At 47.5% G+C, this 70501-nt stretch overlaps 2 protein-coding genes across 3 annotated transcripts; one reads left to right on the top strand and one right to left on the bottom strand.

The window, feature by feature from the left end:
* The first annotated feature begins 16806 nt into the window (after positions 1-16806).
* On the top strand, positions 16807-39884 carry ALDH9A1 (aldehyde dehydrogenase 9 family member A1). Of its 2 annotated transcripts, none has more exons than XM_080825112.1 (11): positions 16807-17016; positions 18944-19089; positions 22600-22729; positions 23600-23734; positions 25035-25231; positions 25967-26107; positions 27943-28131; positions 28573-28660; positions 32941-33082; positions 36508-36620; positions 39175-39884. In XM_080825112.1, the coding sequence occupies exons 1-11, from the start codon at positions 16836-16838 to the stop codon at positions 39267-39269; spliced, it is 1557 nt and encodes a 518-aa protein (XP_080681238.1). In that variant the 5' UTR covers positions 16807-16835; the 3' UTR covers positions 39270-39884. The 2 variants fall into 2 exon arrangements, with proteins under 2 accessions (XP_080681238.1, XP_080681239.1); XM_080825113.1 differs by lacking the exon at positions 16807-17016 and adding an exon at positions 17168-17278.
* A 2936-nt stretch (positions 39885-42820) lies between these two features.
* Positions 42821-65036, bottom strand: MGST3 (microsomal glutathione S-transferase 3). The gene is made up of 6 exons (XM_080825114.1): positions 64633-65036; positions 48526-48649; positions 46340-46413; positions 45770-45827; positions 43758-43830; positions 42821-43069 (listed from the first exon to the last, which is right to left on the bottom strand). The coding sequence occupies exons 2-6, from the start codon at positions 48640-48642 to the stop codon at positions 42933-42935; spliced, it is 459 nt and encodes a 152-aa protein (XP_080681240.1). The 5' UTR covers positions 48643-48649; positions 64633-65036; the 3' UTR covers positions 42821-42932.
* Positions 65037-70501: the final 5465 nt, after the last annotated feature.

The raw sequence follows: 70501 nt of genomic DNA, 5'->3' as shown, positions 1-70501 counted from the left end.
GACCAAATCCAGCTGATGATCCATACTGAAAGAAAAGGACTTGCTGTAAGAAACAGCTAATGAATATACTTTATATGCTTCGTGTTGAAATAAAAGGTTACCTCTTTTAATGATTCTCCACTTGAAAAAATCAGCGTCTTTGGTTGTGGACCAAGGTCCCATTAGGTGAGAGGGCTCTTACTGCCCTGTGATCTCCATCATGTTGTAGGTCTTTTAAAAAGTGACACCATAGTGGGAGGCCTGGGTGGCTCATTTGGTTAAGCGTTTGGCTTCCGCTCGGGTCATGATCCCAGGGTCTTGGGATCAAGTCCCGCATCGGGCTCTCTGCTCAGCGGGGAGCCTGCATCGCCCTCTGCCTGCTGCTCCCCGTGCTTGTGCGCTTTCTCTCTCCATCTGACAAATAAATAAAAGTCTTTTTAAAAAAACTATTAAAAAATAACATGGTAGTAGTAATTGTCCTTTTTTAGGTCATAGTGGTACTTTTAACGTATATGCCTTCTGTTCATATGGGATCTATGTGAAACACTCTTCTCTCTATCTCATTATTAAAACCCAGTTTTAATTCTGTTTTCTTCACAGAACATCCAGAAGATTCTTGGCCTTGCCCCTTCACGAGCTGCCACCAAGCAGGCAGGTGGATTTCTTGGTCCACCACCTCCTTCTGGGAAGTTCTCTTGAAATCAAGAACCCTGTAATTCCTGTCATTCTTTTTAAACATTCAGATTAGACTGGCAACTATTTTGTAGCAAGAGCCATAGACAGCCTTAGCACTTGGGCCACTTTCTAGTTCTGAGTTATTTCTAGACTTTTTGGACATGATTCAAATGAGAATGGCACCCAGCAAGCACGATAGTACTTTCAGTCACAGATTAAGTTTTAGAAAAATAAGTTTGTTGGTTAGATAAGTTCAGGCAATGTTTATGTAATGAGAAACAAATAGCATCTTTCTCTGTTTGGCTTACATGAATATTTTCTGTGGGACCGACTCTCAAGTCTGTGCTGTGTGCTATGTACCATGGAACTTGGCCCTCCGTGAGCATTTAGAGATCTGGAAGAAAAACTTAGTCTGTGGTATCTTAATTGGAACTATTTGTTGTACATTGTTTCCAAGCCAAATATAGTACTCAAGATCAATAAAGAGGCCACAATTTTAGCTATTTCATCTACAGGGTGAGATCTGTTCTGTACCACATTCCTGGATACGTGTTTTAGTAATCTGAACATAAACATTGGCCAGGAAGGGCTAAACTAAAAGTTTTAAATGTACTATTTTATCATACTTGTCTTATAAGCTCAAAATATAGAGTTGTCCTATTATAGGAAGTGGGAAGCATGAGAGGAAAGAAAAGAAGTAACTCATGGGAGTATAAAAATGAGGGTCCTCGGCGTCCCTTTATACCCTTGTGTGACCTACGGGTTTCTGGGCAAGGCATTCTTCCTCCCCCCGGAGGCACGGGTGTAGCTGGAGGTAGACCGTCTTGCAAGGCGTCCTTTCGGTCACAGCGGCCATGCTCCTGCCATGCTCCTTTGTAAAGGCTGAGAGGATGCTTTTATCATGATCTTCCCCTGCCTAATCCCTGAAATTGGAAATCTCGTGTGGAGCGATAACTCCAGCACAAACACTTGCGTTTATCGTAGTCTGCTTGATGCGTGTATTCCACCGTGAGAGAAGACATGTTATTTGTGAAGTAACAACTGTTAAGCTGCTAGCAAGCTTCTCGACGGCAGAAAATCCAGAAGACCGTGGGATAATACCTTCAAAGCCTAGAATTTTATGTACGGCTAAGCCGTGACATTGGGGGCAAAACTGGGAGGCAGTATTTTCAGAGCTACAAAATCATAGATAATTGAATTATTAAAGGATGTATTTCCGGGGCACCTGGCTCGCTCAGTCAGTAGAGCATGCAGCTCTCAATCTGGAGGTCATGAGTTCAAGGCCCATGTTGGGCATAGAGCTTATACTGAAAAAAGAAATACATATGTATGTATGTATGTATGTATGTATTCCAGGAGGACAGAAAAGACTACCAGGAGGAAGGTGTGGGACATAAGCATGGTCAGCATAGAAATGAGTAAAATATATGGGTCAATTTAAGTGTTTTATGGATTATCTAGCTAAGAGTTATTTCAAGAAAACCCCATAAGCTTCTTACCCCCATCTGACAGATGAAGAAACTGAGGTAAGAGAGGTTAAGTAACTTGCTCACCATCACTTAGCTAGTGAGCGGCAGAGTCAGGATTTGGGGCGAAGCCTCTAAAGTTACGTGTCCCGGGCTCTCCAGTGCCTCGCCTGCCTAGGCGGTGATTTCCCTTCCCTCGGCTCTTATCTCTTCAGCTAGAGTACAGGAGCCCTGAAGGTGGGGGATGGGGGTTAGGTGTTCTTGTGTCCTTAAAGCCGTCACATCGGTGGGAACACAGCAAAAGCTCAACAAAAGCAGGTGAAATGGAACAGAAATCTTTAGTTCTAGGTCAGTTTGGTCCGAAAGGATGTGTGATAATGGATGGTGATGATTTCTAATGGTGTTTTCCCCACATCATTGACTATTCCAGGCAAAATGATGGTCATGATAACAATGATGACAAAAATGATGGAATCTCTATAAAGCATAAAAAGAGAAGGAACCACACTGAAAATTCTGCCAATGTCTTTGTAAAGAGACTCTCTGGTCCCTCCTACCACTTACCTCCTTAGGTTTTGATTATCGGGCTTTCTAATTAAATTTCTTATGGACCAGGTTTTCATAAAGTGTATTTCCATAGACGGAGAGTCAAAAGGAAGGAGAGTAACATCTTTCACCCTATTTCTAAAAGAACACAAATAGATGTATTACAAAAGAATAAGGCTACCAGATCATAAGAATGTAAATCAAAGGATATATTAAGGGTTATGCAACTTCACAATTAGTTTTTTTAATTACTTGCCCTGAAAAATTTTCAAGACCAGTCATTTGGATGACTAGATCCAGACCATCACGGAATCATTGGAGATGACCTTTCAGGCCAGAAGAGCCTCTGAACGTCTCTCAAAATGTATGAAATGGCTGCTGGGCCAATGCAGAGGATAATTGTCCCTTTTCTAGTTTAAGGGGAAAAAAATCAAGCATTTTCAATGCCACGTATTAGCCTACTCAGGGTGCACTCATAATACGCTAAAGCAGAAAACTTTCCCAAAAAATGCAAGTAAGCCTGGATTATTCACAGACAGCATTCCAAAATCCAAGTCAGTTTGGAAATTGGAAAGCAAATGGCTGTAAGTACCCATATGCCTGAGCAGACTGTGGTCCGTCATCTCCCATGTTAAGTCATCCTCTGGGGGGTCAGGGACTTACAGCGACACCAGTGGATTGACGAGCATACAGAATTCCCCTACATCCAAATCAAAATCATTTTGCCACATACTAGTATGTAGTAGGTGTTTGGGTTTTTTTTCCCAGTATACTCTCTTTTTTTGCATTGATTCTGCTTAAGTTACAGTCTTCTAATTTACTTTTACCCTTGAGGTTTTAAACTTTTAAGAATGGAAAAAAATCTCAAAAATAAAAGTCTTAAAAAGTACAAAGAACACTGAGATACCCATTATTCAACAATTACTAACTCATGACCAATCTCGTGTCTGCCCCTGCCTGCTTCCTATAGTATTTTGAAGCAAATCCTAGGCATCGCATCTTTTATGCATAAATATTACAGTGCTTTTAAATATGTGTGTGTGTATATAATCTAACCTTACTTATATTAAAAAAATGGATAATTGTCTAAAGATGTCAAAATTTGTTGCAATCTTTTTTGAATGAAGACCCAAATAAGATAACTATATTATGATAGGCTGATAAGCATTGTAAATGTCTTCCAGTCTGCTGTAGCAGTTTTCAAACTAGAGCGTGTGGGAATCCCCTACAAGGCTTATTAAACAGAGTTTCTGATTCTAAGTCTGAGGTGGAGCTTAGTAATTTGCACTTCTGACAAATGCAAGGTGATGCTAATGGCTGTAGGGTTTGGAGCCCACTCAATTTTAGCTCCCCGCTGTCTCTCATTTTCCCCCTTGTAATTTATTTATTGAAGAAACTGAACTGTTTACCCTGTAGAGTTTCCCTCAGTTTGGGTTTTGCTGATTGTATCCTGTTTATTCTTGCCTGCACTTGTCGATGGGGAGAGAACACCGTGTGTGGACGTCACCTGGCTCAGGTCCTCATCACTGTCCCCTGAGTTCCCCTGCAGCAGCCTCCCAGGCTGTCTCCCTTACTCTGGCCCGTTGTCCATCCTGTCAGGAGAATTCTTTCTCAACTCTAAGTCCAGCTGTGTTGCTTCGCCAAGGAAAGTGGTCCAGTGGCTCCCAGGAGCGTCTGGGTGAGCTGTTTGGCACCAGTCCGGATCTCTAGTCCATTCCAGTCTGAATCTCTGGTCCCCACTCTCACCCCGATAAACCTAGGCTCCAGTCAAGCAGAATTTATCTTGAGAATATATTTTCACAGTCTTTTTGGACATCATTACCCTTGTTTTCTCTGCCTAGAATGTTCTCCTACTTATTTGATTTCCTCCTATTCCCTTCTAGACTCTGCTCAAGCATCCTCTCATAAGTTTGCTTTGGCGGTTAGATGGCCGGGTCTTTCCCCTCTCTATCTCTGTTTGTGTTTTTCATATATGAATCACTTAATAAAAATGGGCAAGTGTCTTAAATTTCTAAGCCTCAACTGCCTCATCTGGAAAATGGGGTTACTATACTCTAGTCAAAGCTCCCTTATCCAGCCTCTTATGCAAGTCTTCCCCGCATCCTCTCTGTTCTGCGAACACTGACTGGTGCGCACAGCATGTCAGATGCTCTTAGCCGTGCTTATGCACAGCCCCCACCTGGGAACTGTGGAATGTTATTTGTTTTGTTAATTTTAGTCACACAAATTGACAAGATCTGCAAATTCATAAAACAGGAATGCAAAAAGAATCGCATCTATGAAAACTGAATGGTTTGGAATGACTCAATAAAAGCAAGTTGCTAAACATAATTGCTCTGACTTATTTGTGGGTGAAATAACAGAGACTGAGCAAGTAATAACAATTTAGGAAGATTCAGCCCTTCTATCCTTTCTTAGGGTTTCAGTTCATATCCCACATTAAGGAAACCAAAACTGGACATCAGAAGCGATGCGTTTGGTTTTAAAACATTTTATCTTTGGAAAGCATCCACCATAAAACGTTGGATTTTTGTCATTTCGAGTTCTGTTTGAATTCTTAAAATTTTTAAAAACCCTGAGTTGCAAATGTTTGGTTCTTTTGTATTACTGCTAAAAAGTATGCATGGAAAACAAAATAAAGATAATTTTTTTTTTCAAAATAAAGATAATTCTTTGGAGTAAATGAGCCAGTCATGCAAGATCAAAACAAAACCAAAACCCCACAAAAAAACCCAAACTAAACTAGTGGGACCCCAAACAATAGGCCCATACTCAAGGAGAAGGCCTTGGCCCTACATCAAAAGTGATAGGGTATATATTTATGTTTTAAGTTATGTGTCTAAAGCATATAAAATATTTTTGTGCATGTGATTCTACTCTGTAATTGACCTTTTAGGTCAGAGCAGCTCAGCAGCACCCGGTCACGTGCAGGGATTAACAACACGGGGAATCCTCTAGAAGGATGAGCAGCACTCATGATTGTAATGCATATCGCGATGGAAGTAGCTGCATAGAGAGAAAGGAACCATTGATTGTCTCTGGCGAGGATTTTGGGTACTGGTCAGCAAAAATTAGCAAAAACCCTTGTCTTCAAGGAGCATAGAGTATAGATGGGGCAGCATTTGAGTAAATCAAGAGTTTGCTAAGTAGAGAGGAACGCTGTGCTCTAGGAGCAGAGAGGAGGATGTCTACCGGATCCAAGAATGGCTTCCTGGGGGTCCAAGCATGGAATTCTGAAGTTGGCAGAGAAGAAGCTGCAAGAAAAGCATTGGAGACAGAGAGAAAAACGTGGAATAATGTTCAAAAAAGGAAGCAGGCAGGAAACAGGAGGTCGTTGAGGACGACTGGATCATTAAGGAGAAATGACAAGCTGTGTGGCCTCTCCGTGATCAGGCAAGGGATACAGTTTGAAATGCCCAAGAAGCCAGTCTTCACAAGCAGAGAACCCGCGTAATCAGATGCACATTTTAAGATCACTCTGGTGGCAGGGTGGACACAGATTAGAGAAGGCAAGCCTTCGGACCGGTTTGGAAGCCAACCTTTCGTCACATACTTACCAAGCACTACTGTGTGCCCGGGATACTGTGGTTACCAAAAATAGAGTTACAACGAGTTCCAGTCTGGTGAGGGAAGTGGATGTCAAATTGTCAGACAAGTGGACATACAGTCACAAAAATTAAGTGTTTTAAGAAATCCCCGTGAATCACTGAGTGTAACAGTGTGACTGGAGTATATGACGGACGGACTGGTGTTCCTTCTTCTGATCATGGTTTCCTCTAGGGAGCCGTGCCTCCCTACTTCATGTGGTATGTCGTGTCAGTCACATTGTCCCTACTGTCCCTTGAAGATGGGCACAGAACCAAGGCTAACCAGTTAGAGCACTCTACCCTCCTGGCCCCAGTGACTGGGCTCCAGACTGGACGTACGGGCCAAACGAAAACAATTGGGAACTACTCTAATGTTTGTTATGTGGATCAAAGAGAGGACACTGGGGTGGCTCAGTCGGTTAAGTGTCTGCCTTCAGCTCAGGTCATGATCCTAGGGTCCTGGGATCGAGTCCTGTGTCAGTCTTCCTGCTCATGGGGGAGCCTGCTTCTCCCTTTGGCTGCTGCCTCCCCTACTTGTGCTCTCTCTCTTTGACACATAAATAAAATCCTAAAAAAAAAAAAAATAAATCTGTGGATCAAAGGAAAGAGAAGTCCTCTCATCCTTTTGGATCACAAGCTATAAGTACATAGGTTTGAAGCATTCACCATTCTTTCTGAGGAAGGTAGAGAACCAGAGAACAAATCCCATAAACACGAAGTAGTAGAGCAGAGGGGTGTGTGTGATTGGGGCGGAGGGGACATTGACAACATCATTTGAGCCTCTAGATCTAACTGCCTAAAGCTGAAGCCACATTTGAACTTCTCAGGTACACTGAAGGGAATAGAGGAGGAGGGACATGCTCTGGGGTACGTAATGAGTCCATTTATTTTGTTATTTTAAAGATTTTTAAAAATTATTTGAGAGAGAAAGAGAGCATGAACAGGGAAGGAGCAAGGGGCAGAGGAAGAGGGAGAAGCAGACTCCAGGCTGAACAGGGAGCCCGACACGGGGCTCGATCCCCGGACCCCGGGATCATGACCTGAGCTGAAGGCAGACGCTTAACTGGCAGCACCCCATAATGAGTCCATTTAGACAAAAATGAACGAAAGAAGCTTGTGGGGTAACGAGGCGGGAATGCCTAACGGAGTCCGGATACATGTTTCCAGCACTCAGAAGGGAAATCGAAGGTGGAGTTCTGTGTTTGGGAGTCATCAAACGCCAGGGAACGTTGAAGTCACAGGTTTGGCTGTGATTCTATGAGAGAATCTAGAGTTCGTGGAGGAAGAAGACCAAATCCTGGGGACATTATAATTTAAAGGGAAAAAAGAGATGTCAACACAAAATAACAAGAATACCCCGGAGAAAGGGAGGCTCCTCGAGCTGACAACGAATAACGTTAAGCTGTGGGCAGCCTTGATTCTTCCCACGCACACTCCCCACACCCAACCCATCAGCGTATCCGCTCAGCTTTGCCTTTCTCATTCCCCCCACAGCGGTCTACAGTCCCCTCCCAGCTGGCTTATTGCATTAGCGACCTGACTGGCCCATTTGCTTCCACACTTTTTGTGAGGTAACAACAATGTGTGATTCCTTTATTTATTTATCTTTAAAGATTTTATTTATTTGACAGAAAGAGAAATCACAAGTAGGCAGAGAAGCAGGCAGAGAGAGGGGGAAGCAGGCTCCCCGCTGAGCAGAGAGCCTGATGCGGGGCTCGATCCCAGGACCCTGGGATCATGACCTGAGCGGAAGGCAGAGGCTTAACCCACCGAGCCACCCAGGCACCCCAATGTGTGATTCCTGTAAAAAGTAAGCCAGAGTGTGTTAACTCTTCTGCTCAAAACTCTCCATTGGCTCCCTGGATTAGTTTGCTCCAGCTGCTGTAACAAAGTACCACAAACTGAGTGGCTTAAACAACCAAAATTATTAATATTTTTTTTGTGGTCTGAGGGTGATGGCATCAAGCCCCGCATCGGGCTCTGCGCTCAGCGTGGAGTGTGCTTGTCCCTCTCCCTCTGTTTCTCTGCTAGGAGATGCCGGGCCTCTCCAGTGCTCACTGGCTGGGTGGGTCCGGGTCGCCTGTCTATCCGCAAACCCATCAAGGCCAAGGGGAGTACGAACCCTGGTGGGCTCAGTCTACTGGCGATTTGTCCTAGTTATATGAGGGGAGTTAGACACTGCAATAAAGTCAGGGCTCTGCTAGCCTGGGAAAAGGGGGAAATGGCTTTGGCCCAGGTTACTGATCCTAAGCGGTCCGACGGCCCGGCCGGCCGCCTCTCTCGTTCTGATTCTTGCTCTCTGCTGCCACCTGGTGCAGGGAGATTCCTATCACGCCCAATATCCACCCAGCCTCAAGTTTTGGGGGTACAGGATACAGCACATTGGTGGTCACAATTTCAAAAATGCCGTGGCTGCTTGAATCTGTGACCCACATTCTTGAATTCCTTCTCTGTTGCGTGGGTTTGCTCAGAGTTTTCTAACTTTCCTGCGGGGCCCGCTCAACCTACCGCCTGTGTGCGTGCGCCACCTAGTGACCGTAACTGGCTCTGCCTGCTCGGTGGCGCACGACGGCCGTTGTTCTTGGAGCCACCTGTCCGCCGTGCTTGGCAAGGCAGGCAGGGAGAACGGACCACACACACCGAGAGGATTCTAGAATGGGTGTGATGGGGCCAATGGGAGGCTCCCTATGGTTGGTCCTAAGATACAGATCTCATAGATGCACGGCAGGTATGTTAACATTTTCCATTTCTAGACCCTCCTCCTGTCACTCCGGCTTCTAGGACCTTTCCATGAAACAAAACAAAACAAAACAAAACAAAAACAAAACCCACAATGAAAAGGATAAAAAAAGGTTTGTTCCTCCCTCAACATGGCAACCAACCTTAAAAATAGGAGAGAAAGGGGCACCTGGGTGACTCAGTCAGTTAAACATCCAACTTTTGATTTAGTCTGAGGTCGTGATCTCAGTGTCAAGCCCAGGGTAGAGCCCCCCCGCCCAAAATCGGGCTCTGCACTCAGTGGGGAGTCTGCTTGAGATGCTCTCTCTCCTCCCTCTCTCTCTGCCCCTCCCCCACTTGTGCATGCATGCATGCGCTCGTTCTTTCTCTTTCTCTCAAATAAATAAATCTTTAAAGAAAAATAGGAGAAAAAGAGAGCAGTGGACCCAGGAGGGTCCCCCTCACCTTGCTGGTCACCTCAGCGTCTTTCCTCTTGTTGCATGTCTCCGTCCAGCCCGGCCGTTCCTCCTCCCTGTCACCTTCCCTCTCCTGCGCAATTCTCTCTGCCGGGTCCTCGGAGTCCCTGTTCTTCCTTGAGACTTTGCTACATCCTCAGTTTTACCATAGAATGCCACTTTAACTAAATGCCTGACTTCTCCATGACAGAAATATAAATTACACAATTACGTAATATAATTACATAAATATGTCTGATAATACATGTTCTAAAATAACCACTGCTCACACGTGGGTATCTGTGATGGCGTATTATTTTTAAGATTTTATTTATTTATTTATTTATTTATTTGAGAGAGAGAGAGAGAAAGATCGCAAGAAGTGGGGAGGGGTAGAGGGAAAGCAGTCTCCTGGCCAAGCAGGGAGCCCGACGCCGGATTCTATCCCAGGACTCTGGGATCATGACCTGAGCTGAAGGCAGATGCTTAAACAACTGAGCCACCCAGGCACCCTGCTATGGGGTAAATCACGTGTCAGTTTGGCTAGGCTGTGATGCCCAGGTGTTGGGGGCAAACACCATTCTAGAAGTTGCCGTGCAGGTACTTTTTAGATGTGATAAAAGTTTATGATCAGTAAACTTTGAGTAAAGCCGATGATCTTCCCGAATATGGGAATGGAACCTCATCCAAGCAGGTAAGGCCTTAAAAGTGGACTGAAGTTTCCCAAATCAGGAGGAATTTTCCTCAAGAGCGCAACATCAAAACCCTGTCTGAGTTTCCAGCTTGCTGCCCTGCAGAATCTGGACTCAGGACTGCACGTCAATTCTTACTTACCTACGGACTTGAGACTTGACAGGCCCCAGAACCGTGTAAACCAATTCCTTAACCTCTCTCTCCATCCCTCCCTCTCACTCTGTCTCTATAATGTATCCTATTGGTTCTGTTTCTCTGGGAAACCCTGCCTAACAGAACCTCTGTGGTGGAGATGGCCAGCTGTCTCCCCAAATGCATACTCTGCTAACTAACTAGTTAACGAACTTTGAGTTGCACTTGGGTATGGCCATGCAACTAATTTCTCCCCACTGGGATGGGAAGAGAAGTGATATGAGCCACTTTGATGTCCTACCCATTACACCTTCTTGCTCTTTTTCTTTTCTGGATGACAGCCAGGGTGACACGGGGAACATCCTTGGAAGCTAAGTGTTGGTATGGCACCCTGGGTCCTTCAGTAATTCTGTGCAGCAGTGCTCCCTCCTCCCCATCCTGGCCACACAGATCTTGAACATTCTAACCTAGATGTCCCTGGGCTGTTAGGCAGGTTGTAAATAAATTTCTACTGTTTTCAAGTTGTTGCATTTTGGATTTGTTTAATAAACTAGTTTAACATACCCTAATATAGAAATTGGTATCTTTTTTTAATTAATTAATTTATTTTAATAAACATATAATGTATTTTTATCCCCAGGGGTATAGGTCTGTGAATCGCCAGGTTTACACTTTTCACAGCACTCATCATAGCCCATACCCTCCCCAATGTCCATTTCCCCACCACCCTCTCCCGTCCCCCTTCCCCCCCGCAACCCTCAGTCTGTTTTTTGAGATTCAGTCTTTTATGGTTTGTCTCCCTCCCGATCCCAACTTCTTTCACTTTTTCTTTTCCTACCTCCCCCCAACCCCCTCACATTGCATCTCCACTTCCTCATATCAAAGAGATCATATGATAGTTGTCTTTCTCCGATTGACTTATTTCGCTAAGCATAATACCCTCTAGTTCCATCCATGTCGTCGCAAATGGCAAGATTTCATGTCTTTTGATGGCTGCATAGTATTCCATTGTGTATATATACCACTTCTTTATCCATTCATCTGTTGATGGACATCTAGGTTCTTTCCATAGTTTGGCTATTGTGGACATTGCTGCTATAAATATTCGGGTGCACGTGCCCCTTCGGAGCACCACGTTTGTAGCTTTAGGATATATACCCAGTAGTGCAATCGCTGGGTCATAGGGTAGCTCTATTTTCAGTTTTTTGAGGAACCTCCACACTGTTTTCCAGAGTAGCTGCACCAGCTTGCATTCCCACCAACAGTGTAGGAGGGTTCCCCTCTCTCCGCATCCTCGCCAGCATCTGTCATTTCTTGACTTGTTCATTTTAGCCATTCTGACTGGTGTGAGGTGGTATCTCATTGTGGTTTTGATTTGTATTTCCCTGATGCCGAGTGAGGTGGAGCATTTTTTCATGTGTCTGTTGGCCATCTGGATGTCTTCTTTGCAGAAATGTCTGTTCATGTCCTCTGCCCATTTCTTGATTGGATTATTTGTTCTCTGGGTGTTGAGTTTGATAAGCTCTTAATAGATTTTGGATACTAGCCCTTTATCTGATATGTCGTTTGCAAATATCTTCTCCCATTCTGTCAGTTGTCTTTTGGTTTTGTTAACTGTTTCCTTGCTGTGCAAAAGCTTTTGATCTTGATGAAATCCCAATAGTTCATTTTTGCCCTTGCTTCTGTTGCCTTTGGCGATGTTCCTAGGAAGAATTTGCTGCGGTTGAGGTCAAAGAGGTTGCTGCCTGCATTCTCCTCAAGGATTTTGATGGATTCCTTTCTCACATTGAGGTCCTTCATCCATTTTGAGTCTATTTTCGTGTGTGGTGTAAGGAAATAGTCCAGTTTCATTTTTCTGCATGTGGCTGTCCAATTTTCCCAGCACCATTTGTTGAAGAGGCTGTCTTTTTTCCATTGGACATTCCTTCCTCCTTTGTCAAAGATTAGTTGACCATAGAGTTGAGGGTCTATTTCTGGGCTCTCTATTCCGTTCGATTGATCTATATGTCTGTTTTTATGCCAGTACCATACTGTCTTGATGATGACAGCTTTGTAATAGAGCTTGAAGTCTGGAATTGTGATGCCACTGACTTAGGCTTTCTTTTTCAATATTCCTTTGGCTATTCAAGGTCTTTTCTGGTTCCATATAAATTTTAGGATTATTTGTTCTATTTCTTTGAAAAAATGGATGGGATTTTGATAGGGATTGCATTAAATGCGTAGATTGCTTTAGGTAGAATAGACATTTTCACAATATTTGTTCTTCCAATCCATGAGCATGGAACATTTTTCCATTTCTTTGTGTCTTCCTCAATTTCTTTCATGAGTACTTTATAGTTTTCTGAGTATAGATTCTTTGCCTCTTTGGTTAGATTTATTCCTAGGTATCTTATGGTTTTGGGTGCACAGAAATTGGTATCTTGAAGTGGAATGCTATTTAAAATAAACACCTAGGGTGCCTGGGGGGCTCAGTCGGTTGAGCATCTGCCTTCAGCTCAGGTCGTGATCCCAGGGTCCTGGGATCGAGCCTCGCATTGCACTGGGCTCTCTGCTTGGTGGGAAGTCTGCTTCTTCCTCTACCCTTACCTCCTGCTTGTGATCTCTCTCTCAGCTCTCTCTTTCTCTCTCTCAACTAAATCAATAAAATCTTTTAAAAAACAAACAAACACCTAAAGAGTGCCTGGATGGCTCAGTTGCTGAAGCAGTCAGCTCTTGGTTTCAGCTCAGGTCATGATCTCAGGGTCCTGGTGATGTAGGAAAGAATGTTAAGGTTTGAAGCGGATGGCCAAGAAAGAACTCTTGAGACATCTTTGGTACAAAAAGATGATTTTATTAAAGCACGGGGACAGGACCCGTGGGCAGAAAGATCATGAGATCTTTCTGATCATGGGATCATGAGAAGTGGCTCATTACATACTTTCAAGTTGGGAAGAGGTTAGGGATAATGTAAGTCTCTAAAGAATTGTGGAAGCAAGGTTTCCAAGGCCCTGAGGGGGCTAGCTATTGTTGGGAAAAGGTCATTTATTACCGTCAAGTAAAACCTTCATCACGAGACCCTTCAGATGTATATCGGTGGACCACATGCTTGGGGGATGATTGCCAACACATATCTTGGGGGGGTAGAGATAAAGGAAATTTCCAAAGGAATTTTTGTGTGTTAAAGTAGACTTCCGGGATCCTGGAGTGGGGGGTGGTCAAAGCTAAGACTGCCTTTTGCCCTTAGCAAAGTGTCAACATCGAGGCAGTTGAGTCCCTAGAGAAATGTCACATTGCCTGTTTCAAGGACTTGTCAATGGGCTATAGGTAGTAAGGAAATTTAGCAATTTTTCATCTGCCTTCGTTTCCCACATCACTGGGATCAAGCCCAGCTTCGGGGTGCTCAGCGGGGAGTCTGCTCGAGGATTCTCCCTCTCCCTTTTTCCTTTCCACCTGCCTAGGCTCTCATGCTCTCTCTCTAAAATAATAAATTTATTTTAAAAAGATTTACTTATTCATTTATCAGAGAGAGAAGGGGTATAAGCAGAGGGAGCGGCAGGCAGAGGGAGAAGCAGACTCCCTGCTGAGCAAGGAGCCCAATGTGGGACTCGATCCCAGGACCCTGGGATCACGACCTGAGCTGATGGCAGACACTTAATCTACTGAGCCACCCAGGTTCCCCTAAAATAAATAAATCTTTAAAAAATAAGATAAACACGGAAAACACAGGCATTGGTTTAGTAGATGCCTAGCAAAAGGTTAGGAAGTGATATCACCAGCTGAAAAGCTGGAGTATCCACGGTTGCTTAGGTAAAACGTTGGTAGAACCGTTTTTGTGGCGACTTGATAGGCAGATCCAGTTCGTACTGTGGGCGGTACATCTAGAGTAGGTGTTTGGAATGAGCCAGAAGGTATGAGGTGGCTGCCTCTTGCTGTTTTTAGCTAGGTATTACTAGCAAGAAAGGAGCTCAGGTCAGGTTGCTGGTTTTGAAGCAGAAGAAGGGAACGAAGAGTCCAGAACTGGGGACCCTGGAGATACTGAAGAGCCAACTGCTGCAAGAGCATAACCAGCAACAGACAAGACTCGTCCGCCTTGTCTCCGGGGCCTCTCCCGAAGACACCTCGGGCCAACAAAGATCTCATTCCAGTCCTGCCCAGTTGTTTCAGGCGGTTTCACGGCAGGTGCTGGTAAACTGAGGAAGAGAAGCTTAGGGGCAAGGAAGCCAGTCATGAAGCAGGTTAAGGACTCTGTCTGGAAAAGACCTCTGGGTAAGGCTCCCGACACACGGACTAGATAGAAGCAAACAGAGTAAATGCCTTGTATGTTTTTGGAGAGTGTTCCTGACGAAACCACAGGGAGCCTGGCTGGAAAAAAAAAGTGTTTGTTAAAATAAAACAAATCTTGTGCTCCCAAACTTGCAGACATCAGGCTGTGAAAGTTACATAGTTCTCCAGAAGGCACACACTCCTTTGCATCTGTTTGAGATTTCTATTCATCACAGGTTCCTAGTATTTCAAATAGGACGTGCTTGGCTGTAGCTAATGTTTCTTCTGCTTGAAGTACATCAGACTTCTTGGATTGCTAAATGTATAGTTTTCATGAAAATTGGAAAAATGTTGACCATTATTTCTTCGAATGTTTTTTCTTTTCACCTCCCAATGCCCCCACTTCTGAAATTCCAGTTACATGGATGTTAGGTCACTAGATAGTGCCCCACAGCCCAGAAATGCTCTGTTTATTGTGTTTTCCAGTTTTTTTTTTTTTCTCTCCTTGTGTTTCACTTTGGAGAATGTCTACTGCTATGTCTTCAAACCCATTAGTCTTTTCCTCTGCATAATCCCATTTGGTATGTTTTTAAATGTCAGATATTATGTTTTTCATCTCCAGAAGTTTGATGCGGGTCTTCTATATATCTTTCCCTCTTCATCATGTTTATTTTTTCCCCTCTACCTTCGTAACCATATTGAGTGCTTTTATAATAACTTTTTTTTTTTTTTTACATCCTTGTGTGTTAACTGTCATCTGTGTGGGTCTTTCTTTTGATTGATTTCTCTCCTGTTTGTTCACATGTATGATGATTTTTGGTTGGCTCTGGACATTCTGGATGACACTTTTTTAGGTGCTAGACATTGTTGTATTCCTTTCAATATTTGGGGGTTTTGTTCTGGGGCCAGATGAGTTAGTTGGACTTGATTAGGTCCTTCCGAGACTGACGGATAAGCATTGTTACAGCAGACCCAAAGCAGCCACTAGCCCAGGGCTAATGTGACCCCACTATTGAGAAAATATCCTTCTGAGGACCCTACACAATGCCCTCTCTAATAAGGTCTTTCTATTCTGGCTGGTGGGAACACAATCCCCAGTCCCATATGAGCTCAAGGGATGTTCCTGTTTATTCCTTTCTGGCAGGTGTTCCCCTTGGGCTTGAGTTGTCTCCTCCCCTAACTACAGATCAGTACTCAGCCCTCAAACCAAGGGCAGTCTGCTGATCTCCAAAGCGTTTTGTATAGCTCCTTCCTTTTTAGCCCCCTTCACATTCTCAAACTGGAAATTCTGTCTCCTTGTTCAGGAAGACGGCTGGGCTCTACTTGGGTTCCTTCTCCCTGCCCTGTGACCTGGACGCTCCTTCTCGGCAGACAGCTGGGAAAGTTGAAGCGCTCACTTAGGACCACTATCCTATGTTACCTGTTGTCCTGTATGTGTAAATTATTGTTTCCTATGTTTAGCCCAGTTTTCTCGTTGTTTGAGACAAGAAGATAAATCTGGTCCGTTACTCCATCATCACTGGAAACAGAAGTGTCAGCACCCACTTCCGATGGGGACGTGGAGGAGAGCAGACACAAACAGTGCTACAGTCAAGGACTTAACATGCTCCGGGTTCTCTCTAGAACTTTTTCCCCCCTTCTTATCTTTATTGAGGTATAATTGACAAAAGCTGTATGTATTTAGGGTGTACGACCTGGTGTTTTGATAGAGGAATAGACTGTGAAATAATCACCACCATCAAGCTTATTCACCTGTGCATCTCCTCACGTGGTTCTCGTTGTGTGTGTGTGTGTGTGTGTGTGTGTGTGTGTGTGTGTGTGAGTTTGTGTGTGCATGACCCTGGTGGGTAGCCCCATTCTTCTGGCTAAGCGAGGGACTGACCCGGACCACCTAGGAGCCTACTGCCACCAAGTCTCCCACATCCTGCCCCTCACCTGATCACCTGGAGCCCTTTAAGCTGGGGTACGCCCCGGGGTGACGGGCATGCATTCCCCCTGCCTCCCCGCAGCCCGGCCCCGCCCCGCGCCCGCGGCCCCCGCCCTGAGGGCCACGCCCCGTCCCGCGGCCCCCGCCCTGAGGGCCACGCCCCGTCCCGCGGCCCCCGCCCTGAGGGCCACGCCCCCTGCCAGGGGGGGTCTCTCCGCGGCCCCGCCCCTCCCCGAGCCCCGCCCCTTCCCTCGGCCCCCCCCGCCCCCCCCAGGGCCCTGCCCCTCGCCGGGTCTCTCCGCGGCCCCGCCCCTCGCTGCCAGCCCAGCCACTCCCGGGCCGGCCTCTCTTCTCCCGCAGGCCCCGCCCCTCCCCGCCGCCCCAAACCTCTGCTCCCCTGCCCCGAGCGTCCCCCATGTTTCCCCGAGCCCGCTTGGCAGCTCTCGCTCCGCTTCTCCGCACCCTTCGGCCTGTTCCTGTTGCGGCCATGAGCACCGGCACTTTCGTTGTGTCGCAGCCACTCAATTACCGCGGCGGGGCCCGCGTGGATCCGGCGGACGCCTCCGGCACCGAGAAGGCGTTCGAGCCCGCGACCGGTAACGGGACGGAGAGCGGGCGGCGGGGCCTGCGCGGCGGGGGGCGGGGGCCGCGGCCGGGCAGGGGGGCGGCGGCGGGGCCTGGGCGCGGGTTGCGCTTCCCCGCCCCACTCTTGGAAGTGTTCTGCCCTGAATCTTCATTTAGTGCGTTGGGCAAACGTTTGCTGGGCATAGGTGAGTGTGCAGGCAGCGGAGGGCTCCGTGCAAACACGAATGCATCTGGACAGGGACGGGAGGGGAGTCTAGGAAACTGGGACAGATGGTGAGTTGCGTCTGGGGGCGGAGGGGTCGTGGGTAATGCTACAGCGGCTTGAGGAAGAGTCTACAAAGCCATGATGCATGAGGTTGTGCCCCTGTTCGCTATTAAAGTGTATTCAACTTTGTGCACAGGAGATAATTAGGATTTCCAGAAGGACGCAGGTGGAAACATTAGTGTGGAGAATGGAGAGGCGTGCGCAGATGACTCTAAGGAGCATGAATGAGGACTTTGTTGCCATCTCCTAGCCTTAAACTATTTCTGTGCATGCATCAGAATTGGGGAAGGGGTAAAAAGGCCAGCTTTTATCCAGTGCTGGAAGTTGCCAAACACTGCTGGCCCCTGGGTTTGCTCTGAGAATTCTGAAGATCACACAGCCAATGAGGAAGAGGTTTTAGTTTTGGTTTGTGTTTGTTTTGCTGACCTTTATGGAATATTTGTGGGGAGAAAAATGTAAATGTTTTGTGCAAACCAGAATGGCCGGTAGCCAGAGGGACAAAACTGGATTGCAAAGAACTGCAGAATTTAGGATTGATCAATCCCACTGAACCACACAGCAGTAGTAACCTTAGAGCAGGAAGGAGCCCCAGGGATCCGGGGACTTTCCTGGAGGAAACAGTCTCTCCACCCCCATCCCCATAGGCCTACAGGAGAGAGAAAAATTGCTCTTTATTTTAATTACCTACAGTGTGTGCCATCCTTAGCCACTGCCCTTACCGACTGGCAATTCAAATTTGTAGCAGAAATTGCAGGCTTGTGGAATCTTTCTGGAAAAAGCAGAGTCCCTGGAGTTCTTGGTGGAGGGAAAAGGAACTGCCGATTTCGGGTACTTAAAGAATTCTTGTTGGTGGAGTCAGTCACGAGCCTTGATATGTGAGGTTCATATTTTGCCCCGGGATATAGGGAATAAGGTTGGCGTAAGAAAAGGAGAGACCGGATTTTTTTCTATTTGAGAAAAATTTTTTCTTGTGTTCAGGGATCAGTTTTCCTGATGTTGCTGTTTATTAACCATATTCATGAAGTGTCAGCACTATGATATGATTTATGTAGAATACAGAGCGGAATATAAAATCAGAGTTCAGGGTCGCCTGGTGGCTCAGGTCATGATCTCAGGGTTCTGGCATCGAGCCCCGCCTCATGTCGGGGCTCTCTGCTCAGCGGGGATCCTGCTTCTCCTCCCCTCTCTCTGCCTGCCTCTCTGCCTACTTGTGATCTCTCTCTGTCAAATAAATAAATAAAATCTTTAAAAAAATAAAATCAGAGTTCAGAACCCAGGAGACTGAGGACTTTCAACTTTGATTTCGCAAGACCCCTGAGATTCTCAAACATTGTTAAGGAGGGTTGCAAAACCCAGCTCAGCTGTCAGATAGAGGAGGACAGGGGTTCTTAATCTGAAGTTCATGCTGTGCTTAGGGGCAAGGGACACGCTCTCTGTAATTCTCTGATGTGCTGACATACGTTTTTCTAGAGAGAAGTCTGCAGCTTTTATTAGATTCTTAAAGGGTTCCATTGCCTCAGAATAGAGTGAGGAACCGCAGGCATCTGGGTGGTCGTGAAGTCAGACCATAGTTAAAAAACAGGAAGGGGGTCACTACAAGGGAATGTGGATACATAGTACTTCCTTTAAACTTGAAGTGATCGTTGGAGATAACACTGTATTTCCTGTTACAGGCCGAGTGATAGCCACTTTCACTTGCTCCGGAGAGAAGGAAGTAAATTTGGCTGTCGCAGATGCAAAAGCTGCCTTTAAAATATGGAGGCAGAAATCCGGCATGGAGCGCTGTCGAATTCTTTTGGAGGCTGCCAGGATAATAAGGGTATGTTTCACTTTCTTTCTCTTTCAGAAATGTCCCCCTGGAGTTGCTCGGAGGGTTCTCTGTGCTGATCTGCCATTAGACTTTGATGCTCTGTTAGGTGATGCCTTTATTTATTTATTTTTTAAAAAGATTTTATTTATTTATTTGACAGAGATCACAAGTAGGCAGAGAGGCAGGCAGAGAGAGAGAGAGGAGGAAGCAGGCTCCCCGCTGAGCAGAGAGCCTGATGCGGGGCTCAATCCCAGGACCCTGGGATCATGACCTGAGTGGAAGGCAGAGACTTTAACCCACTGAGCCATTCAGGCGCCCCTAGGTGATGCCTTTTTTGCAAAACTGCAGAACATTTTCGTGTGCTCACCTGGGTATATGGGACATGGTTTCTTTGAGTAGTTGCTGTCTGGATCTTGGCTCTCTCCGCCCTCTCCCTTGGCAGGTTGTTTTCTCTATCTTTGTTCTAACGTGTCCTTTGCAGCTTGTCTCCTTTTTAACTCTTTGTATTTGTTTCCAGTTTCCTTTTTCCTCTGATGACTCTACCACTCTTTTTCCAGATACATATTCTACCATAATTGCCTGGGAAGATTTCGTAAATTTATAGATGTTTCCTTCTTAAAAAACAAAGTTAGGGTGAACCTGGGTGGCTCAGTCAGTTAAGCGGCTGACTCTCGATTTCAGCTCAGGTCGTGTTCTGGGGATTGTGGATGGAGCTCTGTGTCAGGCTCCGTGCTCAGGGGGGAATCTGCTTGAGAGTCTCTCTCTCCCTCTGTCCTCCCTCCTGCTCACATGCTCTCTCTCTCTCTCTCTAAAATAGTGGCAAAGTTGGGGTGCCTGGGTGGCTCAGTGGGTTAAAGCCTCTGCCTTCGGCTCAGGTCATGATCTCAGGGTCCTGGGATCGAGGCCCACATCGGGCTCTCTGCTCAGCAGGGAGCCTGCTTCCTCCTCTCCTCTCTCTGCCTGCCTCTCTGCCTACTTGTGATATCTTTCTGTCTAATAAATAAAATCTTTTTAAAAAATAAATAAAATCAAGACAAAGTGAAAACTTCCTACAGTCTTTTTTTTAAATTTTTATTTATTTATTTTGAGTAATCTCTCCACCCAGCATGGGGTTCGAACTCATGAACCTGAGATCAAGAATTGCATGCTCCACCAATTGAGCCCCAAACTTTTTACAGTCTTTTTTTAAAAGAATTTATTTATTTGACAGAGAGTGAGATAAGGAGACAGAGCACAAGCAAGGGGAGCTGCAGAGGGAGAGGGGAAGCAGGCTCCCTGCTCAGCAGGGAACCCGATGTGGGACTTGATCCCAGGACCCTGAGATCATGACCTGAACTGAAGGCAGAAGCTTAACCCATTGAGCCATCCAGGTGCCCCAACTTTTTACAATCTTAAAAAGTAGAAGGATCAGAGATGCTCATTACAGACAATTAGAAGACTTGGAAGCATGTACACCAAAATATGAATCGTGGCTATCTCTGAGTGGTAGAACTCTGGTGAGTTTTTGTTCTCATAAGTGTGTTAAGTCAGGAACTGTGACATATCTGATAATTACCATATTTGCAAAGAAATATATATATGTGTATATACACACACACACATAAATATATATATATATATGTATGTATATAGTGACAGGAGACATGAGTTGCTGGATTAGAGAAAATTTTTTGGGGGGGGGATTTTATTTATTTATTTGAGAGCGAAAGAGTGCACAAGCAGAGGGGAGGGGCCACGGGAGAAGGAGGCTCCTCACTGAGCTGGGAGTCCAACATGGGGCTGGATCCCAGAACCCTGAGACCATGAACTGAGCTGGGGGCAGACGCCTCACTGACTGAGCCACCCAGATGCCCTGAGAAAGATACAATTTGTCACTCACAGCAAAATGTAGCAGCGAGAGTGGTACATTAGCACTGGTTTTCTGAGCTCCAGTCCTTGAGGGGAGATGCAGTGAGAACCACAGGTTACCCTGTTGCTTGCAGAGTTGCACCCCAGGAGGGGAACCCTCAAGTTCTGAGACTCAGTTTAGACAGGAGCTGCTCTCACACCTGTGCCTTCCCTCCCCTGGAGTGAGAGCGATGATGAGATCAATAAGCAGATCTCCTCCAGGGTTCGGGGGAAGGTGTTACCAGTTTTACTACCCTGGGAAGTAAGCAGGTGTCTTCAGAAATGGGAAACAACGAGCTTTCCCTCTGCACTTCCTTCTGGGCACGTCTGTCCTTAGGAAGACACTGTGTCTGCCCTTCCAAGGCCTTTGTGTCTCAGCTTTCCAGCATCCTCTGCTCAGAAAGCCTGGGTCACACAGAGATGTGACAGTGTTCATGGAGAATTTCCTCTCAATGAAGTATTTTCTTCTTTCATTAAAAAATTATTTTTAGTAGACCAAAAGTGGTAACTCAAGCAGATAATTTATTATTTTAGTTTGTCTTTTAGTTTTTCTAGTGCGTAAGCATTTATGGTTGTATCCTCTTAAGAATTGGCCCTTTGGGCCCCTGGGTGGCTCAGTCGATGAAGCGTCTGCCTTTGGCTCAGGTCATGATCCCAGGGTCCTGGGATCAAGTCCCGGTTCTCCCTCTCGTGCTCCCAATTCCTTTGTGTAGGCCCTAATTTCCATCTGGTGTCATATTTTTTCTGCTTGAAGAAATTTCTTTAGCATTTCTTTTTTTTTTCCTTAAGATTTTATTTATTTGAAAGAAAGAGTGAGTGAGGAGCACACAAGCAAGGGCAGAGGGCGAGGGAGAAGCAGACTCCCGGCCAAGCAGGGAGCCCGACAAGGGGCTCCATCCCAGGACCCCGGGATCATGACCAGAGCCGAAGGCAGACGCTTCACCGACTGAGCTACCCAGACGCCCCATCAAACCATTCCATTATGGGTCTTAAATTTGTGACGATTCACTTGAGGGGAGAATAGGGCTGCTGTTCGCAGTAAGCCTTTTCTCTCTTCCAAATATAACAGCGCTGCTCCTTTCATTTAAAATGCAAGCTGTTCCTGGGGCCCCTGGGTGGCTCAGAGGGTTAAAGCCTCTGCCTTCGGCTCGGGTCATGATCCCAGGGTCCTGGGATCAAGCCCCGCATCGGGCTCTCTCCTTGGCGGGGAGCCTGCTTCCTCCTCTCTCTCCCTCTCTCTCTGTCTGCCTCTCTGCCTACTTGTGATCTCTCTCTGTCGAAAAAATAAATAAAATATATTAAAAAAAATGCAAGCTGTTCCTATTTTTAAAAATTGTGCAATGTATTCTGACTGTTGACTATGGGGAGGTGTCTGGTAATATATATGTCTTTTTTTTTCTTTTTTAAAGATTTTATTTATTTATTTATTATTTGACAGAGATCACAAGTAGGCAGGGAGGCAGGCAGAGAGGGAGGGGGGAAGCAGACTCCCCGCCGAGCAGAGAGCCCGATGTGGGGCTCGATCCCAGGACCCTGAGATCATGACCTGAGCTGAAGGCAGAGGCTTAACCCACTGAGCCACCCAGGCGCCCCTATATATGTCTTAAATCTAGTCTTCGGTTTTACCCGAAGGAACGGAAGGATGAGATCGCCACCGTGGAGACCATCAACAATGGCAAGTCCGTCTTCGAGGCCCGCTGGGACATCGACACTTCGTGGCAGTGCCTGGAGTACTATGCCGGCTTGGCGGGCTCCATGGCCGGTGAGCCCTTGCCTGGCCCGGGGACTGCTGGCGGGCGGGCAGGTGGGGGAGCAGACCCCGGTGGCCAGAGAGAGAGATGTGGGGATTAAGACAGCCCTGGGTTAACAGTCCTGGCGTGTCACTCCCCACGTGGGTGACCCTGAGAATGACTTTATCTTTCCTTATTGAAACTGTCTTCGTGGGTGGTCGTGAGGGTTCAATGAGAAAATACACGTAACGCACTCAGCACGGCTCCTGAGCCAAGTGGTTAAAAAAACAGTTCTTGCAAGAGTCAGTAAGCATTACCATGTTTACTAGTTCTGCCTAGTTAGCAGAAAAGGCTTGGTTTCGTTTTGTTTTGGACTCTGTGAGGTTTGCTATAGCTGGTGTTGGATGGTCACCGGCACCCTGCAGGGCTGTGGGAGCCAGAGTCTGAGATGCGGGTCCGCCAGTCCCCATCTCGTTTCCTTCAGGTTCTTACCTGCTAGATCCTCTAAGGTTTTAGAGACTTACATTAAGTCGAGTGAACGTGGCTTTGAGGGACGGGTGGGAGTCTTTCTTGGAGAGAATGTGCGGAGGTGCGCACGCAAGTCCAGAGTGAGCCTTAGAGTGGAGACAGGGAGCGCCGGTGTGCCGGGGACAGCGGGCTGGCCAGGGACAGCGGGGAGGCAGGGGACAGCGGGGTGGCCGAGGACAGTGGGGAGGTCAGGGACAGAGGGGTGGCCGGGGACAGCGGGGTGGCCGGGGACAGCGGGGAGGCTGGCGACGGGGGATGGCCCGGGACAGGGGGAAGCCGGGGACAGCGGGAGGCCGCCGAGTGTGGCACCCAGTGTTGGTGGTGTGTCTGGAAAAGCAGTCCTGTGTTCTCTGTGACTCCTGCTTCCCTCTTAGGCGAACATATCCAGCTCCCAGGCGGCTCCTTCGGTTATACCAGAAGAGAACCGCTTGGCGTCTGTGTGGGCATCGGTGCCTGGAACTACCCCTTCCAGATCGCCTGCTGGAAGTCTGCGCCCGCCTTAGCCTGTGGTAAGAAAGAAGGATTCTTCACATGGGAGCCATCATTCTGGCCCTTTTCTCTACCTCTCACCTATTCGTGCATGCGTGCCCATGTGCACATACACATACACACACACACTCCTTCACACACTCACAATGCATGTCAGAAGGGATGCCTGCCTTGGGGCACGTCAGAGATGTGTGTCCCTTCCTGCCCTGTTGCCCTGGGACTGGGCAGCGTGGCTTATGCACACGGATTGTGTCTATATTATTCCCCCTCTTATTTTATCTTTTTTTAAGATTTTATTTATTTATTTGAGAGAGAGAGTGTGCAAGCAGGGGGAGTGGCAGAGGGAGAGGAAGAAGCAGGCTCCCCGCTAAGCAGGGAGCTGGATGTGGGGCTCGATCCCGGGACCTGGGATCATGACCTCAGCCGGAGGCAGATGCTTCACTGACTAAGCTGCCCCGGGCGCCCTATTCCCACTTTTCTTTATCTAATTTATTTTTGTTATGGAAAAGAAGACCATTAATTTTGGTCTGGGAGGTCTTATTTTTTACTGTCAAATTGATGTAGATTGGTGCTCCTTTTAAGTTCTCTTCCTTTCTGCACGAGAATTGTGGGTTGAATTTCTGTGGAGGGAGACGCGCTCGGGAGTTTGGCTTCACTTAAGAAGCAGAAGATAAACTTCCTCCTTCCTAAGACAAATGATGAACAAGGCTTCCGTTAGAGAAACTTCCGCTGGCTGACCGAAAAGGTTTTCTCATACTATTTAAAGAGGAATCAGTGGGAAAAGATGATTTATTGTATCTCAGGAAAAAAAAATCCTGACGTTAGAGAAAGCACTAGGGCTGGGACGCTATGTGGAATTGCAGCTTTCCTCGTGTCGTGCTTTGTGCCCTTCTGCTTTCTGCAAGTTCCCGTGCGAGGCCGAGGCAGCTGGGACAGGGGATAGAGCCGAGTCACTAGCTTTGGAGACTCATCAGGATTAACCTTTCAGGTTGTCCGTTTCAGCTTCTGTGAAATGGGAGGGAGCACAGCGCTTCCTCCTGCTACGGCATGCGTTAAATGAGATAATAGAGGTGGAAAGGCCTGGAAATGCGAGTGTCGGGTGTTCCTGGTTGAGCCCGGACCAGTGCTGCCTTGGGATCTGCCCGTGGCAAGGAGCCAACGTGGGAGGAACAAGCTGGGTTTACTTACTCGTACGGGTGTGGGTCTAGGAGTACAGGAAACACTTGGAGTTCTCTTTGGCTTGTCCTCCTGTCCCGTCCCCTGCTCAGAGGATCACCGGCCTTAAGAAGTCTCGTGTTCTCGCGTCTTGGGTTCGCGCAGGTAACGCCATGGTCTTCAAGCCGTCTCCCTTCACGCCGGTGTCTGTGCTGCTGCTGGCCGAGATCTACACGGAGGCCGGCGTGCCCCCGGGGCTCTTCAACGTGGTGCAAGGAGGGGCGGCCACGGGCCAGTTTCTGTGTCAGCACCCCGACGTGGCCAAGGTCTCCTTCACTGGGAGTGTGCCCACCGGCTCGAAGGTAAAGATCAAACCGGCATCGGGTCCCGCAGACGGCGGCGGCGTCAGGCCTGCCCGGAGTCCACGTGGGAGGCCTCGCTTCCCATCTCACCCGGTCCTGGGAGGGAGGCCGTGGGGATCGGGGCGGAGAGCGGAAGTGTGCTGTCGACGCGGGGAGCCGGCAGGGAGTGCCGTGGGATGATGAGAACATTAGGCTGGTGGCCGGTTCCCCCAGCAGATGGAAGTCATCAGCTCAGAGCGCGGGGTCTGGGCTGCCACTTGGGTCCCTGGTGTCTTAGGGCCTCTGTAGTGGCCACCTCAGAAGGAAGGGTACTCGCTCAGCTTATTTCTTTTTTAAAAATTCCGCATATATTATTTGCCCCAGGGGTACGGGTCTGAATCATCAGGCTCACACACGTCACAGCCCTCACCAAAGCAGTTCATTTCTCATGTACCATTTTGACCTTAGCTGTCAGCCTCGAGCGCAGTGATAGTAGTAAGAGTTTCCGCCTGTGACCCGTGAATGAACGGCATTTTGAAAACGCGTTCCCGCTCCAGAATGTCAAGTGCAGTCCTGCGGACTCTCTTCGGGGTTCTGGAAAAGGATACGTGGGCGAAGGGCCGAGTGCCTGCCAGGAGCAAGGCTGCAGGTGGTGCGCAGCCCGAGGGGCCTGGGGGCTGAGGGTCTGGCTGTCGCCGCGTGCCGTTTCACACGTGTGACCCTCCCGAGTGTGTGTGTGTGTTCTCCTTCTGTCAGATCATGGAGGCGGCAGCTAAGGGAATCAAACCCGTTACCTTGGAACTGGGAGGCAAATCCCCCCTGATCATCTTCTCGGACTGTGACATGGAGAACGCTGTGAAGGGGGCGCTGATGGCCAACTTCCTCACGCAGGGCGAGGTATGCACCCGTCCCGGGCACAGGTTTCAGAGGAATCTCACCCCTTTGTCGAACAGCATGTTTTAAAGCTTTTTGTTCTGAAATCATTTCAGACTCACAGAAGTGTGGCACAGAGAGGGCGAAGGACACCGTGTACCCTTGAGCCGCCTTTCTCGGATGTTAACATTTTATCACGTTTCCTTTGTCATTCTGTTTCTCTTTCTATACCTATACATGCATTTTTTTTTCTGAAGTGTTTGAAAGTTGCAGAAATAAGATCCGTAACTTTTACATTCCTGTGTGTATTTTCTAGAAACAAGTGCGTTCTCTTACATAAGCACGGTGCACTTAGTACAATCAATGACCTTAGGTAGAGTATACGCACTCTGCAGCCCCCTCCACATATTGTCATTTTTTACAAAAGAGTTTATGTATTTATTAGGGAGCATGAGCAGGGAGAGGGGTAGAAGGAGAAGCAGGCTCCCCGCCGAGCAGCCCGATGTGGGACTCGATCCCAGGACCCCGGGATCATGACCTGAACGCAAGGCCAACTGACTCACCCAGGCATCCCCACATATTGCCATTTGCTTGACATTAGTCCTTTTAGCAGAAACAAGCAAAGCAAAATCACAGTTTCTTTTTTCTAGTCCAGGATCGAATCTGGAAAGGAATGTTGCGTTTGGTTGTGTCCCCACAGCCTCCTCTATCCTGGAACAGTCAGCTGCTCAGTTATTTTTATTTTTCAGGACCTTGACATTTTTGAAGAATACAAGCTATTTATTTTGTAGAATGTCCCTCATTTGGGGTCTGTCTGGTGTTTCCTTTTGATAAGATTTGGGTTATGGGTTTGGGACAAAAAGCACCTCGGAAGTCATGTTGTGTCCTTCTTAGTGGTTTGGTTGACTCTGCTGAGGGGCGTCTTCTCTGGGAAGTCACTGTGTCTCCCTCTGTGGGAAGACGGGTCACAGGGAAGACCATGCGAGAGGATTCTGTGCCTCCCCGGGCTCTCCCCCACTAGTCGTAACACCCTGGATGATTTTTGCTGGAAATACTTTCTTTTATGGGGGTTCCCAAATGGTGATTTCCCAGTTCTGTTTTTCTACATTTATTAGTTCACGCTCCTCTGTGAGAAGGACCTTTCCCTTCTCCCATATTTTTTTCCACTCATTTAGTTTTACTCTTACGGACTATGGATTCTTCCTTCATTCTATGGATTACAGCCCATTTCCTGCCGTCATTTATTCTGACCCTCAGATAATTGCAGATTCGACTCATGGCATCTCCTGTGACCTTTTGATACGTCTTCATTATTCTGTGAACATGGGTACTTGGCTCTGGTTTTGGACTTTGTATCTGCAGTTGCGATAACATTTGAACAGTATTTGTGCTCACGTTCTACGGGAGGATCTAAATGGTCACAAATGATTTGTGATTTTAGAGACAGAGATGTTCACTGTGAAATGCCTCAGGTTTTCATTAGGTTCAAGCCCTTTGTTCTTGGTCTGTTCTTCCTCTCCCGTCTCCTCCTCCTCTTAAAATACACAGCCCCACCGAGCCTCTGACGGGAGGCAGTAGGAGGACGCGTGGGGCTCGTGTGGGTCTATGAATGGCCTTGAGGAAATGTGAACAAACAAAAAGCTAGAACTTTCATCTCGAACGGCAGGCGGTTTCTTTGCTGAGAGGGTGGTATGTCCACACTTCGATGGGTAATTCTGTCCAGGACGGGGGTAATTTTTAGAGCCGGAACTAACCTTTTAAAAAGGCACACTGTCTCTTTTAAGAGTAAAGCTGCTGGATTCTGCCCTCTTTTCCTTTTTCCCTCCCTACACACGTACAAATTTGTGTCTGTCCTTCAGGTTTGTTGTAATGGCACGAGAGTGTTTGTGCAAAAGGAAATTCTTGATGAATTTACAAGGGAAGTGGTGAAACGGACCGAGAAGATAAAACTCGGGGATCCGCTTCTGGAAGATACGAGGATGGGTCCCCTCATCAACCGCCCGCACCTGCAGCGAGTCCTCGGGTTTGTTAAGCTGGCAAAGGAGCAGGTGCGAAACAGGTGGAGGTGGGCTGGGGCAAGGCGGAGGGGAATCATGCCACGTTCCTTGCTGGGTGCACTTTCCCTGTGCTAATAATACCCGCTTGGCTCGCGATGTCGCAGTGTCCTCGGCTACGTTCTGTTTTGTTCCTGCAGTGGAGTGACTAGGCGCCTGCTCAGGACACACTGAACGTTTCAGGGGTGTATCTCAGGGTTGTACTTTTTTTTTTTTTTAAATTTTATTTATTAGATTTTATTTATTATAAGCAGCAGGTGGGGAGGGGCAGAGGGAGAGGGAGAAGCAGACTCCCTGCTGATTCAGGGCTCGAACCCAGGACCCGGAGATCATGTCCTGAGTTGAAGGCAGATGTTTTAACCAACTGAACCACCCAGGTGCCCCAGGGTTGTACATTAAGCAGAAAATAAGCATTCTTTTTTTCTTTTCGGGCAGGGTGCTAAAGTGCTATGTGGTGGAGACGTACATGTACCTGAAGATCCCAAACTGAAGGACGGATATTACATGAGACCTTGTGTACTGAGTACGTCCTCTTCTTGTTTGCTTTTATTTTTTTTATTTAAAAAAATTTTATTTATTTGACAGAGAGAGAGAGATCACAAGTAGGCAAAGAGGCAGGCAGAGAGAGAGGGGGGAAGCAGGATCCCTGCTGAGCAAAGAGCCCAATGCAGGGCTTGATCCCAGGACCCTGAAATCATGACCTGAGCTGAAGGCAGAGGCTTAACCCACTGAGCCACCCAGGTGCCCCACGTCCTTTCAATCTTAAACATCTCCTGGTTCGGACAGGCAAGTGTATGGTCGTCCCGCTGTCCTCAACCCTTTTACTTCTCTCCCTACCTCAGAGGTGCCCACTGCTCTAGGTCACGTTGTTCTGATGCTTTCCCCTGTTATGTTACAATGTATCTTATATCCCTATATACAATATATCTTAGTATCCCTATAAAAATATCACGTAGTTTCATGACTGTTCAACGTGGTACTAGAAGTCCGAGCCTCAGCAATGAGACAGCACAAATGAAAGGCATCCCTTTCGTCAAAGAAGTCAAACTCTTACTCTTGGCAAATGACGTGATATTCTATGTGGAAACCCCAAAGATTCCACCCCAGAATTGCTAGAACTCATACAGCAAAATGGCAGGATATAAAATCAATGGACAGAAATTAATTGCATTTCTATACACTAACAATGAGACAGAAGAAAGAGAAATTACAGAGTCGATCGCATTTATGGTTGCACCAAAAACCACAAGATACCTAGGAATAAACCTACCCAAAGAGACAAAGGATCTATACTCAGAAAACTATAAAGTGCTCATGAAAGAAATTGAGAAAGACACAAAGAAATAGAAAAACATTCTGTGCTCATGGATTGGAAGAACAAATATTGTGAAAATGTCTATGCTACCTAAAGCAATCTACACATTTAATGCAATCCCTATCAAAATACCATCAACTTTTTTCACAGAACTGGAACAAATAATCCTAACATTTTATGGAATGAGAAAAGACCCCGAATAGCCAAAGGAATGTTGAAAAAGAAAAGCAAAGCTGGTGTCATCACCATCCTGGAGTTCAGGCTCTATTACAAAGTTGTAATCGTTAAGATGGTATGGTACTGGCGCAAAAACAGACACATAGATCAGTCAAGTAGAATGCGAACCCAGAAATTGACCTTCAACTCTACGGTCCACTAATCTTCGATAAAACAGGAAAGAATATCCATTGGAGAAAAGACGGTCTCTTCGACACATGGTGTTGGGGAAATTGGACAGCCACATGCAGAAGAATGAAACTGAACCATTTCCTTACACCACACACAAAAATAGACTCAAAATGGTTGAAAGACCTAAATGTGACACAGGAATCCATCAAAATCCTGGAGGAGAACACAGGCAGCAACCTCTTTGACCTCAGCCGCAGCAACTTCTTGCTAGACGCGTCTTCAAAGGCAAGGGAAACAAAGGCCGAATTGAACCACTGGGACTTCGTCAAGATCAAAAGCTTTTGCACAGCAAAGGAAACAGTCAACAAAACCAAAAGACAACTGACAGGATGGGAGAAGATATTTGCAAACAACATACTAGATAAAGGGCTAGTATCCAAAAATCTATAAAGAACTTATCAAACTCAGCACCCAAAGAACAAATAATCCAATCAAGAAATGGGCAGAAGACATGAACAGACATTTCTCCAAAGAAGGCATCCAGATGGCCAACGGACAACGTGAAAAAAATGCTCCACATCACTTGGAATCAGGGAAATACAAATCAAAACCACAGTGAGATATCACCTCAAAGTAGTCAGAATGGATTTAAAAAAAAACTTCTTTTAGAGATTTTATTTATTTATTTGACAGAGAGATGCAGCGCGAGAGAGTACACAAGCAGGGAAGTGGGAGAGGGAGAAGCAGGCTTCCTGCACAGCAGGGAGCCTGATCTGGGGCTCGATCGCAGGACCCTGGGATCATGACCTGAGCTGAAGGCAGACACTTAATGACTGAGCCACTCAGGCGCCCCCAGAATGGCTAAAATTAACAACAGCTGTTGGCGAGGATGCAGAGAAAGGGGAACCCCCTTATGCTGTTGGTGGGAATGCAAGCTGGTGCAGCCACTATGAAAAACAGTATGGCGGTTCCTCAAAAAGTTGAAAATAGAGCTACCCTACGACCTAGTAATTGCACTACTAGGTATCTACCCCAAAGATACAAATGTAGTGATCTGAAGGGGTCCCTGTACCCCAATGTTCATAGCAGCGATGTCCATAACAGCCAAACTGTAGAAAGAGCTGAGATGTCCATTGACAGATGAATGGATAAAGAAGATGTGGTATATACATACAATGGAATACTGTGCAGCCATCAAAAATGAAATCTTGCCATTTGCAATGATGTGGATGGAACTAGAGGGTATTATGCCAAGTGAAATAAGTCAATCAGAGAAAGACAATTACATGATCTCTCTCATATGTGGAATTTAAGAAACAAAACAGGAGGGTGCCTGGGTGGCTCAGTGGGTTAAAGCCTCTGCCTTCAGCTCAGGTCATGATCTCAGGGTCCTGGGATTGAGCCCCACATCGGGCTCTCTGCTCAGCGGGGAGCCTGCTTCCTCCTCTCTCTGTGCCTACTTGTGATCTCTCTCTCTGTCAAATAAATAATCCTTAAAAAAAAACAGGAGCATAGGGGAGGGAAGGGGAAAAATAAGATGAAATCAGAGAGGGAGACAAACCATAAGAGACTTAATCATAGGAAAGAAACTGAGGGTTGCTGGAGGGGAGAAGGGTAGGGGAATGGGGTAACCGGGTGACGGGCATTAGGAGGGTACAGAATGCAATGGACACTGGGTGTTCTCTAAGACTGATGAATCACTGACCTCTGCCGCTGAAGCTAATAATACACTATATGTTAGTTAATTGAAGTTAAAAAATAGTAAAAAAAACCCAATAGTTTCATAGGCTTTAAAAAACTATATACAGATCGAATTATGTTGTGTAATTCCTTACACCTTGTCTAGAGGATAGATAGAGCAGATCTTTGCCCCTAAGGTTGACAGTGGTGTCCCTTTCCAGCACTTGATTATCTGACGCATTTTAACCTTAAGCCCTCACAAAAAAAAAAAAGATCCGCTGAGGTTTGAAAGCTGTGAGCCTACCATCCATACCGTGGATTAGCTTGTACTTGTTAAGTGAATAGGAAAAGCTTACAATATACTTTTAGATACAAATAAAAAGTAGAGATTAAACAGTAGTGTGTATGGTATTAACCCAGATGTATTAAAAAACAAATGTATGCATGGGAGAGAGAAGGAATGGAGTTTCCATCCTAATATTAACAGTGGATTTCTCTGGCTGCTGGGGATTAGAGGTGATTTCTGTTGTACTTGGTGGATTGCTGAATAGTCCAAGTTTTTCACAGGGATTATATATTTTACAGTGAATAAAAAAAGTTATGCTTAAACAGGCCATGAACCTGGGCAAAGAACAGAGAGCTGACCGAATTAAGGTTTATTCCCGTGATTCTGAAAGCCTGGTTTGTGGTCCATGATGTCTGCGCCACTTGGAAAACGTGTTAAAGGGGCTGATTCCTGCCTCCCGCTCTCAGTGTTACTCACAGGGAGTGGGGCCCGGTGATCTGCTTTTTAATAAGCCCCCAGTTCATTTTTATTCGTATTAAAGTGTGGGAGTCACAACAGAGTCTGGGTTAATTTTCGATCCCTTAAGATCTGGGGGCTAAAGTACGGTAGATGTTCCGTCTCGGGTGGGAACCTGCCCTCCCTCGCAGCAGCTGCTACCACAAGCCCGCGTCAGCCCTGACTCTGGGACAGGGAAGTCACTGCGTACAGAGCCACCCGGTGTTACCAACCCACGGGAGGTGATAAAGTATTTCCCGGGACTCTTGGGTAATTTAATATTCTGGCCGATCGTTTCCCTAAATGTCCTATGTGGATTACCACTTTTCAGAGAATTAGAACATAACGAACTATCCTGAAGCACAGCCTAAGAGTTATTTATTATATCTTTAAGAGAGTGCAGGTGTCCCCGAAGTAGAGTGGAACATACAGGTGACCAGAGTGCTTTTTTGTACTTTGTATACCAAGCTCTACCACCTCTTGATGCAGACTTGTCATCTTTGTAGATCCATGAGGAGTCGTTTGCAGACCTCGCGGCTGGGCTGCAGCTGGTGTTTCGTGCAGGGTTCTCAGGCGTTCTTAGGGTTGTGTGTTTCGTCGTTACCGAGGAGAAGGCGTTTTCAAGCGCCAAGCATAGTAATCCCGTCACTGATGTCTGGCTCTGTTACGATGTTTGCAGCTAACTGCAGAGACGACATGACCTGCGTGAAAGAGGAGATCTTTGGACCAGTTATGTCCATTTTACCATTTGACACCGAAGCTGAGGTCCTGGAAAGAGCCAATGATACCACTTTTGGCTTAGCGGCTGGGGTCTTTACCAGGTACGTGGGAAGGACACCTCAGACAGCTTTGCAGGAATAGGGGATGTATGCTGGATCTTCCCAGAGAGGCCACTGCTCTCATTTCCTCTCTGGAGTTGATGTTTCATCAACATTTTCTGCTCCAGGTAAGGTCCGAAGGTGCCAGAGAAGCGTCTCGTAGTTTGCCCTGACCAGCCAGAGCCCCCTGCTGTTGCATTGAAATTGACCTGTAAACGGTGTTGATGAATATTCTGTCCTATTTCATTCATTCATCGAACTAAGGTTAAGATTCTGATCTATGTAAAGCCTCAGGTTGGGTGCCTACTGAAAACCTGCATGTTAAGGAATTTAGAAACCTATAAGCATATAAACACTGGGCAGTATTCTCCAAAAAGGTGATTTTTCACGACTTTAGAGTAATTCCTATTTAATGCTTCGTAAAATATGTGGGCCTTTTTTTGTTTAGGCTCTCGTTTCCAGTTTTGACTCTCGTAAGTAAAATTGTGATTAGTATCTTATACATAAACATCAACCACTATAATACAAGTAAAAAGTGATTTGGGAGTAAAATTTCCTTGAAAATGATTGCAGATGGCTTGACCATATTCAAACTTTGATTAGTCTTTGGCAGTTATGGGTGGTTCTCTGGGACTGCTTTATACTTTGGAATTATTTTATACTGCTCTATACTTGGAATTATGCTGGCTCAGTTTTTTTATAGCTTTGTGGTGAGGAACCTGGGAAAGAAGACCCAGGTCCCCCTGGAGGGTCTGATGAATGAAATAGTGTAGGGGCACCTGGGTGGCTCAGTTGGTTAACTGTCCTCCTTTGGCTCAGGTCATGATCCCCGGGTCCTGAGATGGAGTCCCACACCTGCTTCTCCCTCTCCCACTCCCCACTACTTGTGCTCTCTCTCGCTCATTGTCTTTCAAATAAATAAAATCTTAAAAAAAAAAAAAGAACCCTGAAGAAAGAAAAGATTGAGGAGCTGTTGTTTCTTTGTTTGCTTGTTTCTTATATTTGAGTAGACTTTATATTTTAGAGTAATTTTAGGTTCAGTGCAAAATCAAGTGGAAAGCAAGGCACAGAGATTTCCCATAAACCCTGCCCCCCCCACCCCCGCCATCATCAGCGTCCCCGTCCTGAGGGTACATTGGTTGTAACTGATGAACCTACTTGAACATACCGTAATTGCCCCAAGACCACAGTGACGTCAGGGTTCACTCTCGGTGTTGTCCAGCCCATGGACTTGGACAGCGGGATCCACCCTTACGGGAACTCTCAGAGTCCTGTCCTGTCCTCTCAGGAGCTGCTTTCTTCGTGGCGAGGACTGGCTGGGTTAAGTGTTTGGTCTCTGCTGCTGCAGGCCGGGCAGAGGCGCTCATAGAGGGTGACTCCAGTACGCTGTTCCTTTTTTAACAGCTGTGTAGGATAATCTGTACCATATAATTTACCCATTTAAAACGTACAATTCACTGTTTTTTAGTTTATTTACAGGGTTGTGCAACCGTCACCATAATCTAATTTTAGAACATATTCAGCATCCCACAAATATGAGCAGTCATTCCTCATCGTCCCCTCCCCCCAGGCCCTGGGCACCACTAACCCACCTGCTCTAGCTGCGGATTTGCTTGTTTTGAATATTTCGTATAAATGGAATCATACAGTACGAGACTTTTTATGACTGGCTTTTTTTTTTCTCCTGGTCTCATTTAAAATTTTATTAATGTAATAATAACACATTTTTATAATGCCTCATATATGTTATAGTGTGTACGTAGTATTTTATGCTCACGTCCACAAATTTTATGTTATATGTAGCAGAGAGTACATGAAAATGCTCGCAAAGGACCTATATTGCTAACGTTAACCAATTTAACTCAACGACTTATACATCACTTTAGCTACCCAAGTAATTGTAAGTATCAGAGTATTTGGACTGATGGTTGTAAGTCAGTACAATCACTGATGAAATGTTCCACTTTTCATCTCAGTATTTGATGACACGATACCTTTTTTTTTTTGTCTATATTAGGATTATTTTAATCCAAATTATGTTTATGATATCCATATTTGTATGGGTTATCAAACTTGGAGTCACAAATAGGTTGAATACTACGATAACAAAATGCAAAAGATAGAAATTAGATTATAATGTAGATTCTATACCCCACCGATCTATATAATATAGGCCAAAAAACATATAATTAAAAATGTTTTCTTTTGTTCTTTTTTTTTTTTTTTTGACTGGCTTCTTTGACTCAGAATGTTTCCAGGGTTCATTTATATTGTAGCAGGTGTCATTACTTCCAGAATAATATGTATGGATACATCTTGTTCATTCGCCTGCTGGACATTTGGATTGTTTCTACTGTTTTGCTCTTCTGAACCATGTCTCTGTTGACACGAGTATCTGCCTCTCTGTGTGGTTATGTTTCATTTCCACCTGGGCTGCATACCTTGGGGCGGAATTGCGGGACCTATGGTGACTCCGCTTGACTCTTTGAGGCAGGGCTCAACCGTTCCCCCAAGAGGCCATGTGGCCTCTTGGGGCAACAGTAATGACGTGGGAGGGGCCAGTTTCTCCACATCCGGGGCATCCCATGCTTCTCTCCGCCTTTTTGGTTTCCACCATCCTGGTGGGTGTGAAGTGGTGTATCTGTAGGTTTTTTTTTCTTTTAAGATTTACTTATTTAAGATTTACTTATTTACTTTTAAGATTTATTTATTTAAGATTTACTTATTTGCTTATTTAAGAGTGAGCATGAGCAGGCAGAGAGGGAGAAGCAGACTCCCTGCTGTGGGACTCGATCCCAGGATCCTGGGATCACGACCTGAGCTAAAGGCAGACACTTCACCTGGCTGAGTCCCCCAGGCTCCCCCTCAGTGTAGTTTTGATTTGTGTTTGATAGTCTCCTTTGCAGTATAAAAATTGTAAATTTTGACCAAGTCTCATTCTGTTTCTTTTCTTTTTGTCCGTTACTTTTGGTATCATGTCTAAGAAGGCTTTATCTAACCCAGGGTCCTGGGGACTTATTCTTGTTCTTTTTGAAGAGTTTTATGTTTTTTTTTTCTCTGACATTGTAGGTCTGTGATCCATCTGAGTTCATATTTATGAACTCAGTATAGTATAGAAAGGGATTGACCTTCCTCTTGGTGGACATGTGGGCCACCAGCTGTTCCAGCACTGTTTGTTAAAAAGACCCTTTTTCTCCCAAAGTGTTTGGCCCCCTTGTTGCTGCGACTTATAGACGCTTTCAGATGAGGCTCTACAGCTCAGGTCCCTCTCTCTTTTGCAGGGACGCCACAGGACTTTAAAACACAGTGAAGAAACGAGAACTTGGCAATTCTTTGAGACCTTCAGAACCGGTAGCCTAACTTTTCCTGTTAGAGCAAGAGCAAAGCTATGACTAAGCAGCTTGTTCTGTTGCGTTTTCCCTTCACAGGGACATCCAGCGCGCGCACAGAGTGGTGGCCGGGCTGCAGGCCGGAATGTGCTTCATCAACAACTACAACGTCAGCCCCGTGGAGCTGCCCTTCGGAGGATACAAGAAGTCAGGTGAGGAGCCGGCGAGTGTGAAAGCAAACCGGGCCTCTCGGATACTGGTCGTCCTTCAGGCCCTACGGACCAGCTTCCCAAACGTGGTATCCGAACCGCCTGGGAAAGTACCCTGATTCCTGGTCCTCCCCAGACCCACCAGAGCAGTCTCTGGGAGTGGAAGCCAAGCAGCTTTTTCTCCCCGCAAAAGCCGTCCGGAAGGTTCTGACATGTGTGTAGCCTAGCTTGTGAACGGCTGGTCGACGTCTCGAAGTTTCTCTTGGGGTGGAATTGGTTTTTCTTCACGGTCTGTGATCGCTGGAGGCATAAATCCGCTCCGCAGGTGGTCGTCGCCGTCCTCTGTGGAGGGTCTATTCTATTTAAGATTTTATTACTTATTTGAAAGAGACAGAGAGAGAGAGTGTGTACAAGCAGGGGAAGAGAGGCAGAGGCAGAAGCAGGCTCTCCGCTGAGCAGGGAGCCCGCCGCGGGACTCGATCCCAGGACCCCGAGATCATGACCTGAGCCGAAGGCAGAGGCCCAGCTGCGGAGTTTTTAGAGGTCGAGTGGCTCTGACGTCTCAGCAGGCAGATATTAACTTGTTTTCAACAGCAGTTAGAGTCACTAGGGCTGCCCTGGACGCCATCCAGGAATGCGGTCCCTCAGCTGCCGCCCGTTGCTGACGTGGACGCGGTCAGTCAGGCGCGCGTTACCGTAACAGCGCGTGTGGAGGCCCGATGTGTGGGGAGGAGCCTCGAGGCGGCCGGGGCAGAGCCCTTACTCCGAGGTTCTTTTGCCTGTAAATGTTCTGCGTAGTCTCCCCTACATTCCCCTAAAGATCGGTTTTGACTGTGGGGGCGCCACATGAAGGGCCTGAACCCTGGCATCTTGGCCCATATCCGCGGCCGTCACAGTGTTAGTGACGTCCTGAGCCCGAGGAGAGCTGATGAGATGGTGGCTGTTGGGTTTATGTTTTTTGTTTTTGTTTTAAGATTTTATTTATTTATTTGACAGAGATCACAAGTAGGCAGAGAGGCAGGCAGAGAGAGAGAGGAGGAAGCAGGCTCCCTGCTGAGCAGAGAGCCTGATGGGGGGCTCAATCCCAGGACCCTGAGGCCATGACCTGAGCCAAAGGCAGAGGCTTAACCCACTGAGCCACCCAGGCGCCCCGGGTTTATGTTTTGTTCTTAGCCTGGCATTCCCTCGTCACGCTCCTCTGACCCCCCTCGTCCCTGCGTAGGCCTAGTGGAGCTGCGCACACGGGCACAGAATGCAGACGGGGCACCAGATGCTGCTTTATTAAGAAGAACGTCGGTGCAGGGAAAGGTTTGGAATCAGGACGGCCTGTCAGGCCAGCTCTCCCTTCCTCACGTTGGCGTGTTCAGATTCATGCTCAGCTCGTCTACCTGGCGTGAGAGGCTGAGACATGGCCAGATGGGAGGAGAAGCAACCTGGGCAACCCCCCCCCAGCTAGCTCCGTGCTCAGGGTGTGGAAGGGGACAAAGGCCAGAGCCAGGCCTTGCCAGGGCCGTTGTAGAACTCACCTTTGAACGGTGCCCCTGGAGGCGTGAATGTGTGGGGACGTGGCCTTGCCCTTTGGAGGCAGACCTGCATGAGCCTGAGGCCGGGTGCCAGGAGAGGCCAGGTGTGGGATGCTGGCCTTGTGGCGTGTGACCTAGTGACCGGGCTACCCGAAGAGTCCCCCGGTGTTACAGGTTGGCAGGCTGGGAAAGCAAGCTGCTCTTAACAGATCTGGTGTAAGAAAAGGTTAAAAAATCTCTTCTGTAGAGTTAAGTTTTCAGTGAGCACCAACTTTTTTTTTTTCTTACGATGTATTTATTTTAGAGCGAGCTCGTGCACACAAGTAGGGGGGAAAGGCAGAGGGAGAGAGAATCCCAAGCTTACTCCCTGCGTTTTCCACATCTTATTGTGAAGGTGGCCTTCCCCATTTGGACCCGTGCGGTCAGGTCTGTGCATCTCTGTTTAGTTTCATCATCTCAGAGTTAGTCTATAGGGTTAGCTTTTAAGCCAATAGAAGCAATCTTTCTTTTTTTTTTTGTTTTGTTTTGTTTTGGTTTTGGGGGGTTTGAGAGAGAGGGAGCAGGGCGGGGGGCAGAGGGAGACGGAGAGAGACAGAATCTGAAGCAGACGGCCGGGCTCCCTCTCGTGACCCTGAGATCAAGACTGGAGCTGAAATCCAGACCGGCGGAGCCAGGCGGGCGCCCCAGATTAGCAGCAACTTTCGGAGGCGTCCGCCGATTGTCTTAGGGACTGTTTACACACTGGATGGGAAAGCCTGAATGTTTTCAGATCTCAGCCTGGAATGGTAGGTATGTAAGTTCAGATTGCTGTCGTAGAGACGAGACATGGCTATTTCCCTGTCCCCCTCCCCGAAGGCCAGTGGGTCCCTTTACCCCCTGCCTCACTCCATCGCTGATAGGTACAGCTGAGGACTTCATCCCAAACCTTGTCGGTTCTATGTTCCTCCCCTGCTGGGGTCAGCCGGGCTTGTCCTTGACGCTCACCGAGGACTTTTCAGTCACGTGGGTCACCCTCACCCGCCTCTTCCTTTCAGGGTTCGGCAGAGAGAACGGCCGGGTGGCAATCGAGTATTATTCGCAGTTGAAGACTGTGTGCGTGGAGATGGGTGATGTGGAGTCGGCCTTTTGAAAATGGGCGGCGTGGCCAGGGGCAGAGCGGGGACCGGATCTCCACGGAACAGGCTTCCAGTCCAAACCCCAAACTCTGTCTTTTGGTGGAAGAGATCGGCTCAGTGTTCTTCTTCATGTCTCAGTCCCCTTCCTAACTGAAAATGTGCCCAAGTGCCTTTTAGATACTAATCAAGGAAGCTGCGGTTGTGCTCAAAGCACACGTCTGTGAAATCTTTCACACCCTTCTGGAGAACGGAGAGAGGGACCGGGATTATCCTTCTCCCACAGATCTGAGCCACTGATGATGCTCGGGCTCTGGTTTGCCTCAAAGAGCTATTTCCCGGTTAGGCTCCTGGTGGAGTAAGTGGACACAATTTCCTGCTCACTGACATGTCTATGCTCTGGGCCCTCGTTCCATTGAGAAAGCCCACGGTGGGGATCTGATGACAGACAGGGCCACGTTCTGCACGATGGTTACCTGCCAGAGGGAAGCACTTTTCCACTCGGTGCTGGTAGAGGAAATCAGTCCCCAGCCCTCGCACGACAGACAGCCTGCTCTTTTTTTATAGATACAGACTAGCTGTATGCTACTGTAGCACACGAAAAAGAAATAAATCACACTGTTAATCCTTCAGCTTCGTGTTTTAACATGAACCCCGTCTCCACGGAATGCTAGTCTGCAGCAGAGGGCTGAAATTCCGTGTGGCAGGCCAGGGCTTGTCCTCTGCACTCGGGACACAAGGCTGGGCTTCCGTGGCTGTCATGAATGCTGTGGCCCCGGGGAGCTTGTAGGCTCCGTGTCCTTCCCCATCCTGGCACACAGTGCCTGTCTTGGCAGAGCTGTCAGGCCATGGGAACTTCTCAGCCTGTCGTGGGGGTCCTCGTGCTGCCCCTTTCTCTGCCTTTTAGGGAAACAGTTTATGTGTATTTGCTGTGTGAGTCAGGTGTCCAGAGACACAGCGGAGTAGAAAAGGGAGCAGGCAGGTGGATGTAAGGGAAGATTTATTAGAAGAATCGGCTCACATGATCATGGAGGCTGAGAAGGGCCCCCATCTGCCGTCTGCCAACCCGTGAAAGTGGGGGCCGTGATCCAGTCCGAGTCTGAAGGCCTAAAAATCAAGGGGGCGGTGGGTCTAAGTCCAAGTCCCAAGGCCCGAGAACCGAGAACCAGATGCACTGGCGTCCGAGGGCAGAAGAAGACGGGTGTCCCAGCTCAAGTAGAGATCCAACTCCCCTTTTCTCCATCCTTTTTGCTCTGTCTGGGTCCCGAACAGATTGGGTGATGCCCACCCACACCAGGGGGAGACATCTGCTTCCCTCAGTTCACCAATTGCTGGTAACTTCTGGAAATCCCCTCATGGGCAAAACCTCAAGTGGGGGCTCCTTAGAGCCTACGAGGTTGGTCAGGTCCCCTGGTTGCTGCTTCCTGATGCATGAAGCTTCACCAGAAGGGGGCGCCCGCGCTTCCCACGCCTCATGCTGGACCAGCCTGGGGTGCACCGCGCAGTCTGGCATGAGAAGTGCATGTGCTGTCGTTTGATCTCAAGAACTGTCTGTGGGAAGTGTTATCATTATCCCCACCCAGCCGGGTGAAATGAGGCTAAGGGAGGCTAATAAACCTGTCCTGAGGGCACACAGCTCCCTGCTACGGGGTCCCCCGCGGTGCAATGTGGAGTAATTAGACCCGAATGGCTCTCTGTCTCCTACAGCAAAGGCCGGAATGTGTTTCTCCACAGAAATAAACCGACTCTGGGACATACACTGCTAGACTAGCAGTGAGGGGCAGTATTTACACCAAAAAAATTTTTTTTTCTTCATGAGACAAAGGAATTGAACAGGAAGTAGCTTTGTTACTCTCCGCAGCAGAGATGTACACAATGGATTCAGGCACCCTGGGTGCGGCGCCTGGGGAAATGGAAAGGCCGCGCTCTGGGCTCCCCTCTTCAATCACAGCATCATTTCACGGGGTGGGGTTCCCTATAAAACCTCATTTGAGCCCATTCCACAAGAGCAAAATGACAAAGACGGGTCACATGACTTTACATCCCGTCCAGACTTGCAACAAAGGCGACAATGTCCCTTCATCCCCAGGCCGCCCCTGGGCCGCTTCCCTGATGCCCAGACTGTGTGATGCGCAAGGAAACCACGAGTTCTCATCCGAGGTGCACTGCTTTCGAAAAAATAAACACGAGAAACAAAAACCAAAAAAACGAACCCATAACCCTAGCCTGTTATAAAGTCAATTTTTCTCAAGTCTGGACCACAAATACCATTCATCATCACCATCATTTATTATAAAGAACATTTTAGTATAAAAAGAATGCAAGTTAAAGCTTTATGAAAACAGCCCTCATCTTCCTCCTTTTGCTTCTTGCCGGGGAAGATGTCCCAGCTACAGCAAGAGTGTACACTGCTGGCCTCTGGGTGGTCATGCGGCCACGGCCGACGAGTCCAGTCACCGGGCAGAGCACTCCAGCCTCAGGTGATGGAGGAGCAGAGTGGAAAAAGCATGGGTTTGGGAGTCGGGCCGGGGTGCAGACCCCATCTCTAATCCTCATGGGTCAAAGAGGCCTTGAAAGGTGACAAGAGCAACTACAACTGAGTTTTACTTACATTTTATTTGTTGGAATGTAAACAAGCGTATGTGGCTCGTGCCTACAGTACTGAGCAGCACAGGTATACACGCTACCCCTCCGTGAACTGAGTTCACAGCCACATTCAGTCAGCGGCAGCCCTCATTCTGCCAGCCAGCAGCCTTCTCCAAGTCAACCGAACCTGTTTGGTTTTCCCCATTTTGTGATGACGGTGTCCTTCCCCATTTTGACCAATGCTATTGGGTCTTCGTATCTCTGTGAAGTTTCATAAAATTAGTCTATAACTTGAGCTTTTAAGCAATAGAAGCAATCTTTAAAAATTTCTATTTATTTACTTACTTATTTAGAGAGTGGGGCAGTGGACAGAGGGAAAGGGAGAGAAGCTTAAGCAGGCTCCACGCCTAGCACGGAGCCCGATGTGGAGCCTGACCTCACGACTGAGATCGTGACCTGAGCCAGAATCAGGAGTTGGACACTTAACTGACTAAGCCACCCAGGCGCACCAATAGAAGCAATCTTTAATAGAAATTTTAAAAAGGGGCACCTGGGTGGCTCAGATGGTTAAGCACCTGCCTTCAGTTCAGGTCATGATCTCCAGGTCCTGGGATCGAGCCCCATGTCCGGCTCCCAGCTCAGCGGGGAGTCTGCTGCTCCCCGTTTGTGCTCTCTCCCAAATGAATAAATAAAATCTTAAAAAAATAAATAATCCTTGTTGTTGTTACCATAGGTGTTAACTGTAAGATATTCTTATATCCCAACTCGGGCTAAAAGACTTTCCTTCCTTGGGCCCCAACTTTTCATGGCTGTGGCATGACTATGAACATAGGACCACAACCGGATGTTTCCCCAGTTTCACCCCAGTAAACATCCTCTGGCAGGGTGAGGAGGGGGCTCAGACCCACCACCTCTCCCATCCAGTAGAACAGGCTACTTCTTCTAGAAGACGACTCAAAAAAGAAATCAGCAAAGAGTCAGGTTTAGGTATGAGGCTAAGGCCAGGTAAGTTTTTATTATATTTAGAAAAAAAAAAGTTACAATGAAAGTTAAGTCACTCAAAACGATTGAGTTTTTAAAGACCCTGTAGTTCTTCAGTGGCAGCATTTGGACCCACCACCCAAGCCGGTCTTAACCCAGCCGAGGTGCTGGAAGGCAGAGCACACGGTTGTGCCCATGAGGCCAATGAGGGCTATGGAGCCCAGGGCCCCGCGACTCCGCTTGCTGGGCTCTGAAACAGAGGAGAGAACAAAGGTGACTGGAGGTGCCAGACAGAGGACAATGCTGTCAACACCCACAAGCCATTCCAGCAAGGCATCGGGGGTCACGCGTCAGACCATCTGGTCTGAAGAGGTCAACCAACGCCGGGCCCGGAGTGGCCAGTATGTCAGATACGGCACATGCCAAGAAATGTGTCCCCAGAGTCTTCTTTGGACCCTCAGAGAACTGGGGATAATAATTAGAACAACTGTGCTCCAGGACCTTTGGGAGTGTCCCCACTTTCAAGAGGTAAGTAGAGCCAAGAGTCTCTCCCCGTTCTCTCTCGGGCAACCATTTATCGTAGTGAGTTAGGAGCGGGGGCTCTGGGGTCGGGCTGCCTGGGTTTAAATCCTGGCTTCCCAGTTTACACTAGTAGCTCTGAGCCTCAGTTTTCCATCTATAGCACAGGACACACTATCTGCATCACAGAAATGCTATCAGGTTAAACAGCATACACCAGGATCTTAGAGCAGCAACTGACACACAGAAAGTGCTCAATAGATTTTGTTACTTTTCAAAGGTTAGGAAGAAGGAAGATACCAGACCTTTCCCCTAAACACCAAAGTACTTCCCCTTTTCTTAAAGCCCCGCTAAGAAGAAAAATACAGTGGCATGGGATTTTTAATTTGTTTCCTTGGCAGACGTTGTGATGTACTCACCTCCTGTGTAATAACCATAAGCATAAAGAACTCGTCCAACAATCCAGGCCAAGCCCAGGCCAGAAGCTATACGCTGCAAGAAAAGGGCTGGGTCAGTACCGGCATTCAAGAAACAGGCTGGTCTTCAATAACGTCTAGGGCTGAAGACACGATGTTCTCCCAAAACTTCCGTGGATATGGTAAAATGCTCCCCCAACAAAGTTAGGGTAGAGGCATGTTATCCGTCTCAGGAAAATCAAAGATCTGTGATTCTTCTATGAACTGCTTGTGGACGGGGAAGGTGAGGGCTGACCTTCCTGGTGGATGGGGTGGAAGGAACCTTCTGCCTTGTCCTGGGGACTGAGGTGTGGGCATACGAAGAGAGGGAGAGGCAGGCCGGGGGTGGGGGGTGAAGGGTACGCCCCAAGAGGACGCTGACCCCAAGGCAGGACTGGCGGAGAAGCCTGGTTGTCTCCATGGGCCTGCCACTGCATCTCTGACGCTCCCCCCACACCGCCCCCCAGAAGGGGTCAGAGCAGGATGTGCTGGGGCCGAGGGCTCCGCTAGAAAAAGCGGGCAGAGTGTGTCATGTTGTCATCCCAGAACAGGTGGTCTTGGAGGCAGAAGTCTCCCCCTTCCATGACCCTTGAGAAGAGAGAGTCAAACTCACGTAAGATGACTAGTCCTACGTGAGCACCATCCTGGGCTGACCGTCTGGTCAAAACGAGTCAGGACAGACTGGGAGGGGGAGTGGGCATGGGAAACATTGCACACCAGTCTTCATGTGCCTTCACTGTTCATCAGCGGCATCCCAAGGGGTAAGGTTAGTGCTTTAGGATTTGTTTAGTTGATCTGGGTTAAGGTTAATGATCAGGTGTGTGAAACCACTGAAAACAAAAATCCCGGGCCCCTAAGTCACTATGTGCAACCTGGTCTCTGCCAGGCCCTGCTTGGCCGTAATGTTGCACAGTTACCACCAGATGTCCCCAGAGTAGTTCTTCGAGTATTTTAGAGCCCTAAGCCCTAAGGAGTCTAGGGCAGACAGACTGGAAAGGGGATAGGGGTGGACATCGGGATGCCTCACTAGAGGGACTGGCTTGTCGTGCTTTATTTAGGTAAGATATATTGCAGACCACACTCCGGCCACGAGCCGTCATGGCCTACAAGGCCCTGTGGTCTGCTCCCCATGGAAGCCGTGCCGCCCCACTCACTGTTCACCAGACAGACTCTGGCCTCAGGGCCTTGCTCTCACGCTTTGCCCAAAGACGTCTGACCACTCGCCGACACCTGCTCCCTACCCTTCTGTAACTTTTGCCTCACTGTCACTTTGGCAGCTAGCACAGTCCTCACTTGATCTCCTCACTCACAGCGGTCCCCCGATCCGGAACTCCCTTCCCACCCGCCTGCTGGGTTTTCTTCCGTGGCACGCATCGCCTTGTGGCGAACTGCATCATGTACTTATATGCTAGAGTCAATGACCCCAGGTAAGAGTTAACCAGGTGTCTGGGTCTGTTTCGTTCACTGTTGTGACCTCAGGTGATCCATCAATGACTGACTATGACACAAAGGAGAAAATCACGGATGTGAACCCTCCAGGATCAGACCTGGGTTCAAATTCTTCTATTTTCTAAGTGGCTGTTTGCCCCCGGGATGGTTACATAGTATCCAAGAGGCTTCTCCTGATCTATTAAAAAAATGGGGAAAGTTCTATCTGCCTTACAGAACTTTTTAACAAGAATGAAATTCTTCTAAATGGACACTGAAGATGTTCATTCAATGTCCATTTCCTGCTTTCCTCCCTATAGCTCAGTGAACTAAGTCCAAACAGACGGGTGCCCGGGTGGCTTAGTCAGTTAAGGGTCTGCCTTCGGCTTGGGCTGTGATCCCAGGACACTGGGATCCAGTCCCATGTCGGGCTCCTTGGTCAGCGGGAAGCCTGCTTCTTCCCCCCTGACTCCCTACCCCCCACCTTATGCACACACTCTCTTAAAAAAAAAAATCCAAATAGATGAAAACTCCTTGGGAAAACTTACCGGGTGGTAAACACCTCCAACAGCTAGGAAAAATAAGAAGGGAGGATACACTTCCAACCTGGAATAGACACAGACCTTTTTGTAAAAAGTGCCCATCTGACGTGTGCCCGTACCCCTTACCCTCTTATTTGCTGAGTCAGCCACTGGAGAGTAAAACTGAACACTGAGGGCAGGGAGAAGCCCTACCACCAGGATCCACCCTCTTTCCCCCTGCATGGGAGCCAAAGTCCACAGCTCTTAATACCCTAATGAGGAAGGTGGTGGCGAATGCCAGCGGATTTCCTTCCAGAGATCACAGCCACTCCCTCCCCAGAGCTGGGAGATTCAATCTCCGCTTAGACAGGAAGCCTCGCAAATGCTGTTGAAGGCCAATGCAACTTGAAAGACATTTTTGAAGGATCATCCAGAACCCCACTCTTCTAACAACTCTGAATATTCAGTCTGTCCACAGACATATTTTCTAAGACATATTTTCATCATCCCAGCTGCTACTCGGTGAATGGAGGACCGAAGGCCGAGGTGCCGGGCAGAGGACACACAACACTGCAGACCTGCGGGGCCGACACTCACGTGTTCTGGTGGGCGCGCTGGATGCAGTTGAAAAGGTGCCCGTTCTCAGGGTCCGTGCTGTACATGGTAGGATACTGTGAAAACAACAGGATACCGTGGATCAAATGGCCAAGAGCAGCACTCAGTGTTGAGTTACAGCCAACCTCGAAGATAATCCATCCTCAAGCACCTTCTACTTTACCCTTGACAGGTGATCACTTTCTGCCTGACACTCGCAGTGGGGTCTCAACTCTCAGAAGCAGATTCAATGTATTTCTGTTAATATCCAGTCCTAAGAACGTACGTCTGTGCCACAGTCACCCAAGGGAGGGAGGCAGCTTGAGCCAGACTCCCTGCCCTTGACATTGTGCCGTGACTGTTGGATTACCCACACAGCACAAAGACACCCCAGGGGAACAGCTCCTTCCCACAAGCTATCAGATGCCACAACCTTCTAAGATTTTCTTTAATGGGAGAACAGAAATTGAGTGTGAGAACTTTAATGGATGTGTCCATTAAAAAAAAAAAAGGAAAATCAATAGGAAAACTTAAAAAGCAGCTCTAGTCAGAGTCTAATAATAAGTTGCTGAACAGAAGCAGACATTTGAATTTGCTCACCAGGGACAACCCCAGTAATTAGCCCTTTTAGATCAGCGGGAACGAAAGAAAGCATTTCATAGACCTCTTTCTTAGGTCTACCGTCTAAGCCCAGGCTAACTTCAGCCCCACACGTTTCTTTACTTGGGAAACAGACAACCACCTTACGACACCATTTTTAAAGTAGCACATGAGGGAACACTTACCATTTAACCCTCTTTATTTAGTTACTTTGTATTACTTATTTTTAAAAATCCAAGTATAATCAACACACATTAGTTTCAGGTGTGTAATGTAATGATTCGATGTATGTGTGTGTGGTGGAGTGATCACAGTAAGTCCAGGTACCATAGTTGCAGCGTTTTCTTTTGATGAGAGCATTTAGGATCTGCTCTCTTAGCAACTTTCAAATATATAATGGAGAATTATTAATTATGGCTGCCATGCTGTACCTTGTAGCTCTTGTTTTTTTAGATTCCACATGTAAGTGAGGTCATGAGATAGCTGTCTTTCTCTGATTTATATCACTTAGGATGATGCCCTCAAGGTCCATCAATGTTGTCACAAATGGCAAGATTTCATTCTTTTCTATGGCTGAGTAATATATATGTATATATACATTTGTATACGCGTGCGCGCGCGCACACACACACACACACACCTTTATCCACTCATCCACTGATGGACACTTTGGTTACTTCCATGTCTTGGCTACTGTAAATAGTGCTGTAATGAACATGGGGGTGCACATATCTTTTTGAGTCAGTGTTTTTATTTATTTATTTAGGATAAATACCCGGAAGTGGAACTGTTGCGTTATACTGTCGTTCCATTTTCAATTTTTTGAAGACCCTCCATTATTTTCCATAGTGGCTGCACCAATTTACATTCCCACCAACAGTACGTTCCCTTTTCTCCCCACCTTCAACAGCTTTGGCTATTTCTTGTCATTTTGCTCATAGCCATTCCCCACCGGGCGTGAGGCGGCATCTCACTGTGGTTTTGATTTGCATTTCCCTGATGGTGAGTGACGGTGAGCACCCTTTCATGCGCCCGTTGGCCATTTGTATGTGGTCTTTGGCAAAATGGCTGTTTGGCTCCTCTGCCCAGTTTCTAAATTGGGTCGTTTGATTTTCTATTTCTTTTTTTTTTTTTTTTTTTTTTTTTTGCTGTTGAGTTGTATGAATCACATGTTTTGGAAATGAACCCCTTATCAGATGTGTGATTGGCACAAATTCCTCCCATGCGGCAGGTGGCACTTTTCATTTTGCTGGCAGTTTCCTTTGCTGCACTGCAGCTTTCTGGTTTGATGTGGTCCTGCCCGTTTACCCTCGTTAGAAAATAACACTCTTCCTGGCACACAGCTCCAGCCAAAGGCCATACCATTCTTGCCCCAACACAGCTGGTCTTTCTACAAAGAGACCAAGTGAAAACAAGACGGAGGCCGCTCCCCAGCGGGGCCCCCATTTCCTACCTTCTTCCTGTCTGAAAAGGGCAGGCTTTCGAGTGGACGTGGTTCTCAGACGGCCACTGCTGGCCTCTGGCTTCTCACCTCTCCTTCCACGACTGAAAACAAGTTCTTGCCTCAACAGATCTAGGTTCCCACTCACCTCCACTTTGTACTTCTTTCGGGCCTTGGAAACGTTGATGGCTAGATGAGCTACCATTATGAAGCTGGCGGCACCGGTGAGAACCACAAAACCATATTCCTTAGAGAGGACAGCCATGCTGGCTCTGTGGAAAGAAGACGACGAGTTAGGATACCACCCAGCACCGCAGGCACCCACGGCAGGAGGCCCGCAGCTCGGTGGTGCTTCACTCCCTGCGAAGGTCTACCTACAGATCAGCAAGCTGTGAGTAAACATGATGTTCCTGCAGATGCAGACATCACTGTGTCACACAACAGACTCAGACCAGACCCTTATGCAAGTATGCAATGTACACGCAGAAGAGCGCGTGATCATATCACGTGTTCTCTTCCAATGAAGCCGTACCACCGAGGCAGGCATTGCTGGAGGAGGACACAACTGCTGAAAAACCATAGTTTCGCAAAAAAGGTTAACAGGGCAAAATCTAAAGGATGTATTAAATTCAAGAGAGAGGAGAGAGGTAGGGGAGGCGAAGCAGGATAGGAAACAATATACAGTGATTCCAAGTTTTTGTGTGTCTGTTGGCATGGCGGGGTGGGGAGTCACTGAGGGCAGGCACCCTGGGACTCCCTTTGACCCTGGGGCACACACTGGTCTGGGAGAAGGCAGGAGACCCAGTGGCAGGCGGAGCCCCTCACACTGCTAAGAGACCGGGCTCTGGGCAGCTCCGGGGAGCCAGGTCCGCTCCTCGAATTCTCACTTCAAAACTAGCCCTGGGAGGTGATCTGACGCCTGCAACTCACCTGAAATGGATGAGGAAAGGACAATACAAACCAACAGAGCCAAATGTTAATTATGGAAACCAGACAGTGGCTCCAAGCATGGTTAGTATAGGATCCTTCCAGCTTTTCTGTATATTCAAAAAATGTCATTATAAAATGGAGAACAAGCGAATCTTAGCATTTTTCAGGATTCTACCATTTGAGCTATTTTAGCTACTGTTCTGCCCCAGAAGGAAAGGAAAGAGAAGAAACAGACTGGCCAGCAAGGAGAAGAGAACTTGGCAGGTGGGAGGAGGCCCTCGTCGTCTCAGGGTAGGATCGGTGCTGGCCATCCAACCGCTCTGACTTCGGTCAGCAGACCACTGAGGCAGGCGGGACACGGAGAACAGCCAGGGTGCTTCCCGAGATCCTCACCTGCCCAGGCACCATGGGCCAGGCTGCCACAGGCCAGCAGCTCCTGCCTATGTTCTGCATCTGGTTTAAAACATCCACCCTCCACTGGCCCACTGCAATCTGTTCTCGAAGCCCAGGAGGGCTCCCCTGCCCCAGAGTGTTTCTGGGCGCCCTCACCAACAACTCAGCAAGATGGAATAACCCTATTTCCAAAGAGTACCTCGACGGTGAAGGCATGTTGCCGGGTCCAAAACAGAAGGCACCAGAGCTGGGGTTCACATTTAGATTCCAATCTGGTTCCTTTTAATGCCACTTGGAAACGGAGAGCTGCACTGATGTTGGGGTCACAGCGCCTTTCTCAGTGTGGAATCGGGGGCCAGAAAGCAGCTCTGTTCTTTAAAAGTGTTCTTCCCTTAGGACTCAAACGTGACATTTAGGGCTGAAGTCCTAAAGTCTGCCCCGCCACCCCTTCACAATCCATAATAATTCTCCCCAGTTTCTCCTTCTACATTCTTCACCCTGCGCTGCATCCCAGGGGTGCCCAGCCCACCTTGCTTGGGTTAGGGGAGAAGGGGACACACTGCAAAGGGTTGTCACCATGATTCAGCACAGAATGCCTCCTGGACACTCTCTCCCCACCATCAGGTATGGTTGCAGAAAGTAAGCGGTCTCTGGCTGCCCTCCAAACCTCCCTGCCCTCGTTCCCTTCTAGAATCAGTTGCTTCCTGAAATGTAGAAAATCAGCTCCAGGAGGTAGCAGTTACTGAGACAAAAATATAAGGTGAATCCTGAACACCTCTTTGAAAATAGCAATGGGTGAGCCTCCCAACCTATCTGGTGTCCTTGGGGCTCAACAGCATTTGGCTAGACAGGTCATTTAAAATGAAGCTGTTACGCACTCTGTCAGGACAATCAATTAAGCATAGTTGGGTTAGGTCAATATTTGCACGCCAAGAGAATCCTAGAGTGAGAGCCCATTTCCAGACCCCAGTCTCTGGACAAGACACCAGGCTCCCTGGCAGCATGGGGTCACCGGTGTTTGTGTAGCACTTTTCAGCCACTTTTAACCCCCACAAAAATCCCATTAGCTTCACTTCACAGAAAAGAAAATGGAGGCTCAAGCAGAGGAAAGCAGAACTAAGACCAGAGCGGGTTTTAGAATTCTCCCCCAAATACCCAGGCATGGCAAAATTTCACGGCTTAGTCACTGCCCTTGGTTTTCCTGGTTTGCACGGCCTTAGGGTAGGAGAAGCTAAGTGGCCAGACAGACCAGTACCTCTTGAATAGATCGTCCTGCTGCAGGCAATGAATACTCAGGTGACTGCTCAAAAACTTACAATCTGAAATTAGTATTTACTACTGAGCTCCTCTCCCAAAGTGTAATGTAATCTGGGAGGTTAAACCTGTTAGACATTCACACTCTAGTGAAAGTTACCCTCCTCCTACCTTGCTACAGTGATGGGTATTAGGGAAAAGGAATCTGGGTAGGGACAAGCAGAACCAGAACAACAAGTACCTTTGAAGGGCAGAGAATTTATAGTAAGGGGGACCCAGAGTCCAGTGCTAGAGTGGGTGGTTTACAAAAAACTGCAGAGCTAGCCGTGGGACAGTAAGTGTGCTCACATGGGGGCAAAGTGCCTACCTCTCTGAACTTCTCCCTGCAGGAGCCTGGATACACCTGCAAAGGCGCTAGAACAAAGTCCAGGAAGCCGGCTGGAGGATGGGCAGGACAGCCCTCCTTGACCCCCTCGTACTCCTGCCCAGTGAGGAGCTCTGCTTCAAACACCAGAGCAGTGTGTGCTACCCAGCTCCCACAAGGGGTGACTTCGTTTGGCATCCTGATGCCAAGCACAGAGTGTACCTATAGACACCTGTGGAATAAACGAAGCACGCCACCACTCCAGGTGGCTTTTGGGAATGACACTCTAACCGACAGAATATTTGTCACCTGGCACTAAGCCGGGCATAAAGTAGGTGCCTAAGGGATTTAAGTTCCCTTTTGTTCTCCTTAAAAGTATCTACTAAAACCTCTGAAGCAGAGAAAGACAAGGTCAGGACACAGAAAAAAGCTCTGTCACCATCGATGTTGAAAACATAAATCCAACAAGGACTGGAAAATGGTTCAGGTTTGTCCTTTCAGGGGAGAAGCAGCTTAATTCAGTCAGAGCTCCCCCCATTCCCCCCCAAATTCCCATCATCTGCTGAGTCCTTCTGTTCCAAGGAATGCAGGGCAAAGACAAGGACGCTCCCACCCCTTAAAGATCGGCCTTTGTGGATTCGGGTGCAGCTGTGCGCACTGGTTAAGAGGAGGCACTGCCGTTTGACAGAGGCCCAGCCCTGGCAGCCACAGCCACGCCCGAGGCTGTCCCAGCCCTGGAGCTGGCAGATAGCTTCCCCGGGGTGCAGGCTTCCGCACCTCTGGCACGAGCGCTTCCCGCGCGGCACGCCACACTTTGTTGATTACATACCTGCTCTGCTCACCGGCAACTCTTCCATCGACCCAAGAAGATAAGGCGCTCTTGGGGGTGGGAGCTCTGCCCTAGACCTGGGTCTTGGATGGGGTGCCAGACGCACAGCATGTGGCCTAACAGCCCCTTGGGAGCTCAGCTTCCAAAGCAGGTCTAGAGTCCTCTGCAGCCCACCTCGCTGTACAATGGCATTTGTTAATCGTCACCCTGTTTTCGAGACTGGTCGCACTCTAGCTGTGTATATGAGGAGCTATAATTTGTATAAATAGGCAAGTACTTAGGTACCTATTTAAAAGACCTCATCTGCACGATTACACAGTGGTGGGGAAGTGTAAAAGCGAACCCTCTGGAGAAGAGCCCGACAACGGGGATATCTTTTACATCCTTCATACCTTCTGACTCATTAGTTCCACGGGAAAGCTAGCTGGAGGTAGTAATAAGAAACTCAGACAGAGTTGGTTCAAAGACACTCGCCTAAGCACCATTTATAACAGTAACAACAGCAATGGCACAATGGCCAGGCAAAGAGGACTAATTAAGTAAACAGTGCACCCATAAAACAGAATACTGTATAACCTTAAAATGGTGTGCACACAACTAAAGGTGCTGAAATGGGCTTAACAAAGAGCATGTCAGGTTAAAAAAGTTCAAGAAGTATATATACAGATAATCTTGGTTTTCTCCCTAACAGGAGAAATTTTAAAAGAAAATATCAAGATCATAAGCTTAATTATTCCTAGACAGGTGAACTGTAGACTTCCTTTGTACTTTCCTGTAATTTCCACAATGAGCAGATACATACCAAAAAGTCAATGGAAATGGCCTGACAACAGTTAGGAACTGAGAAATCAGAGAACTAGACAATACACTTCGATGGGACCAGTCATATGGGACTTCCAGCCCAAATCTCGTCACTCACTAAGGATGTTCTGGAATGACACTGAGCGCAGAACCCGGTTCCCACACTTCCTAGATGCGTGTCCTTGGGAAAATTCTTCACGTATTTCAGCAGCCTCAGCCTCCATATCTGTTAAATGGAGACACTGGGGGGAACCTGGGTGGCTCAGCGGGTTAAATCCTCTGCCTTCGGCTCAGGTCATGATCCCAGAGTCCTGGGATCGAGCCCCGCATCAGGTTCTCTGCTCAGCGGGGAGCCTGCTTCCCCCTCCCTCTCTGCCTACTTGTGACCTCTCTCTCTCTCTCAAAAAAAATAAAAAATAAAAAAAATGGAGACACTGGTGGTACCCACCCGCCCCTGCGGTGGTTGCAAGGAAGACTCGGGGAGACTCGGGGAGGGGGACACTATCAGCGCCCAGCATGATGCCTGGCAGGTGCTGAGCACTCAGCAAATGATCCGATCGGGTTGTATTATGTGTTGATGTGAATGGTCTCTGTCCTGATTCAATTATAAAAGGGGATGTTTAAATGAATGATTATCTATCTATCTATCTATCTATCTATCTATTTTTTAATTTATTTGACAGAGATCACAAGTAGGCAGAGAGGCAGGCAGGGAGAGAGAGGAGGGAAGCAGGTTCCCTGCCGAGCAGAGAGCCTGATGCGGGGCCCCATCACAGGGCTCTGAGATCATAACCTAGGCACAAGGCAGAGGCTTTAACCCACTGAGTCGCCCAGGCGCCCCTGATAATCTATATTTAAGAACTTATTTAGAATTGCTATTTTAACACAGTGAATTTAGAACTATATATATTCACTTCTTTTTCTGAACTCCTAACCAGCTGTGCTCAAGTATCTGAAAAGCAGGAGTGTTCAGGAGGAAGCAGGTCTCCATTGTGGACCTCGGAAACCCGCGCTGTGGCCAGAGATGCACCGGGGGGAGGTGAGCGTGAGTTCACTTGCTTCTTGCTTATTCAAGTTTACTGAGCACCTGCTGTGTACCGCTCACTGGGGGGCCCCCATGCTGGAGATGAAGAGCCCAGAATTTGGTCCCTGCCCTCATGAGGCTCATGTTCTGCTGGGGGAAATAGGCGAACAAGCAACTTGAACGCACACCCAATTCCGGATCTTCCCCTTCAGTGCCATGATCAGAAGCTGGGGACAAATGTACCCTACAAAACGAGAAAGCGAGTGTACTGCGGAAAGGCAGAAACAGCACAGAAGGGTTTCTGTCTCCCCTCCCATGCTTTCAGTTAACTGTTCCCTGCCCGGCCGTCTTGAGATGAGTCAAAATAGTTCAGTTGAAAGGATATTAAGTTGATGGTTTAAAAGAAACTAGATTTTGTATTTAATTTCCTATCACTTATTTAAGAGTAGAGGTCCTTTTGGAGGTGTTTTTACTCCTGGCAGACTTGAATACTGTTTTATGATTTGTCTTCTCCTATGGAAAGATCCACAGGCATAGAGACAGCAGGAAATCTGGAGACAGATGGGTTTGTGTTTAGACACTTCCTCTGTGAGTTCGGGAATGTCATCTAATTTCTCTACAGAACAGGAGAATATTAACTACTTATTTCACAGGATGATTTGATTTAAGGAAATAAACTAGGGGTGCCTGGGTGGCCAGTTAAACATCTGGTTTGGGCTCAGGTCGTGATCTCAGGGTCATGAGACTGAGCCCCACGTTGGGCTCTGTGCTCAGCACAGAGTCTGCTTGGGACACTCTCTCTCTCCCTCTGCTCTTCCTCCCACATGCTCTTTTTCTCTCTAAAATAAATAAATCTTTAAAAAAAACAAAGGAAATAAACTAGGTAAGCATCTGGTATGAACAACTTAATAAATGCTGGCCCAAATATGAAGGCATATTGTAAACACTGGTAAGTGTGCGTCTCTGCCCACATAGGTCATACTTCCTAAATAAGGAGACACTGGTTTTCCTACGAATCAGTCAGGTGCTCTGACTCAGAAATAAGGTCTGACTCTGTTTGCAACAGATTCAAATTCAGCAAAACGCTGGTCAACTTAGATTCCCAGTGCCAGCAGCATACAGTGTCTAGAAGAATTAGTTTTCTAGTGTGGACAGCACAATGTAACTAAGAACACTAATTCACTCATTCAACCACAACATGAAAGCGCTTACTGTATGCCAGGCATCTGCTGAGGGGTGGGGGACACAGCAGTGAACAGGATGGGGTCCCTGTCCTTAAGCCATCGACATTCGAATGAGGACAGAAGCCTGACAAACACGCCAAGGCGTTAGCTCACACTCTACAGCAATCGTACAGTCGTATAAAATGTCAAAGAAACGTATTATATATTTAAACTCACATGGCACCGTATGTCAATTATATCTCAATTAAGAGCGGGAAGACCTTGCTGCGGCGACATTTACACCCACACACAAACAGCCACTCAACATTCCGGGGCAGAGAATATTCAGGTCAGACTACACGCCAAGTGCCAAGGCCCCAGGGGAGGACAAGCCTGGCACACCTGTGGGACAGAAAGGCGGCTGGCGTGGCCGGCCCCCTTAGATGGTGGGAGCACTAGGAGACAAGGTCAGGGAGGACAGATCCAGATCATGAGAGGGGCTTTACTCACCACGTAACGGTCAATACTTGCTGCTTCTCCCCCCAGGGACTAAGAAGAGGGGAAGGGAGGAGGCAAAGGTGCGCGACTGCTGTGTTAGTGGAGAAAGTGTTCACTTCCCAAAGGGACAGGTGGACGACCAAGCAGGCAGCACCACCATTAGCCAAGATGGCCCTGGGGGCGGACTCAGCTCTTCCACACGGAAAGAGCTTCCAAGGCAGGAAGGGAGCGGATCAGTTCCAACCCCAAAGGGAAGAGCTCCAAAGAGGAGCCCGTGGACACCTGTGCCAAGATGCATGAACAGACCAAGAATGTGTTCTTGGCTTTGGTTCGGGGGACCTCTGGACAGCCGGGTTTTAGGGGAAGGGGAGAAGGCGGGAGGCCCTGCGCTAAGGGTTAAGAAACAAGTGCCGCAGGACATCGCGGGCAGCTCCGCCTCCTGCATCCGTTCCACCGTCCCATCCTGCCAGTGCTTGGTCCAGTGCCAGGTCCTACCCCTTCCTCCACCACGCCGGTACTCCGCACTGACCCGCGTGGGCTGCAGGCGCGCCTCTGAATGTGCACGTGTTCCACGCTGGTCGCTTAGTTATTCCAACATGCACTTGAATGAACAGTGATCGATGGAAGTAGTATACATTTCCAAACGTGCGGGGGACAGAGAATGTCTCCTGCTTACATCTTCTATAGTAAGTTTGAGGAGGACAGAAACACAGTTCGGGGCTGTCCTATGTTCCACGTCAGTGGTTCTCAAACTTCAGCAGCATCCAGGTTAACTAAGTGTTAAAATGCACCCCATCCCCCAGAGTTTCTGATCCTTAATGGGGTCTGGGAATCTGCATTTCTTTCCCTCTTTCTCTCTTCCTTCTTTCCTCCCATTCTTCCTTCCTTCCTTCCTTTCTTTAAAGAGAGAGAATGACTCTTAAGCAGGCTCTACACCCAAACTAACTCCTCATGGAGTTTTCCAGCCTAAGTGGCAGAAATAGCAAAATGGGAAATAGTATCACCACTACATCCTGAACACGTCCTAGAAGACCTACTACTTCTCCCCTGTCAGGCCCATAGGAGAGTTTACATCAATTAATCCCCACAGCGATCCTATGTGGTATTTACTGTTCTCATCCCCATTTCACAGAGGAGAAAACTGAGGCAAAAGGAGTTCAGCAACTTGTCTAAGGCCCCACATCTAGTGAGTGCAGAGCTGAGGTCTAACCACAAGCCAACTGACCCCCCGGGTCTACCTCTTTGCTACTACACCTCCCTGAGGGTTTGCCCCTTACCCAGGAGTTAGGTTACTCCTTCCCCCACAGTAGGGAGTGATGAGGAGAAACGCCTTTGCAAAACTCCAGCTCCAGTGCAGGACCTGAGGTTTCTAGGCAGGGGCAAAGTAGAGGAACAGAGCAGGAGCACCAGAGCCCAGAAGGAGAGCCGGATCCGTGGAATGCTTTACATATAGAATTGTGTCATCTGTGGAAGACAGTTTTACTTTTTCCTTTCCACTGGGAATGCCTTTACTTCTTTTTTCTTGCTAGATCACCTGGACCAGAACCAATACGGTGTTGAACAGAAGTGGCAAGAAAGGACATCTTTATCTTGATCCCCATCTTTGGGGGGGGAAGCATTCAGTCTTTTATCATTTAATATAATGTTAGCTGTGAGTTGTTTTTTTTTTTAATAGATGCCCTTTTGGAAAATACTTTAAAATGAATTATTTCTGTATCATATTTTTTAAAACAGCAACACTTCTATTTGTAACTTTTTCAAAAAAATATTTTTATTTATTTATTTGACAGACAGAGATCACAAGTAGGCAGAGAGGCAGGCAGAGAGAGTGGGGGAAGCAGGCTCCCCGCTGAGCAGAGAGCCCCATGCAGGGCTCAATCCCAGGACCCGGAGATCGAAGACAGAGGCTTAACCCACTGAGCCACCCAGGCACCCCCTATTTGTAACTTTTTTTTAATTTATCAGAGGATTAAATAGCTGAAAATGATTTTTGGAAGACCTCACTAGGGTAAGGAAAGAAAAGCAGCAGTATTTTGAAGCAGGAGGGGTAGAGGGCAGTGGGCAACAGACATGGGTTTCCAGGGGGAGACTGGGGCAACTATCTTCAGCCCAGCAGATTTTAAGAAAGCCCCAAGGCAAGTGCCCCTTGAGAAGGGATCGAGCTCGGGCTTCATTGAGAAGACACGCTCCATTCCAGTGTCTGAGTTGGCAACACAGATTTTCATTAGGACATCTGCCTAAGGTAGTCCCCCCTCCTACCAAGGAATTTCACTGACAGGTTCTCTCTGAAAACATCCCACCATAGTGCTTAGGGGTGTTGCTTTGATTCCTTCCGATTCCTGCCTCTACCACCACTTCCTCTATCTTACTGGGGCAGGGGTTCCTTCAGTTCCAAGGACAACCCAGAACCCTTCCTGAGCCACATTCATCAGAACACCCCAGGGGTGAAGCTCTCCTTCAGTATTTACTCAAGTCTCTCTCGGCTGCCAAAAGGAGCTCCCCAGGGTACAATCAACATTGCACAAATGGGAGTAAAAGGCAGGCTTCATATGTGAGCACTTGCCTCCAATGATCACTTCTGAGCCATGAAATTACATCAATTTATCTTTCACTAAATGAAATCACTTAGATTTATTATTTTTTTTATTTATTTTCAGCATAACAGAATTCATTGTTTATGCACCACACCCAGTGCTCCATGCATATGTGCCCTACTTAATACCAACCACCTGGCTCCCCCAACCTCCCACCCCCCACCCCTTCAAAACCCTCAGACTGTTTTTCAGAGTCCATAGTCTCTCATGGTTCATCTCCCCTTCCAATTTCCCTCAACTCCTTTAATTTTTAAAAATTTTTATTAACATATAATGTATTATTAGCCCCAGGGGTACAGGTCTGTGAATCACCAGGTTTACACACTTTACAGCACTCACCATAGCACATACCCTCCCCAATGTCCATAACCCCACCACCCTCTCCCTACCCCTCTCACCCCAGCAACTCTCAGTTTGTTTTGTGAGATTAAGAGTCCCTTATGGTTTGTCTCCCTCCCGATCCCATCTTGTTTCATTTATTCTTTTCCTACTCCCCAACCCCCCCACGTTGCATCTCCACTTCCTCATATCAGGGAGATCATATGATAGTTGTCTTTCTCCAATTGATTTATTTCGCTAAGCATAATACCCTCTAGTTCCAAACGCGTCGTTGCAAATGGCAAGATTTCATTTCTTATGATGGCTGCATAGTACTCCATTGTGTGTGTGTGTATCTATATATATACACACTACATCTTCTTTATCCATTCATCTGTTGATGGACATCTAGGTTCTTTCCATAGTTTGGAATTATTTTTTTTTAAAGATTTTATTTATTTATTTGACAGAGATCACAAGTAGGCAGAGAGGCAGGCAGAGAGAGAGGGGGGAGCAGGCTCCCCGCTGAGCAGAGAGCCCCCTGTGGGGCTCTATCCCAAGACCCTGGGATCACGACCTGAGCAGAAAGCAGAGGCTTTAACCCACTGAGCCACCCAGGCGCCCTCAACTGGATTTTTTAAAGGAGAAAGGATTTCACCTTTCAGCTCTCTCTTTGCCCTCAAACAAGCAGATAAAAGCCAAGCTAGACAGTGGTCACCCCCTCCTTCTACCTGCAGGACTGTTCTCCTCAAACTGTCCCGCCATTTCTCAGCGGGGTCCTTCTTCGCACACCCAGGAACGGGACAATGAAAAACACTCACAGATTGACTTGGACCCATTCTCCCATGTTTCCTTAAAATTCTTATCTGGTTCCCTGGGCTAGTCATCTGACCTTCCTTATACATGGCTGCTTATTTTATGTGGCAAAACCCACCACTCTCACGAGACTAATATATGGACGGTCACTTAAAGGGCTGGTCTGATCGTCCCAAAAGGACTTCTGTGAGCCCCCAACGTGGAAGGTGGTTCAGAGAACTGAGGTTGTGTCGGGTGTCTACCTGCTCACGGCCCCCTAGGGCAGCTGCCCAGCCTCACTTCTGCCTCTAGCTGTTTCCAGAAATGAACAGTCCTCACAATCATCTCAGGTAGGGTGACCCTCATGAACCCATGTAGAGCTCAAAGAAGAAATTGTAGAGCCTGGAGGGAACCCACACAAAAGTAATTCCCTGTTTCCATGATGGGAGAGAAAAAAGAATCACAGAATTTCTTTGTGTCCATCCTACATTTTCAAAATGCCAGTTCTGGCCACTTCTGTTTTGTTTTAAAGATTTTATTTATTTGAGAGAGGGAGAGTGCGAGCAACCACAAGTAGGGGAGAGGGAGAACCAGACTCCCCACTGAGCAGGGAGCCCCATGCGGGACTCGATGGCAGGACCCCAGGATCATGACCTGAGCCAAAGGCAGACACTTAATGAGTGAGCCGCCCAGGCACCCCCACTCTGGCCACTTCTACATGAAACAGATAACAAGATCTGTCTGAGTGTACAAGTTTCACAGGACAGCTAGATTTTTTTAAAAAAGTGTGTGGCCACTGAAGAGAAGGAATAATCACCCAGGTGAGGAAAAACGACTACTCCCCACCACTGCACTGTGCATTTGGTAGGTATTTCTCCAGGGGCTCAAAGTGCAAGTTAGCTGAACAGGCACAGCATTATTTATGCTGCACTTGGTCATGAACTCAGCGAGGCGAAGAGCAGAGGCAGGCCAGAAGTGAACTTCCCCAGCACATTCTCTGATTCCTCATCAGTGTTCCCGGCAGAACACTTGGAAAGTAGAAGCTCATGGTCAGAAGGGTAGGGGATCTATCCCTTTTAAGAGATAAATGTGTTAAATCCAAACGTATTCAGCTTTAAAGATTCTTTCTCCCTCTCCCTGTCCCTCCCGCTTGTGCTCTCAAAGGAAAAAAAAGAAGTCAAGTTTCCCGTGTTGTTTTAATTCCAACACTTTGGCGAACTGGCCGTGCTGCAAACAAACAATACCTAACTGTGTGCATTGGCTGGTGCTGGGGGAGGGCAGGGAGGGCGGGACCAGCATGATGCCCAAGTTCATGGGAATAGCTCTGCCTGGATGGAACTGAGTCTCCCCTAGAAAAAACTGGTAATTCAGCTCCTCAAGACTATAGGAGAGTAGACTGTAACAAGACAGAACAACTCCTTCGTTCTCCTGCTGGTGCAATGACAAACTTTCCCAAACAGGTTCTCGACATGAAAGGCTCTGTGGGGTGAGAGGTGTGTTGGCACCTCCCCTAGGAGTCCGCTGGGCCATCTGGAGCAGAGGTCCCACGGGATGTGATCCCAGCAACAACCCGCAGGACATTTCCTGTGGTCTGAAGGCTCCCACCTCAGAGGGCAGGAGGAAGCATGGGGAGAAGCCATGGGATGCAGAAGAAGATAAAAATCGCTTTAACAATTAACAATTCATTAAATGGAGCTGATCTGATACAATCAATGCCAGGCAAACCATTTTACCTAAATGGAGTGCCTGCCTCAAGTCCACAACTACTACTGTCTTCAGTATCGCTTCGGGGAATGGTTCCTTCCCTGATTTATCCCCCACTCCATGCCAGGCACCACACGAGGCGGTGAGATGCGCAGGCCTCCGATGGTCACCCAGACCGAGAGCCAAGGTCCTGACCCTCCAGAAGACACAGTGATGGGGAGCTAGACAACACAGGAGGACCACGACACAGGGCCGCAGCAGACTGAGAGAAGGGCTCTGAAGGACATCAAGTGATGTGCGAGAGAGACACAGGGAGTCAACAGTGAGGACACAGGAGCCAGGACAGGGCTTTGCTTGTGTTAGGAAGAGAAAGGACACCAGTGTGTCTGAAGGGTAGAGACTAGAAGGGTATGTGCAGTGATACAGACTAGCGTGGTAGGAGAAATCAATTATTAGTAGTAGTACCTATTATTAGCCTGTATTATTCAAATGTATGCCGAACACTGTTCTAAGAAGCTCACCAGTATAAGCTGCTCATAGCATACCTATGATATCTTATTACTTCTATTTTGCAGATGAGGAAACAGAGCATCCCAGAGGTTAAGTAATCTGCCCAAGGTCACACAGCCATCACAGAGGAAGCCTGGACTCAGACACAGCCAGAGCCGGGCTTTCGCTTTACCCTCGCCCCTACCCTCGCCCCTACCACCTCTTAATGAGATTGGAGAGCAAGTCTGACCACACCTGACTTCTTTTGGAACTTTTCTATCTCCTCAAACTCTCTCCTGAGCATGAACTATATTAATAGGAATAGAGAGCTAATAATTAACTCCAAGTCTGTGACTGATTAAAGCCTGAGAACTTTCTAGTTGGAAGAAAGAAAAAAACTTGGAAGAGGTCCAAAAAGTAACTTATTTTTAAATTTCTTTTAATGAGTGTCAGCACTGCAGTATGACAAGAGGAGAAATTCCAGGAAGGAAGAACTTCCTCCAGTCTTTTGGGTGTGCGGGTTTGCAAGGAGCAAAGCAACACAGAAATTGGTATTTCATTTCCTATCAGGTCTTCCACATAACCTGCGCCTTAACTGGCATTACACAGAACTGAAGGTCATGGGGAAACTAAGCCTTGACTTCCACAAGAGGAAAACAAAAATCTCAAATGAGTCACAGTGACACCACTTGGATTTTCCATCCCAAGAAATGTGGGCAGACCGTAGTTAATTCTCAGCAGCTGCTGAGTCCTCACAAGGGTATCAGACATTCTGGATGAATGAACCATGGAGCTGCCCGAAACAGGGTTAGTCTCTTTGTGCCGGTCTGTACTTAGGACGAAGCTGAGCCAAAATCATTCACGTTGCTTTGGATGGGGAATTAAAATACCACAAATTAAGGGAAAAAAAAAAAAAAGAGTGAACCAAAGCACCAAAGTATTAGAGAACCGAGTTCCAGTTAATGAACAGGTCAACGCTGGCAAGAACTCAGAGGGTCAACAGGGGGACTTACAAGCCCAAACGATGAAATCCTTAAAAGTATTTGCAAATGTTATCTGGAAGGTACTGCAATTTTCCCCAGCTCCTCACTGATGTTTTTCTCCTCACAAGGGTTAAGTAGGTAAGTAGACACTGGAAGAGAGGGCGAGGTAAACAGGAACGCTTTTGTACACAGTAGTATCTCAGCTCATAACTGCTGAATCCTCCTTTTTCAGGAGGACTGCAAACTCATAAGTGGTATTAATGAATTCAACTGCAGAAACTGCAGCATTATGTAGATTCTTTTAAAAAAAAACATTGCATAAAAATACTAAATGGCTCACGGTCAATTGTGGTTGGCAACTGTATTCTGAATCCAGATTCAGAATATTTAAATATTAAATAGGGAATAATAGGTCTAAATACAGCTAACTGTGCAGCAGGCATTAAATTACATCTTGCCGGCTTGATTTGTCATCTGCTTCATTGCAAACTGCTCCAGGGGCTTTTCAGCCTGTCTCTGGATAATAGGGTAAAGCCCTTCTTTCTTGTACGTTCGCTCCCTTTGCTCTCCCCCAAGTTAGGAAATTCCCTTTCATGACTGTCTCTTCAGGGCTCTAGGCCAACAGAAGGAAGTCTAAATTAGGGGGAAGACTGCCCTTCTCCAGTTTTGTTCCTTAATCTAAGGAAGCCCCTGGTGTACACTTTCTATAGCTGGCTACAGTGATCTTTCTAGTGTATCTGTTTTATATATAGTAACATCAGTTGAAAGAAAAAAAAATTGCTTGACAAAGTTTTCTATTTCTGTAACACTGTGTCAGGACGGAAGCTTAACAACGCCTTCCCCAGGGGTAAAAGTATTTCTTTGGATTTTAGAGGCTCGTTTTACTGAACTTGGTTAAACTTAACTCCTGTGAGAATAAACATTCTTGATCCCCTGACCAGGATACTATGCTCTTAATAGGGAGTTCACTGAATTAAAACATAGCCTTGCAACTCTGACCGATAACCTTGGGTGCTTCCCACAAACTGCAGGCTCTTGGTGATCTACAGATTTCCCAAGAGAAGCCCTTGCTGCAGCTCCCACACACAGAGGACATCTCAAATCTGCAGCAATTCCACAGGACCACGCCTGGGTCCGCAGCACCCGCAAAAAGCCATTGGTCTGCAAAGCAGTGTCCTTCCCTCTAGGGCTCCCTTTCTCCAGTTGAGAGATTAAAGCCCCAACTCTGTCACTCCTTTCCAACCCACCCTCTTGTCTCATCTTTTCCTTTACCTCCTATTCCACACTCACTTGTCCCTTAAGATACAAAGTAGCTCGTAAACTCCTGGTCGGAAAGGAAAGTAACAGCAGAAGCCACAACTTAGGAGAATGACTCACCAATGAGTCTCCAGCCCCTTCCACCGCCCTGCAGCTGCCCCACCGCAGTGGCCCTGGGGCTCCCTGCAGTGACACAGATAAGGAGGAAAAGTCTCTGAAATCCAAAGCAGAACCGTTTGTGAAGAGTCCTCCTCCCTCGAGGAGTCTCCTGCTCTCGGGTAGAGGTAGGAAATGACCCACATAAGGGTTTGGGTAAAAACGGACAAACGTTTCTATGAGGCAGCAGGAAAACAAACACAATTCCCTGGGAGGTTCTCCCGGAGGGTTCCTAGCAACACATCCACATCCGCAGCAGGCGCAGGGCTCCCAGGGCACTTGTTACCGATCGGGCCTGCACTGCCCACTGCCCCAGCAGGTGCGGCCAGCCCATCAGCTGCACCTGGCAAGGTCGGGTGGGCTCCGGGAGGCAGAAACAAGAAGCCGGGTCTGCACAACCCGGGAAGAGGAAGAGAGGAAAGGAAGGCACTGAAGGGTTGACCTTGAGAATCTCCCTGAGTTACAGATAGCGAGGTGGACCCCATTTCAACGCCCCAAACCCACTCCATCAGGGGGAGGATGCAGGGCACGTGAGGGGGCAAAGGGGATGGAAAGGCAGACGGAAGTGTACAGACCAGAAAGGGAAAAGGGAGCGCATCCCTATTCAGCCCGGGATGGTAGAGGTAGGGGCGGTGCCGAGCGCTGGACCAGAAGCGCGCCGAGGCCCACTTACTCCGCGTTGCCAGTAAGTGCGTGGACTTACCTGGATCACCTCCGCTCGGCTGGTGCAGACCACAGCTCTGCAGCGAAGTGAAGGCGCCGCGCCCTTGGCCACCGGCGGGGCGGGGCGGGGCCCGAGTCAGGTCCCGCCCCCGCCCGAGGCAGCGCGAGACCACGCCCCCACGCCGGGGCCCCCGGCAGCCCGGACGCGCCTTCTGAGTGTTAATTTGCAGTCCCTGTTGGGTGGTTAGGCCGCGGAAAGTGGATTTTCTTCCTCCTTACGGCTGTCCACTCTTTACGCTTCCTCATCTCAAATCCATGTATCAGTTCTCTTCCGTAAATGCCTCCGTGGCCTCCTACATTACCCCAGTTTCTTCATACTTTTAGGATCGGGTTTGCACGTAAATAATTTGTCCTTAGCAGGGCCACCGTAGCTCACTTGTAGGCGCATGCGCGGCTTGCCCGACCGGTACGCGGAAGTGGTAGCTCCCCCGCTCCGGGGGACAGGGTGGCTTGGGTTGGTTTTCTCTGTTCTTCTGGGCCGGGAAGGCCCATAGGGTCGCAGCTTGCTGCACTCACCAAGTGAGAGGATTTAGGGATGTTGGGGCGTGTACATTTCCCCAGCTAATAAGTACTATTGCAGTCAACTTTGCCGAGAGCCGGAAGGGAGCCCAGCCCGCGACACGCCCGCGCCCACCCTCGCCCGCGGCTCCCGCCGGCCGGCTCACTGGCGCCCGCCTCACGGCTCTTTCCGTGGGAGCAAGTCTGCACGGCCTCGGGGACCCACAGAGCTCTGAGAGCGTACACAAGCCCAGGTACGCCTTCGAGTCCAGCGCTGGAGCGGGCTTGAGGCGGTGAGGTCCTGACAGGCGTGCAGGCGGGGTCCGCCTGAGGGGTAGAACTTGTTTCTACCTTCCGTAAACTCAGCGGGAAGAGCCAACCCCACAAGGCACCAAGGTCCCCAGTTTTCTCGTGTTTTAAGTGCGTCCCTCTCCCCTTTCCTCTGCATACCCTCACGTACTACCGACGGTCGCCACCTCTGGGTCTCCCCTAGGGTCTCTTCGGTGGGGGTAACTCACCCCTCTGTGAGACAGGGTGCTTGGGAGCCGAATGGTTCCAAGTCAGGGTGTGGAAAGGTTGGAATCTCGATGTCAGAAGGGTTTAGGCTGCCTATTTTTTCCTTTTCTTTCTTTCTTTTTTTTTTTAGTTTTTAAAAATTTTTTCCTTTTCACTGTGTTGATTTACCCGTCCATTTAGAAGTACTTCGACGGCTCATAAAATCTTTATTGCTGTTTCAGCAGTTCTCATGTCCCATGCTTTCAGCTTCTCCTTAGGTACAAGAAGGGCTTACCGTTTTAAACGTTTCTGGCATGTTCAATGTAGAGGGCTTGTTTTGATGGAACATTGAAAGGAAGAAAGCAGGACAGCAGTTCTGCATTAGTGAGGGGAAAATACCCCCTTGCTGCTCTAGACTGTATTGGCCTAATTCCTCTGTTGAAATCTAGTCCCTAATGTGAGGATATTTCAAAGTGGGGCCTTTGGTAGGTGATTAGGCCATGAGGGTGGGGTCCTCATGAATGGGATTAGTGCCATCATAACAAAAGACCTTGGAGAGCTCCCTTATTAGTCTGTATATGAGGACACAGCAAAAAAGACTGCAGTCTGTGAACCAGGAAGCAGGTTCTCATCAGAATCTGTTGGCACCTTGGTCTTGACCTCAGCTTCCAGAACTTAGGAAAATAAAAGTTTGCAGTTCAAGCCACCTAGCTTATGATATTTTTGTTACAGCAGCTGGAACCCAGTAAGACACTTAATTTTTTTTTAATTTATTTATTTGTTAGAGAGAGAGCGAGCGAGCACAGGCAGACAGAGTGGGAGGCAGAGGGAGAAGCAGGCTCCCCGCCGAGCAAGGAGCCCGATGTGGGACTCGATCCCAGGACGCTGAGATCATGACCTCAGCCGAAGGCAGCTGCTTAACCAACTGAGCCACCCAGGCATCCCAAGACACTTAATAATTTATAGGAAGAGGCAGCTTGGGATGGTAAAAGGAATGACTCAAGAACCTGAAGCAGTAATTTGGCCCCTCCCCCAGTTATCTCTGACCACAGACAAGCACTTCAACACTGGGGCGGGACCTTTGAAAAATCTCATCACTGGTGAGGCCTGGCTAGGGGAGGAAGGAGGTGGAGTTGGCTTAACCAGACTTTACTGAAGACAGAAAACCTGTGGGAAGAAAGATTACTGAGCAGTGGACTGTAGCAAAATAAAAGGGAACAAAAAGAAAGGGAAGAGGAGTGTCAGAAGAAGGTGTGAATGAGTGGTTCCTGTTGCCTAACCCTTTGGAACTCCCTGAATTCCTGACCTTTTTGTGAAACCTGTATCTCCAGCCTATCACTGACTCTGTGAGCATCACCCCATTCTCCCAGTCTTCCAAGAAATACCCTTCTCAGCAAGTCAACCAGAGTCTGTCACTGTTTCTCGAAGAATCGTTTACTGTATTACAGGCTTCTCATAGGGCATCCAAAGCCACATTCACTATCTTTTCCACCAGACCTTAATGCATTTAAGTATTACCTGAGCTAGAAATGTGGGCTTGGGAATCAGAATCCCAGAACAGCCATTTATTCGGCTGTGTTTTACCCTTGCATATGCAGGTTTGCTGCACTGCACTTACTCCGCTCGCCTGTTGTGAAGATAGCACAGAGTCTGGGCCTACTGTAGACATTTAATAAATGTTATTATTGCTGATTGTTGATGATGACACCTCAAAAGTCTCCTTACTAGTCCCTCTGCCTTAGTTTAGGCTTAAGTATCCTCTGATCTGGACTATTACAGTAACCTTTGAACTGGTTTCTCTTTCAGAATTCATCACCCAACTATCTTAGTTGTTACCTTTCTAAAGCAGACCTCTTTGATGGCTCACTAATGCCTTTGAGAGAAGTGCAGACTCTCAAACATGGCATTTCAAGATCCTTAGCAATCTAGCCTCAAACCAGTTTTCCAGAATGCTCTCACTTAACATTAATAAACATGAAAGTGCCTACTAGAGGCTAGGCACTAAGTAGAGCTTACATTTTAATAGGGGGAACTAGCAATAAAAACAAGGAAATCACAGATCGTGACTGAGATTTCAATGAGGCATGGGAAATTTCTGTCATCTCTTTTGTGCTTCCGCCCCTCCCACCGTGAAAAAAGAGCATGTTTTGGGAAACCATTGCTTCTTGACTCTGAGTCCCAGAATGAGACACATGGCTTGGCAGATCCAAACCTGCTTTGCAATCTGGAGCTGAACTGGGCTGAACTCAACCAAGGTTAGCGAAGCCTCCTCGCTCAGTCACAGCCAGCCTGCAGACTTGTGTGTGAGGCATAAATATTTATTGTGACTCACTGTGAGTTTGGGTTTGTTTGTTATTTTAGCAAAACTGAATAATAGAGAGAGAGAGAACAAAGAGCCCTTGCTTGTGGACTGAATGTGTGGGTAAGGAAAAGAAAGAAATGAAAGCTTCTGTTCTCAGCAGTAGAATGGAGAAAAGCATGAATTATCAAGGTAGAGGAGGTGGGTGGGGGAACGATTTTGGGTAGGAGAGCCGAGTTCAGTTTTGGACATCTGTAGTCTGGGTAGGCTAACTGCTGCTGGACAAATGACTTTAAAATAGGAATGGCTGAACACAGTAGATTTTTCTTTTCTTGTTCACAAAACAGTTCAATGTGGGTCTTCAGTGGAAATGTTATACATTTATTCATGGATCTAAACCCTTTCTACTTTTGATCTGCCAGGCTCTGTGGCTTCATCTCATTGTGCGGGAAGCTGGGAAATGATTAGCTGGGTGCTTGAGGTGAAGAGGATTTGGGGAACAACTAGCCAGTCTCTCCAACTGTACCGTGTTTGGGGGTGCCCTTTAGATATCTGGAAGATAAAGAGTTGCTGTAAGAGCCTGGCTCCCAGGTCTGAGCTTCAGATACACGTTTGGAAATGGAAGACATATGGATGGTATTTAAAATCACATGAAGAGAGAATAGAATGAGGTTTAGGACAGAGGTCTCTCTACTATTGGACTTTTCAACATTTGGAGGTTTTAACAAAGGAGGAGCAGCTATTAATAGATCCAACAGCTTTTTCTTCCACCTCTGTTCATATTCCTCACGCACCATGACTGCTCTCATTTCGCTCTCTTCCAGATTTTCCCTAACATCATCCTCTGCCCTTAGCAGATAACCATGGGTCCCCTCCTCTCCATATCCCTAAAAATCCCAAACAGCAATCTAGTCAGACTCATTCCTGGCTAGAATGAACATGGTCAGAAATGTTTGGCTGTTCATCAGTGGAACCTCACAGGGACTGTCCAACTACACTATGTTTCTTAAATTCTCATAAAGTTAGGTTGGCTGTGTGAGTGAATTCTCCCTAACAGAATGTAAGCAAAACTGAGGTGTGCTCTCTCCAGACCTGACCTGTGCAACTGCCTGCCCTTGACTTTCCCACTGCTCACAAGCTGGAGTGGTGATGACCAGGGTAACCTTGGGTGGCAGATCTACTGTCAGCCTGGGTCCCTGCATGACTACATGGAAGAGAGCTTCTTGCCAACCTGGACTAGTTTCTGCAAAAAAGTCCCATGAGCAAGAAGTAAGGGTTTACTTTGCTTGAGCCATTTCATTTGGTGTTACAGCATTTTAGACTCTTCTAAATATATAGAAATTAGGCCCAGGAGGGATACCTGATTGGCTCAGTTCATTAAGTGTCTGATTCTTGGTTCCTGCTCAAGTCATGATTTCAGGGTTGAGAGATTGAGCCACATGTCAGCTCCATGCTGAGAAAGGGACCTGCTGAAGATGCTCTCTCCCACTCCCTCTCCCTTTGCCTTCCACCCCTGCTCACGTGCTCTCCCTCTTAAAAAAAATTAGAACCAGGACTGGAGGGCCGCCATAATAAAAATCCGAAATATGTAGCATTGGTTTAGCAGTCGGTGAGGCCAATCCCTGCCACAGTGGTGGTGGAGTGGGGGGAGGGAATATAGTTGGTAAAACGCTTCCTGGGAGAACCAGGGAGGCAAATAGAGATTCCTCGTGAACCGGTAATTATGGGAGAAGTTGGAAAGAACTGGAAGAAGAACTTCCAGAAAGAAAGAACTTTCTGACTCGGTCCTAAGTTGGAAAGAAAGAAGCTGGAAAGAACCAGAATTTTAGGGTGAATTGGCAGCTGCTTGCTGCTTTTAGCAAGGTATAGGTCCAAACACTTTGGAGCTAGATGCTTTTGAGGATTCAGGATTTTTCTAAATTTAGAAAGTAAAGGGGGCATATACTGTATAGTACAAAATGCCCCAAATCAAACACATTCCTATTTCTGCAGTGAGGTGTCTCATTATTTTCACACTAAGAAGGATAAAGAAATATCTCACATCAATTTAGGTCAAGTTTCACTACCATAGAGTTAACAGAAAACTTTGTTTCTCAGAGCTTTTTGGGCTTCAGATTTATGGATAAAGGAATTGCAGACCTGAATTAAAAGAGATGAGTCCAGGCAAGAGCTAACTCTTTTTTTTTTTTTTTTAAAGATTTTTTTTGTATTCGTGAGAGACAGAGGTAGAGGGAGAAGCAGGCCCCTTGCAGAGCAAGGATCTTGCCCCGGGACTCGATCCTAGGATTCTGGGATCGTGAACTGAGCCGAAGGCAGACGCTTAACTGACTGAGCCACCCAGACTCCCTAGCTAACTTATTTTCAAGCGGACCAGATAGAACAGATAAAATCCAGAATTTGAGGCATCTCTGGATTGTACCTCAAATTGCAAGAGATAAAAACTATCCTTGCTGGGGTGCCTGGGTGACTTAGTTGGTGAAGCGTCTGCCTTCAACTCAGGTCATGATCTCAGGGTCCTGAGGTAGAGCCCCCACATTGGGCTCCTTGCTGAGTAGGG

Source organism: Martes martes (genome assembly GCF_963455335.1).
Source record: "Martes martes genome assembly, chromosome: 15".
In the NCBI taxonomy this organism is placed as follows: Eukaryota; Metazoa; Chordata; class Mammalia; order Carnivora; family Mustelidae; genus Martes; species Martes martes.
The sequence above is the reverse complement of the archived record's forward strand: the minus strand, read 5'-3'. Positions and strand labels throughout refer to the sequence as shown.

Excerpts from the sequence above, each read along its gene's own strand:
- MGST3 (XM_080825114.1), bottom strand. The coding sequence starts at position 48,642 with ATGGCTGTCCTCTCTAAGGAATATGGTTTTGTGGTTCTCACCGGTGCC. Across the intron at positions 46,414-48,525 it reads GAAAGAAGTACAAAGTGGAG|TATCCTACCATGTACAGCAC; the intron begins GTGAGTGGGAAC and ends TTGTTTTCACAG. Across the intron at positions 45,828-46,339 it reads CAGCGCGCCCACCAGAACAC|GTTGGAAGTGTATCCTCCCT; the intron begins GTGAGTGTCGGC and ends TGTCTATTCCAG.
- ALDH9A1 (XM_080825112.1), top strand. The coding sequence starts at position 16,836 with ATGTTTCCCCGAGCCCGCTTGGCAGCTCTCGCTCCGCTTCTCCGCACC. Across the intron at positions 28,661-32,940 it reads CATGAGACCTTGTGTACTGA|CTAACTGCAGAGACGACATG; the intron begins GTACGTCCTCTT and ends CGATGTTTGCAG. Across the intron at positions 33,083-36,507 it reads GCGGCTGGGGTCTTTACCAG|GGACATCCAGCGCGCGCACA; the intron begins GTACGTGGGAAG and ends TTCCCTTCACAG.